The sequence below is a fragment of the Simochromis diagramma genome, unplaced genomic scaffold (assembly GCF_900408965.1).
Source record: "Simochromis diagramma unplaced genomic scaffold, fSimDia1.1 OVJJ01000497.1, whole genome shotgun sequence".
Classification (NCBI taxonomy): Eukaryota; Metazoa; Chordata; class Actinopteri; order Cichliformes; family Cichlidae; genus Simochromis; species Simochromis diagramma.
Window position 1 is genome coordinate 336,779 of NW_024386912.1, and position 71,598 is coordinate 408,376.

Sequence of the window (71,598 nt, forward strand, 5' to 3'; positions counted from 1 at the left end):
GCAACATTTCAACGTCTGATGCAGAAGGTATTGTTTGGAGTGAAGAACTGTGAGGCATACTTGGATGATATTGTCATTTATTCTCCAACCTGGTCAGAACATCTGGAAACGCTCTCTGAGGTGTTCAGATGTTTTTGTGAATCTTCCATCCATCCATCCATCTTCATCCGCTTATCCGAGGTCGGGTCGCGGGGGTAGCAGCCTAAGCAAAGAGGTCCAGACCTCCCTCTCCCCAGCCACCTCCTCCAGCTTGTCCGGGGGAATACCAAGGCGTTCCCAGGCCAGCCGAGAGATATAATCTCTCCAGCGTGTCCTGGGTCTGCCCCGGGGCCTCCTCCCGGTGGGACATGCCTGGAACACCTCGCCCAGGAGGCGCCCAGGGGGCATCCTTGCCAGATGCCCGAACCACCTCAGCTGGCTCCTTTCGATGTGGAGCAGCAGCTGCTCTACTCTGAGCCCCTCCCGGATGGCCGAACTTCTCACCCTATCTCTAAGGGAGAGGCCAGCCACCCTTCGGAGGAAGCTCATTTCCGCCGCTTGTATCCGCGATCTCGTTCTTTCGGTCACTACCCACAGCTCGTGGCCATAGGTGAGGGTAGGGACGTAGATCGACCGGTAAATTGAGAGCTTCGCTTTTACACTCAGCTCCCTCTTCACCACGACTGACCGGTGCAGCGTCCGCATTACTGCAGCCGCAGCCCCAATCCGTCTGTCGATCTCCGGCTCCCTTCTCCCATCACTCGCGAACAAGACCCCGAGATACTTGAACTCCTCCACTTGGGGCAGGAACTCATCCCCGACCCGGAGTGGGCACTCCACCCTTTTCCGGCTGAGAACCATGGCCTCAGATTTGGAGGTGCTGATCCTCATTCCCGCTGCGTCACACTCGGCTGCGAACCGCTCCAGTGCGAGCTGGAGGCCCTCACCCGATGAAGCCAACAGAACCACATCATCCGCAAAAATCAGAGATGAGATTCTGAGGCCACCAAAGCGAAAGCCCTCCGCCACTTGGCTGCGCCTAGAAATCCTGTCCATAAAAATTATGAACAGAACCGGAGACAAAGGGCAGCCCTGGCGGAGCCCATCACCCACCGGGAACGAGTCCGACTTATTGCCGGCAATGCGAACCAAGCTCTTGCAACGGTTGTATAGGGATTGAATGGCCCGTAGCAATGGGCCAGACACCCCATACTCCCGCAACACCTCCCACAGGACACCCCGAGGGACACGGTCGAATGCCTTCTCCAGGTCCACAAAACACATGTAGACTGGTTGGGCAAACTCCCATGCATCCTCAAGTATCCTGGAGAGGATAAAGAGCTGGTCCAGTGTTCCGCGACCAGGACGAAAACCGCATTGTTCCTCCTGTATCCGAGGTTCGACTAGCGGACGAACTCTCCTCTCCAGCACCCTGGCATAGACTTTCCCAGGGAGGCTGAGGAGTGTGATCCCCCTGTAGTTGGAACACACCCTCCGGTCCCCTTTCTTAAAGATGGGGACCACCACCCCGGTCTGCCAGTCCACAGGCACTGCCCCTGATCTCCACGCAACATTGCAGAGACGTGTCAACCAAGACAGCCCTACAACGTCCAGCGCCTTCAGGAACTCGGGGCGGACCTCATCAACACCAGGGGCTCTGCCACCAAGGAGTTGTTTAACTGCCTCAGTGACCTCGCCCCCGGAAATTGGCGGGTCATACCCCTCATCCCCAGACTCTGCTTCCTCCTCGGAAGACGTGTCAGTGGGATTAAGGAGGTCCTCGAAGTATTCCTTCCACCGCCCGACAATTTTCTCAGTCGACGTCAACAGCGCTCCTCCAGCACTATACACAGCGCAGGTAGAGCACCGCTTTCCCCTCCTGAGACGCCTGACGGTTTGCCAGAATCTCTTCGAGGCAGTCCGAAAGTCTTTTTCCATGGCCTCTCCGAACTCCTCCCACACCCGAGTTTTTGCTTCAGCCACTGCCCGAGCCGCATTCCGCTTGGCCTGTCGATACCTGTCGGCTGCCTCCGGAGTCCCACAGGCTAACCAAGCCCGATAGGCCTCCTTCTTCAGCCTGGTGGCTCCCTTCACCTCTGGTGTCCACCATTTGGTTCGGGGATTACCACCACGGCAGGCACCAACCACCTTGCGGCCGCAGCTCAATGCAGCAGCTTCGGCAATGGAGACGCTGAACATGGTCCATTCGGACTCAATGTCCCCAGTCTCCCTCGGAATGCTGTTGAAGCTCTGCCGGAGGTGTGCGTTGAAGATCTCACGGACTGGGGCCTCTGCTAGACGTTCCCAGCACACCCTCACTACGCGTTTAGGTGCACCAGGTCTGTCCAGCGTCCTCCCCCGCCACCTGATCCAACTCACCACCAGGTGGTGATCAGTTGACAGCTCAGCCCCTCTCTTTACCCGAGTGTCCAGAACATATGGTCGCAGGTCTGGTGATACGATTACAAAATCGATCATCGACCTACGGCCTAGAGCATCCTGGTGCCACGTGCACTTATGAACACTCTTATGTTCGAACAGGGTGTTCGTTATGGCCAAACTGTGATTAGCACAGAAGTCCAATAACAAAGCACCGCTCGGGTTCAGATCAGGGAGGCCGTTCCTCCCAATCACGCCCCTCCAGGTCTCGCTGTCGTTACCCCACGTGAGCATTGAAGTCTCCCAGCAGGACAACAGAGTCTCCAGGTGGAGCACCTTCCAGCACCCCCCCCAGGGACTCTAAGAAGGCTGGGTACTCCGAACTGCCACCCGGCGCATAAGCGCAGATGACAGTCAGGACCCGTTCCCCGACCCTAAGGCGCAGGGAGCAAACCCTCTCGTCCACCGGGAAAAACCCCAACGTACCGGCAGCAAGCCGAGGGGATATAAGAATACCCACCCCAGCCCGCCGCCTCTCACCAGGGGCAACTCCAGACTGAGACAGAGTCCAGCCCCTCTCCAGGAGACTGGTTCCAGAGCCCAGACAATGCGTAGAGGTGAGCCCAACTATATCTAGCCGGTACCTCTCAACCTCACGCACCAACTCAGGCTCCTTCCCCACCAGAGAGGTGACATTCCATGTCCCTATTGCCAGTCTTGGCAGCCGGGGGTCGGTCCGCCAGGGCCTCCGCTCCTGGCCGCCACCCGGCTCACAATGCACCCGACCCCTATGGCGCCTCCTGCGGGTGGTGGGCCTGCGGGAGGATGGGCCCATGTCTCCTCTTCGGGCTGTGCCCGGCCGGGCCCCATGGACTAAGGCCCGGCCACCAGACGCTCGCCCTCGGGCACCCTCCCCGGGTCTGGCTCCAGGGCGGGGCCCCGGTAACCCTATCCCGGGCAGGGTAAACTGTTCCCTCGATATTCTCTTCATGGGGGTCTTCTGAATCGCTCTTTGTCTGGTCCCTCACCCAGGACCAGTTTGTCATGGGAGACCCTACCAGGGGGCAAAAGCCCCCAGACAACATAGCCCCTGGGATCCCTGGGACACACAAACCCCTCCACCACGATAAGGTAGCGATTCAAGGAGGAGTTGAGGAGGAGGAGTGAATCTTCTCTCACATTAAACCTCTCTAAGTGTGAGTTTGTTAAAGCCACCATTACTTATTTAGGGAAACAGGTCGGACAGGGGCAAGTGCGCCCTGTTGCTGCGAAAGTACAGGCCATTGTTGATTTTCCTGTCCCGCAGACAAAAAGAGCTCTGCGTCGTTTTTTAGGAATGGCCGGTTTTTATCGAGGGTTTTGCAGAAATTTTTCTGATGTGGTTAGTCCCCTAACTGATCTTGTTAGCCCCTTAAAGCCTTTTATTTGGTCTCCAGCGTGTCAGGTGGCATTCGAATCTGCCAAAGCATTGTTGTGCAGTGCACCAGTGCTAGCTGGGCTGAATTTTGAGCGCCCTTTTAAACTAGAAGTTGATGCCAGCTCGTGTGGTGCAGGTGCTGTTCTGTTACAGGAAGATGGTCACGGCGTAGATCATCCCGTCTGCTACTTTTCAAAAAAATTTAACAGACACCAGGCCCATTATAGCACCATTGAAAAAGAGGCTCTTGCCTTACTCCTTGCGTTACAGCATTTTGAGGTCTATGTCGGGTCAAGTGTGCTGCCTGTGCAGGTGTTTACCGATCACAACCCACTAGTGTTTCTTTCCCAAATGCGCAACTCCAACCAAAGACTTAAGCGCTGGTCCTTGTTATTGCAAGATTTTAACTTGGAGATCAATTACAAGAAAGGGAAAGAGAATGTGTTGGCTGATACTCTGTCTAGAGCACTTTCTCCTTGAATTAAACATTTTGGGGGTAATGTTAATTCTTGGGAAAGGGCGTGTTACGACTGTGATCATAATCGTATGTAAATTTGAGTGTGCAGGTGCTCCTCCGTGGTTGGTACATGCAGGGTGGATGGCTCGCACCGATTGGCTGAGGCCCGGGAGGCAGCGGATAAGAAGAGACCGCCGGGGACTGCCAATTCATTCATCCTCGGCCCAACCCAACCGGCAGACCGTTCACTGTGTCACTATGTTACCATGTTGGTTAATGTAAGAGCATGTAGGGGTGGGCCGCCTTTTTGTTTGATCAGTTTTCTCCTGTTTTTGTTAGGCAGGGAGGAAAGTGATTGTTGTTTGGTTTAGTTCTTTTGAGTAGGTAAGTTGTGTTTAGTTCGTCAAAGCCTGCTTACTCCCTCTCCTTCCCCTCATATCTGCTATTATTCACTCTTCACTCACCGCTGGAACTGTTCCTGCTTCCTGCTTCCTTCAAAGTTGCTGCTATTACCCCAATTCTGAAAAAAACTGGTCTAGATCCCAATAACTTTAATAATTTTCATCCTATCTCCAATCTACCATTTCTCTCAAAAATCCTTGAAAAAATAGTTGCTTCACAAGTCCATCTTCACCTAACTGATAATAACCTTTACGAACAGTTCCAGTCCGGTTTTCGTCCTTTACATAGCACTGAAACTGCTCTTATAAAAATAACAAACGACCTTCTTATAGCAGCTGATTCTGGTCTCCTCTCCATCCTTATCCTTCTTGATCTGAGTGCAGCTTTTGACACCATCTCTCATCCCATTCTCCTTAGCAGATTAGCTTCTATTTGTCTCTCTCACACTCCACTAGCCTGGTTTAAATCATACCTATCTGACCGCACTCAGTTCATTCAATTAAAATCCTTCACTTCTCAGCTTTCTCCTTTATCCACTGGGGTGCCCCAGGGATCTGTCCTCGGGCCCCTTCTTTTCATCATCTACCTTCTTCCACTCGGACATATTTTTCGTAAATATAATATTCAGTTCCACTGCTACGCCGATGACACCCAGCTCTATCTCTCTACCAAACCTGACTCTACTCTTCCTCCACCCTCCCTCATCCTCTGTCTAGCTGAACTTAATTCTTGGTTCTCCTCCAACTTTCTTAAACTCAACAGCAATAAATCGGAACTTCTTCTGGTTGGCACTAAACGACTGCTATCCAGAATTAACAATTTCTCTCTCACCATCAATAACTCGCTGGTCCCTATCTCTCCCTCTGTGAAAAGCTTGGGTGTCATTCTCGATAGCACATTATCCTTTAACTCGCATATCAATAATATTACACGTGCAGCATATTTCCAACTCCGTAACATTAATTGCCTCTGCCCCTTCCTCACACCTCACGCCACTGCCATTCTCATCCATAATCTTGTTATCTCTAGGATTGACTACTGCAACTCATTATTATTTGGCCTCACACAAAAATCTATCAACAAGCTCCAACGTGTCCAGAACTCTGCTGCCCGTATTATTACTAGGACTTCTTCTACCCACCACATCTCCCCAATCCTGAAGCAACTTCACTGGCTCCCGGTCAAATTTCGCATCCATTTTAAAATAATTCTGTATACATTCAAGGCTATTCATTCTCTCTCTCCACCGTACCTCTCTGACTTATTACAGATGAAGCTCCCATCCCGCTGCCTCAGATCTTCATCTTCTCTTTCTCTCTCTGTTCCCTCTGCTCGTCTGATCACAATGGGAGGGAGGGCCTTTAGTTGCACTGCCCCTCGACTTTGGAATTCCCTACCCCCGGACCTCAGAAATATTAGCTCATTCTCTCTTTTTAAGTCCACCCTTAAAACTCATCTGTTTAAAATTGCCTATTCTTAAATTTCTGTATGTTTTAACTTTTATCTCTATTTTTATCATTGTGTATATTTCCAGTTTTTATCTGTTGTACAGTGTCCTTGGGTGCTTTGAAAGGCGCTATTTAAATAAAATGTATTATTATTATTATTATTATTATTATTATTCCTGAGATAGCCTACCTTTTGTTTGTTGTTTTGGCCTTGGGTTCACCCTGAAGTTATGATATGCTCCCTTCCTTTGTTTAACTGCACTTATTGTAAATAAATCACTGTCACAAAATATTAAGTGTGTGACGTGCTGCTTGGGGCTGGACGGGGATGGATCACCCTTTATGTTGTGGTCTGGCCACGCCTAGACGGGCCATAACAGTATGTATGCATGTATGTATGTATGTATGTATGTATGTATGTGTTAGTAATGTTTTAAATCCAGCCTGCAGACAGTCTGTGCTCTAAAGATTTCATCTTAAAATATGTTTGCAGATTGAGGACACATTTGGGATGGTGTCTGAAATTATGTCTTGACATACTTAATTCGACAGCACAAAGACTGAGAGGGGACAATAGAGAGTGAGAGAAATGGAGAGAGCTGTATGAAGACAGCAAACAGAGAGAGATTATAAAGAAACAGGTACCTTTATGGTCACAGTCAACAAACGAGGAAAGACAGTTATTCCAGACCATGAGTTTGCCACAGGGCCTGTTGTTAGTTTGGACGACTAGAAAAAGTTTTCTCCTGTGAGTTGTTGCCTCCTCTGAAAATAGCTGTGTGAGCATGTAATGACTGACACTTTCCCTAGAATCACCATTAGCTTGAAATGTTCTTTAGATGACAAGTCACGGACTTCAGACTTGCCTTAACTGTCATCTGAGGATGATGAATGATAGCAATAAAACTCACTTTGTCAGTTTTATTCTAGATAACAGCAGCAGTGTAATCCAAAGAGCATGCAATAATTATCCTTTTATGAAGAACACAATGAAAATATAGAATATACAGTATAAAGTAGACCACAAAAACTGACTGGGTCAAATCAAAAACACATTTAAAAACATACCTCCTAAAGCATCAGCAGATAAGCTTATCTGACAGCTGGCTTATCCCACTAAGGTAAACTCATTAGCTCAGTGGAGCTACTCTGTGGAGAATTAACCAATGCCTGTTTGCTTTTTGGGAGCACATTTTTAGTGAAGGTGGACAGGTCTCGTTTAGAAAACTACCATGTGTATTCACATGGTATTATGTGGATTAATTGGTGCCACAATGGGACTCAGGGTTTTGAAGAGAGCTGAACATGAAAGCAAACAGAAAAAACAGATAAGCAAGACTTTGTGCTACTGTGCATTTTTAAATCAAGGCCTTAGAGCAGGGGTGTCAAACTCAAATACACAGTGGGCCAAAATTCAAAACTGGAACAAAGTCGCGGGCTAACATTAATATTTATTGAAATATATTTATTCCTCCAGATATAAGAATGAATCTTTTCTTATGGACACGTTTTGCTGAAAAACTGAATATGGAACAAGCAAAGCTTAATACTAAACAATATATATATTAGATGTATAATACCAGTAGGCCAGCTCTAATAGTAATTTGGTATGGCTTCGTGGGCCAAATGTAATTAGGCTGCGGGCTAAATTTGGCCCACGGGCCAGAGTTTGACACCTATGCCTTAGAGTCTGGACAAAGAGTGGAATCCAAGATCTTTGAAGTCCAGTGAGACGTTTCTGATGATTTGGAGTCCTATGTCATTTGCTTGTGTTGGTAGTGATTGGTCAGCACTTCCATCTGCTGACAGGATTTATGGAGATGCCAGCAGGATTAGCACCTGCCCATGGTGCCAAAAGTATTTATGAATGTTCTGCCAACTCACCTGGCCTCAATGCCATCAAAGACCTATGAGGTATTGTGAAGAGGAAGATGGGAAGCACAAATGCCAATATACAGACAACTCAAAGGCTGTAATCAATATCAATAACACTCCCACAGTGCCACAAGTTCTTTGCCACACTGCATGGATAAATGAACTATGCAGTGATCCATGACAGTTTACCTTTTGGAGATCCGTGCATGTATAAAACAAAACCTAACACACATTTGTGCTTATTTATTTAGCATATAGCAGCATGTTTGTCACGGTGTACAAGGTGGACTCACGCGCTGGACTCCGGGGATTGATGCACACAAGAGAATTTATTAATGAACAATGTCCCATGAGTGTATATACAACGGTGAGAGGGGCAGGGCTCTGGGGGAAATCCAGCTGAACACTCTCGTCTCTCTCCAAACAATCCAAACACAAATCCACTCGAACACTCAGGGAAAACCAGGGAAAACAGTCCAGAGGGTCTGCATACAAAGAAACGCTCGTTAGATTCCAAACACACAACTACATGGAAAAACACTTGCTGGACGCTCGACTTTCACTGACGTGATTCTCACAACGATCCAGCGAAGAACAGCCGTTGCTTCCTGACTTAAATGCCATCCACACTGATGAGGCACAGGTGTTTCCTCCTCCGAGGGCGCGAACCCGTAATGAGTTCTGCCCTGGCGAGAGAGAGAGCGAGCGAACCAGAGAGAGAGAGAGAAACAGCTGATCAGCGACCAGCTGAACCTCCAGGCCGTGACAATGTTATAGTTTCTGGATTGATTACCCAGTGTTCTGAGTTTTGTGGGTTCATGATTTATTTTGGGTTTATGAAGTGATTTACATTCCAGTTCTATAGTGTTTCATCCTTTGAGTATAGTATTGTTTCTTAGCACTTGGTGGTTATCCATGTTCTAGTTTTGTCTGAATTTTAATATCTGGATTTTTTTATCATGTCCTGATAACATTAGAGGTGTACTGTCCTGTTCACATTTCTGTACGCAAAGGTCTGGACTGGGACAAAAAAATAAATCAGCCTCTGCATTTTTTGTACAGCACACTGTGATCAGTCAACACAGTGCAGACGGTCCAGTTCAAAAAACAGGAAGTAAAATAATCACATTATTTTCTCTTTAAAAAAGATGGTTTAGAAGGAATAATGCTCCTAATTTTACTACTTGGTGCTGGTGCAGCAGCCGACAGCTAACGTGTTGGTTAATTTGACACATTTTGCTGCATGTCTTTCTAGCTTCTAGTCAGCTTTTCGTTGTTTATCCATCTTTATCAACCACTTCTTCGACAGTAAACTGCATGAGCACACAGTGAAGGGAGGGGAAGGGCTGGTTGTGTTTGAGTGTCAGCAGCTTCCCGTCAACCTGGCCCACAGCCCGTGCAATTATATTGAAAAAAAAGAGTTGTATTGCCCCATCAGCAGTGGCGTGTCTAGAAAATTTTTGTTGGGGGGGCCAGGTAGGGGCACAGATTTGGAGAAGGGTGGCAGATGTAATTGGCAGATAATGTTTAAAAAAAAATTCTACCAACCGTTAACCATAATTCAATAACCCTGTAAACCTAATAACCGAATGCGCTTTTAACTCTTATTAGAATGAGATTTTAACCACTACGGTGCAAAGTTGTTAGATACTGCGTTGATAAAGTACAAGAGATACAATCAGTGCTTTGTCAGTGTTTACTCAGCATTCAAGGACAGCAATATTTGCATAGTATTTTTACTGACATATAGTGCACATATGTTTTGGGCAAAAACATTTTTTAATATTAAAATATGAACATCTGTAACAAACAATTGACAAATTAGCCAATGCAAAACTTTATCTGCCTGTTAAAAAAAGAAGATAATTTTCTCACAAACTGGTGTTTGATTTTGAAACAGGAAAAAAGTGGGGAAACAACTGAAAAGACTAACATTTGAATAAAACCTGAAAGCAAGTAAATACTTTCTATGCTGCCTTATGGTAAACTTTGGTAATATTGATCAAGAACAACACTGGCTGATGATGAAATACAGTCAGCTGGCATGGTGACACTGCCAGTATTAACCTGCAGGGCTGGACTGGGACAGAAAATCGGGCATTTTGACTACAGACCGGCCCACCAGATATTAAAGCCATAAAGACTTTGAATGAAAACAAATGCTGTTGTGACAGTGCCCATATGGAAAAGAAATAGTAAAAACTTATATGATTTACTCATGAAAGTGGCCACTTTCTCATTACTTTCATATATTGTTTTAGTAAGTATCCAAAACATACAAGTTTCATTATATAATTTTTCAAGGGATCTTATATCTGTTTTTACTCTTGTATGCTTTTCATACAAGTTTAACACAAGACAGATACAAACTTTATAAGATTTATATATATATCTTTTCCATATGTACACTGTCTTGTTGGTATATGTATGATTTCTATACATTTTACGTCAGATAAAACCTTTGGTTGTAAGATTTAGATAATTATTTAATAAAAGCTAGATATTTTAAATGAGAATAAGAAAGAAAAGTATTTCTTTGTGCCCCCCTTTCCCTGTTAATGCCCTACCTGGCCCCCTGGCAACACTTTGCTAGACCCGCCCCTGCACAGTTACCAGCTGTCAGCTACATAAAAAAGGATCCTGGTGTTATTTGTCTCTCAGAAACAGTTCATAACTTCCCTTCAACTCATTCATGTCACCTAAAAGGTAAACCTGTTTCTCCATCACAGCTCTGATGATCCAGTAAGGACATCTCCTGGTTTCATCTTCATGTTTCCCTCTCACCACATATCCAAACCATCATGACCAGCAGCTTTACAGCTGTGGCTCCAGCAAACATCAGCTGATACTAGAAATTAATATTAAATAAATTCTAACAACAGCTGATCAAGCTTAAACGTGCTGCTGTTGTTTAGCGTGACATCTGCTGGTTTCCTCTTTCTGGCGCAAAGTGGGCGATAAACAAACGAGAGAGAAAAGCCGATCAGCTGATCATTGATCAGTTTCATGATTGAAGTAGCAACAGGAGAGGGAGGGGAGAGAATGAGAGAAGAAGAGGCAGCTGTGCAGCAAAGACACAGAATAACTCCAGCTTTGTGTCTTTTTTTCATTATAGCGAAAGTCCGGGACAAACTGCGTCTCTTCTCAGCCCAACACGAAACGTGTAATATTTTCTCTGATTGAGGGACCATTCCATTTTTTTAAGGAGCCGTTGGCAACTCTACTAACTAACCTTATGAATAAAATAAAGTTCACTATCAGTAACATCATAGCACCCACCCAGCTGTATAAAAACTCCGTCATGATAGCTAGCACGCAGTATGAGTTATTGCAACTGACGGTAAAAAGTCAGCACAACGAAAATAAACTCCACCTAAACTTGGTTTATATCTGACCCAGATAGACTGCAGATCATAACTTACCTGAAGTTCAGTTCACCTGACACTCGGACTGGTGGCTGCCTCAGGGCTCTCCTCCTGCCTCCCCTTCCCTCATCCACCTGCTGGGCTCTGTGGAAGCCCCGCCATAGCCACCATCAAACAACTGAGTTATTTTTACACATCGACCTGCATCTGGCCAATCCACCACCTCTCATTGTTCATGCCATTACTAAAAAAAATTAAAAAAATAAGTCACCGGGTATATGCCCGGTATGCCCGATGGCCAGTCCAGCTATGTTAACCTGCAACCAAATCTGCAGCTCCATACAGCAATGTTACGACTTAGATGATATCTTATAACTCATAACTCTTATGTTAGCTCCCCTCAGTAGCCTACTGTCTGATATATTCGACAGCTGCAATAATTCTTTAAGTGTTATTTTTTCCTTGGTATTCTAATTTCACCGAAGTTTACTAAACTCAACAAACTTAATATTACTTACCGGGACATTTATTCTGTCCTCATTTTCTTTCACCGAAAAATTGTTTCCTGCAGTGCCTCTTTCATGCTTGGCTCTCCTACCTTTGCTAACGTGATGCACATAGCGCAGAAGCCGATGCTGCATTCACTTACACTCGGATATCTGAGCTTCACCGTGAAAACATAATCGGACATTTGATATTTAATTGAATTTTATTGTTTTGCCTTTGGGGTGGCACCTGGGGTGGCCAGTCTGGTTGGGGGGGTGGCCTGTGCCCCCCCCAGGCCACCCCGCTGGACACGCCACTGCCCACCAGCCCTCGCCAGCTGTGCCAGATGATTACCAGTCCATCCGTGTGGATTGTTCTACAGCAAGTCTACATATTTTCTCAGTACAGCCTTGAAGTTATTCAACCTTAAGCAACTCTAGCTTTAAGATAACCATTCGAACTACCCGTTACCAGTGGGCAAGTCCAAGTAATGTCCAGGCGACTGCACTTCTTCAAGCTTGTTGACATGAACTTAAAGTCCAGTTGCCTTCTTTCTAAGCTGTTTCATTTTGGTTTTAGCTGATATTTTAGACCCAGTGTGTAGAAACTGTACAACCCAATTTACATTTTCTCAGGATGAATCAAGTTGAGTTGAATCTTAAAAAAAGTCACACTTTGAAATATACTAATATAAAATGATCTCTAATCACTGACATCAGTGACGCATGAACAGTTATGCAACTTCTCTAATCAGAAACATAATCACGTTGGACTTCAGGCTTATGTTACGTGATTGCCCCGTTTGGAAGTGAAACGCACACCAGCACAATCCTTTCTGAATATAAAGTCACAAATACAGAGGGCACTAAGAGCTTTCAGTTGTTTTCAGTATAGATGATCCTCAGTTTTGAATTAAAGATTATTCCCTGTTTGGTCTTGACAGTTCATGTGGAAGAAAGAAAAAGACATAAATGTAGAAAAATACCAAAGGAGGCAGAGCTAGTCCTGTATACCTGGAAGGATATTTAACATTTGACTGGTTTATTAAGCTAATTAGACGTTTTAACAGAGCTACAGTGAACACCACACACAGGACTGCTGCATAGACATGAAAAGTAATTCCAACGTGACATTAGAATTACAGTCGTGACAAACTACACATTGCACACCACAGGTGATAGACCGTAAAATCAATGTTCAGTGTAAGGAGTGTGGGGAAAAATGCCATAAGAGCAGCTTCAGTATGTCCTGGCATCAGTTTCCCAGGTCTTGAGTTTGACCACCATTCTTCTAAAAGATATCCCCATGTTTGCTGTTTTAATGATAGTAGTTGTCTAACCTGTAAGTGACTGAAGTCCATATCATTTCATTCACATGGCTCCTGATCAAAATATCCATTGAGTGCTTGTGCTTCATGTATGGAACATTGTCATCTTGCAATGAACTGCTTCCATGAAGATCCTTTTATTGTGGCGGGGTATTTATGAGGGACAAATTTTACAGTGGAGGGACAAAGAAACTCAGGAGCCAGTAAGTGATGTGGAAATCAAGAGAGGAAATAAGGCAACGATGGGGTTTTGGAGAAAAACAGACTAAATACACTGTGCCTTTGAGCACTTTCTGTCACAATCACACTACAGTAGGTGCATTTTGGGTTTCAGTATATTGTCCTAGGACATTTCTGTATTATTGTCAGGGCTTTACCTTACAGTATAAAGCGCCTTTAAGCAACTGTGTTAGGAATAGAACTGAATTTACTGAAAATCAATGATCAATCAAGCCACCAACGTTCTGTTTGGTGCTTTGTTGATGGTGAGCGGTAGTTGCCCTCGATAAATGTTTAATAAGGACAACGCAACAATATGAGGTAAAAAAAAAGGCAGTTAACTCCTGCTCATGTAGACATCTAGATACTCAACCAAGGCCTCATCGGGTAGGCTGCTTTGACAAATTCAACCAAACTGACATAGACAAAAACATTTCCTAACGATATTTGTTCTATTTAGTTTTGTAAGCGCATGTTGTTGGTTTCTTTAGCTGTCATTTCCCCATTTTTAATTTTTTTTTTCCAGTTTTTTCCCCAGTAAAGATGATTATTTGTAACATTATCACTGTAACATACATTATCAGTGAAGACAAATATTATCTGCATCTTTCCAAATGTCCTCTTTGTGGTAACAGAGTTTTGGGTGACAACACGTTTCCTTCAAATCCTTCAGTGGGAATCTATTTTTCTTGGAGCAGGGTTGGCTTTGTCTGGGGTGTCCTATCAGATTTTAGGGCTGGACCTTGTCTTTCCACACCTCTGTATCACACATAAAAGTATTTCAGGTCAGGGCACCTCTTTCAAATAAGTCAAAGGATTTGTCACAGCTAAAAGAAAGGTGAGTTGTTCATTATTTATAACAAAAAACCGGCAAAAATAATGCTGATACTCATCAACCATCCTGAAATGTGAGTGGTTAAATCATAACTAAAAATGTATAGTGTATCTTGGAACTGCTTGGCAGTTTTTTCACAGCAGTTTTACTTTTTCATTATTCAAGTTTTACTTGAGTAGTGGAAAAAACCGAATGATTAAAAAATATCAGGATGTTCTCTTTGTCTTTTATGCTTCCACCAGTACCAACCACGCAGTTTGTGGGTCGGTCAGAGGCGTGCAACATTTAAATAAGGACTATTTATCAAATATCTGCTGAACTAGAAAGCTGCGTCCCTTCTACTGATTAAGAGTCGAACAGGTTTGTAGTTATTGTAGTAATCTATAAATGTTCTAAGCTCGTGGTGCTGAGTTAATGGTGAAGAAACAAACACGTGTGGGAAGAAGCCTTTCGGTCCTCTGATGCTCGTATTTCTTCTATTTGCCTCAGTTTGTTGGCCATATACATTATAACACGACTGTCTTATTCGGAAAACCAACACACACACACACACACACACACACACACACACACACACACACACACACACACACACACACAGACCTCCAGCCCGACTGGTACAAACCTCCTCCCAACTGGAATAAACCTGTTTGTGGCAGCCGCGCGCTTCGTGGGCTTGTAGCGCGCGCCAGGATTTGCAGCGATGTGCGATAAAAAGCGTGTGTGTCACACGAGGGAAGCTTTATGTGAGAGTACGCGCAGGTCTACCATGTAAAAGCCATTCATGTGCTTAATGTGTTAAACCGATAAACCCTGACCGTGGGCTCGTGTGTCGTGGTGATTTATTTATGGCTGTGAATCTCAAACGTACCCTCCAACGCACCTCATCCACTAGGAACAATTAGCTCAGTCTGCAGCGTTGTTTTTCACGGTACCGGGCGCGGCGCCGGTCTGCAGGCACTACGCGACGTTCTGTGTTGTCAGTTATGTTGCACGAGGAACCTTGCGCGTTCACGAAGTTCAGACCTGCGCGCCCGCGTTTGAATACCGGCTTGAGCCGGTAAAGAGCTGCCAAAGCAGGCAGGAAATCATCCGCTGAAGACAAAAGATGCAGCTCTCTGAGCCTGGACGCCTTTGTGTCTAAGCCGGACCACTTTCATTCTTCACATATTGTTTGCAATACGTAGATATTACAGTCTGAGACAGGTTCCGTCCAGTGTTCGTCCAGACAGCCCCGAACCGCACAGATCCACTATAATGATCATGAGATAGGAGAACTTTGCTCCATCACACGGCTGTCCTCCCTCACTGCTCTGGAGGTAAGTCCGACCTACGTTGGTCCGTCCGGCGGTAGGATGCTGTCGAGCCTCGGGTGCTGAGAGGTGCGGTACAGCGGTAGCGCCTAATGTTAACATTTTCTAAGGTTTATTGTCTGAACTATACTTTACTGACGTATTTATTATTCTATCAAAGGCGCACAGAAATCACTTCAAGACTCGAATGAAGCGACATTTTTAGAAACCTTTCACAGTTAATAGCAGCAGGAGTCAAGAAATAACTTCTGCGCTGTGTTTTAGTGGGTAAGAAAGCCCACGGACGCGATATATTGACATCATCCTTCCTCTGCACTGCGGATATGTCGAACACAGGCAGCCCTAACGGATACCGCGTCAGTATTTAGGCCGTATCTTTTTCATACTGTGTAACATTTTACTTTTAAAGTTGGCAGAGGCAGCTTTCATTATTCTACTGTCCATATTTAGTGTGTGTCTAATAATCTGTACACTAATACTTGTTTAAGGTCGGAACCATCCTGTCATTCTTGGTGTTCTGATTATTTTATTAATGATTCAAAGATGGTGAGAAATTCTGATCACATGCTCCCACAGTACTACCATATCATCACAATACTTTATTAATCCCTAAGGAAATGATGTGGGTTACAGTTGCTCCAACACAGTAACAGGTTAAACTATTTAAACAAACAATATGTTACATTGTTGTCAGTTTCCAACAGATCTGTGATGTGTATGCACCTCAGTGTTGTACTTAAGCATAGTAGTGTTGAACCAGAATGATTTTCTAAGCTGCCATTTCTGTTTTTAGGACATCAAGTGTGACTTTTTTCTTTTTAAATCTGACGTTACAGAAAAAATAATAATGCCTGAAAATCAATGTTGCTACCGATCATTGATCTGAGGGCCCAGTACAAATAATAATCAACCACTTGTTTGAATGTAGTTTATAGAAGTTTTAGAAAACCTTTTAGTTTTGTTCTCCATAAAAACCAGTGGCGTTACGTAGATATACTGGAAAGGGTTCAAATATAAAGAATCATAATTCATTTTAGCTATGTATACTTCAGGCTGTGGGAAAGAATATTAATAAATAATATCTTTACATCAGTTTTGGGAAAGGTGGATTTTCAGGCTCATCCAAGGGTTAATTTCATGACTGACACATTCGTTTGTTTGTTACATTGTTAATGGTATTACAAGTGTAGTTGTTCTCAAACCTGGAAAGCTTCGTGTTTTTAAGGAAAAGTTGACTTTACTTTAAATCAAAGTTTGTTGCTTGAAGATTTTCAGGTTAAAGAATAAATGCAGATAGTTTCTGCATCGAGTAGTGTAGACTTGAGTTGCAGTTTTCATGCTAGGACTTAAATATATTCACACTGTTAAACAGACCAAACATTGTTAAATTGGCAGTTAATTAGAGATAACTATATTTTTAATACCCGTGAACCAAAATATCTGTAGTTGTATAAGAAAATGGTGTATTCAATTTGTGACATTAAAATCAGTTTTATTAGTTAAAAATGTTTATTTTAACTTATTAACTTGTGATTTCAGTGTGAGTTTGTTAGATGTGCATCAGAGTTGCACAAAGCAGATGAAGGAGTTAACTTTCAGGGTAAAAGACCTTGTGCAGACAAAATGCTGCCTGAAAACACTCCTGGTTTGATTTTTAAGTGTGCAAAGAATGGAATAAGAGTGTGTCAACATGAAAGACATGCATCGCACAGGCTGTTCTAAACTCAACCCACTCGAGTCTTACCCTGGCTTTTACAGTAAAGAGCCAATTTAAAAATAAGTGATCACCTTAGTTTGTCTTCTAAACAATGCAAAAGCAGAGATTCCGCATTTTTACAAAATTGTAGTTTAATATTTAAATTTCTTTATTCCAGTGAAATCAAGCGGGTACAGTAAGATTGGTTGGATTTGTGTGTAGTGAGTAATTAAATTTGTTATCTCTTATTCTCTTTGTGTAGTACATCTGACAAAGGAAGTGGTTTCACTGAGGTATATGGAGTGGGCTTATGTTAAATGGACTAGTTACTTTACGGTCAAAGTATTGGTTCTTCTTTATTAACCAGTGCTATTTCTGTTAAATGTGCCCGACTTGGTGCTCAGCAGCAGCAAAGGGCTGTTTTTATTTAAAACATCTCTGCTTCTGCTGAAGTCCTGCTGCTGCCAAATGGCCCAAAATCAGCAAATTCACCTTTGACCTCCAATTATAACTGTTTTTTCCATCTCGTCCTGCAGGTGACTTGGTTTAGCAATGAAGATACCCAATGTCCAAAGTTGTCTGGGTCCAAACATTTACCCAGAGGTCCCCGATGGTGGTTGGGGCTGGGTTGTGGCTCTGGCTTTTTTCCTAGTGGAGGTCTGCACCTATGGGGTCATCAAGAGCCTGGGTGTCTTCCTCCAGGATCTGATGGAAGAGTTTGGGGAGAGCAACAGCCGTGTGTCGTGGGTCATTTCCATCTGTGTCTTCGTTTTCGCCTTCTCTGGTCAGTCTCTTCTCCTGCACTCTTTAAGTTTTTAAGAGACTTTGTGTATGCAGACAAATTGAATGTAAGACAAAGCCAGGAGGTAATGTCAGGGTCCATTTCCTAACCTTCCTGTTTCTTAAACCTTTACAAAGCGTGTCCCAGCAAACACAGGGCAAGAGGCAGGGCACACCCTGGCCAGCCAGTTGCAGAACTAACGAATGCTTTAATACTATTATACAAATAATATCTAGATAGATCGGAAAAATGGCCCTTGTGTTGTTCAGATTATAGATGATGGAGATATGGACTCAGGGCTGGACTGGCCATCGGGCATACCGGGCATTTGCCCGATGGGCCGCTCTTGATTTGTCGTTTTTATGGGCCGATGGGGTTTTATTTCTTTTTCTCTTTTTTTACGGTATAAATGAACGGTGGTGGATTGGCCAGTTGGTCATGATCAACTCTGGGCTGGACCAATTACAGCTGAGGAGGTCAAACTAAAGTTGAGGTGAAAAGGAACGCGATTTGTCCCGTACTACTTCAGCTAGAAAGTTGCTACTTCAATCATGAAACTGACCAATGATCAGCTGATCGTCTCTCATGTTTGTTTATCGCCCACTTTGCGCCAGAAAGAGGAAACCAGCCGATGTCGCGCTAAACAACAGCAGCACGTTTAAGCTTGATCAGCTGTTGTTAGAATTTATTTAATATTACTTTCTAGTATCAGCTGATGTTTGCTGGAGCCACAGCTGTAAAGCTGCTGGTCATGATGGTTTGGATATGTGGTGAGAGGGAAACATGAAGATGAAACCAGGAGATGTCCTTACTGGATCATCAGAGCTGTGATGGAGAAACAGGTTTACCTTTTAGGTGACATGAATGAGTTGAAGTTATGAACTGTTTCTGAGAGACTAATAACACCAGGATCCTTTTCTGTGCAGCTGACAGCTGGTAACTGTGCAGGGGCGGGTCTAGCAAAGTGTTGCCAGGGGGGCAGGTAGGGCATTAACAGGGAGAGGGGGGCACAGAGAAATACTTTTGTTTCTTATTCTCATACGAAATGTCTCGCTTTTATTAAATAATTATCTGAATCTTACAACCAAAGTTTTCATCTGATGTAAAATGTTTAGAAATCCATTATTGTATTCAGTAAATATTTAGTAATATATACCCTAGTAAGTTATAGTATTCTTTCCTTTGGCAAGGTACCATCTGTGCAGTCTACAATTCTGTTGAAGAAAGATGTTGAATCTATTTAATTACTGGAGAAAAATGATAGGTTTCTGTGCATTTTCTTTATAAGTGCATTAAATTAAAATCGGTTTTGTCAATTAAGCATCTTGAGGCAGAGGGTGGGGGAGTGGTTCCCTATTTTTTTTTCTTTTCTTTTTTTTGCTGGGAGTTGGCAACCCTATAAGTGAGGTATATGTAATTATAAATTAGGTTGTTTTATATTTTTGCTAAGTACTGTTTAGAATACCAGAATAAGGAGGATGGTGTAGGTTTAAGTTTATTATAAAGGCTTTATGGCTTTTCCTATTATACCATGGTGGGCCGGTCATTAGTCAAAATGCCCGGGCTGATTTTTGTCCCAGTCCAGCCCTGTATGGACTCCATATCAGGAAGGATCAATTCTTGGCCCCCTCCTGGTATTAGACTTTGCCTATGATGCGTATCACAATACATAGCAATACATTGCTGTTGTGATTTTCATCCTCAGCTCCGCTGTCGACAATGCTGAGCAACCGCTTTGGCTATCGACCTGTGGTCATGACGGGAGGCTTCCTTATTAGCCTGGGAACTATCACCTCTGCCTTTACCAGCTCCGTCACTGAGATGTACATTACCACTGGGATTGTAGCAGGTACTAAAAAGACACAAGCTTTTCCACACCTCTGTGTCTGTTTTTGTCACCACAGTGTGCCGTTTACTGAGCTTTACTTTTGCAGATGTGTTTGTCTTATTTAACACCCTGTGAATTCTTTGACTTGATCTAAAGGGACTCCTAGCAGTGTGAGCAACAAAATCTGCTACAATGTATTTCTTCCACAACTGTGCAATGAGTGAGAGGTGAACGGCCTCTCCCAAACACCATCCAGTCAGGTCTACTCTGATGTCTTAGCTGTCCAGGACTGACAGAACAGAGCAGAACAGGAAAGTAAAATAGTTCCCAAAACACAAATTGTACTTTGGGATCAGGTGTAATAAAACTGAAGCAGCTGAAGACAGAGCAGTAAATTGACTTAACCAAAGTGAAAGATTGAATGACGAACCAGTTGGTGGAGTGAAATGTCATCAAGGCACATTAACTTGCTTTTTTCTTGGACAGAAAGCACTGCTAGCTCTCCCACCCTAATGACCATGTCGGCCTGTGGACTACAGCTAACTTGGCAACTCCTTCTCTCTCCCCCGTCTCTCTTTTTTTTGTCTTTACATGCCTTTTGTCTTTCAGCAGCAGCTGTAGCAAACCCGAGTCATCACAAGCAGCCTACCATCTTTGACAAAGGAGTGGCCTGACACCCTGAATCTTTGACCCACCCCCCTAGCAGTGTTCTACCATGCGGACCAGTGGCTGTCATGTCCCCTTTTTCTCTTCTCCTTTCTTTACAGGCCTTGGCTACTGCCTCAGCTTCCTCCCCACTATCACCATCCTAGCCCAGTACTTTTCTGGACGGCGAGCGCTCGTCACCTCGATGGCTTCTTCAGGAGAATCTGTTGCTATGTTTGTATTTGCCCCAGGTAAGGGATAAAAGAGCCTTTATATCAGAAATGGCTTGTGACCTATATTCTGATTGTTCTTCTCCTCGTACCTCCCATTTTTCCACAGCTTTCACTACACTCAAGGAGCATATTGGCTGGCGCTTCTGTCTAGTTATTCTAGGTATAATTCAAGCATCTGTGATTGGCTGTGGGGTTCTCCTTCGTCCAATCGTCATCGAGGAAGAACCTTTAAAGAAAAATGATGACGAGACGCTCTCCGTGAAAGAGATGCAGGCTGTTTACGAGCTGGAAAATGAACAAACCAGAACCTCCATCAGTTCGGACATCTCCCAAGGTTCACAGGACTCTGGTGTCACCTCCCTGTCTGCCTCAAATGTAGACCTGAGAAATGCAGAAGGAGAAACCAAAGCTCTGATGGAGTGGAAGGACAAAGTGCCGGACAAAGACGGTGAGGACATATCACTGTCCATGCCTTCTGCTCAAGTCAGTGAGGACAAGGGGGAACTGGCAGAACTAGATAGGGGGCCTGCAAGTTCCACAGGTTCCAAACTTCTGGACTTCTCAGTCCTTAAAGACCCTGGCTTCATCTGTTACTCCCTTTTCGGTCTATTCGCCACTCTTGGCTTCTTTGCGCCACAGCTCTACATCATTGAACTGAGCAAAAGCAGGGGTGTGGAATCCACCATGGCCTCCTATATGCTGTCTGTGATGGCTGTGGCTGACATCTTCGGCCGCTTGCTCATCGGAGTGGTGCTAAACAAAGTCCGATTCAGAAAGACCTTGGTGTTGTTGGGGTGTGTGGTTCTGATGAGCTTGGTTCTGGTGGCCTTCACTATCGTGTGGGAGTTCTGGGGTTTGGCAATCTGCTCCGGCTTCTTTGGCTTCATCATGGGCACTGTGGGCTCCACGCACATTCCCATGCTGGCTGAAGAAGATGTCGTGGGCATCGAAAAGATGCCGTCATCTGTGGGAGTGTATGTTTTCATTCAGAGCTTTGCTGCACTTGCTGGACCACCGCTGGGAGGTATGAGCGCCTACTTCTTCGGTTTGATTTAACACATCTCTGGGTATAAAGTCTTAACAGCTGTCTCATTTTTCCCCCAGGTATGCTGGTGGACATCACTGACAACTATGGTGCTGCTTTCTACTCCTGTGCAGCAGGCACAGGTCTTAGTGCCATCTGTCTGGCTCTGGTTGGCCCTGCCAAGTCTAGAACGTGCCAAAGAGTGAGCAGAGTCCAAGAGAATGCAGAAGAGGTGAAAATATCTCAGAATAGTGACCAAGCCGACTTTTTGGAGGTGGACTTGGCCCCAGAAGACAGTCCAGTTGGACAGGGTGAGGATCAGGACAGCTGCGTTATTTGAGTCCAACCACAGCGTGGCATCACAATGGACAGAAGTGTCAACCAAACAAGTGCAGATGTACTGCAGGAGGCGTCATTGCCACAAACACCAGTGACGGCTGGAAAATCTCAGGTGTCGCATTTCCACTTTTCAGCAAACTTGAAATTCACTTCTTCCAGTGAAGAAAACAATCTTACATGAGACCAATGAAACATCCGTGAGCACATGTCCACACTTTTCTGTCTGTTTAGGGTAAAACCTTTCTTTTGCAATGTGTAAATTGTATAGAGAACTGCTATCATGATGTAACTCCGGGTTTAGCCTCTGTTCTGTGAGCTTTAGCAATGCAACCATCCAGCAACGTTTCATGAAAAGAGAGCGCATCGACTCTTAACACTTCAAGAAACCTTCATGTTGATCACTTTGTGAATAAACTACAGGTTCCATTTGGTAAAACCAGCCTGGGTACATCTTTGTAGCTGTGTCCCAAAACCTATGTCACATCCTTCGGAGGCCGCATTTGAAGGCTGAATATGTCCAAATGCAGCCGGAAATGGGTCCTTCATTTCCCCGGATTTGAAGGGTGTGTCCTTCATGCCCCAACCTATCCCAGAATTCATAGCCCAGCCAATTCCAGTTTTCAACAATGGCAGCCGCTACTAAGTTTTAATATTACTCTTATTACTCTTTCTGGGTAATAACAGTAATATTACTCTTATTACTCTTTCTGGGTCACAAAATAAACTTTTAGCATATTTTCAGGCGAGAAAGCAGCCTTGTAAACTTCAAATATCAGTTCAGTTTATCAAGACACCACATATTTGCAAAAGCGCTCCGACGTTTTCAGAGATGTCTGTTACCCACCAGCTCGATAGCTGACCGGGAGGTCAAGGCTCACTAGAGCCGGTGAGAACACCGGACTCCCGGCACATCGTTTTCAAAAACGACTACTCAGGTTAAACATGATATATATGTCGCTTAGATAACTTAAAATGTTATTGTTTGGCTTTGTGTTTTATTTGTTCCTGAGTAAATCGGTTTGGCTGAGATTAAATTTGTAGTTTTCACACAGCTGAATAAACGTCAAACGTCAAAGTGTGAGACAGTCGAGAGTTTACTCCAGTGTCCTGTTATATTTCAGATAGCAAGGAGCAGACGGCCGAGTTTATTAAACTCCACTGAGACAGCGGTGACGCAAAACTAAAGGCTAGACCGTCCCATTTCACAGCCTCGCACTTCCGGCCTTCTCGGTCTTTGGAGGACCCGGCCCACGTAGACTGCATAGAACGGGTCCTTTGAAGGATGCAGCCTAGGAATTGGGACACAGCTCATATCATTGGTTTTGTCTGTGTTTCGAAACCTCACTAGATTAGCTTACATTTAATAATTACTACTTAAAAATTTTTTCCAAGCCACATGACCAGTGGTTGTTCCAAAGCTTAGAAGTGTTTGGAACCAGACCAAACGTTCTCCTTCTTACTTGAGCTCTGTATTAAGGGCCAGTACATCCGCCGCAGTGGTCGCTTCACTCGCCGCCACAGCCTTGTCTCACAGTCAGTTGTATTTCAAAACCAGAAGCCAAGACTTCATCGAGTGTTTTATTGCAAAGTTTTTTTCCACACTTGTTTTTTTTCTACCTGATCCAACATCTCAGCTTCTGTACTGGAATATGATTCAAATGGCGGTACAAAGCGACCCGATCCCAGCTGCAGCAGGCGCAGTGCACAAAGTTACAAAAAGCAAGAGGTGCACGGCTGGCCAAAGTGCCGCAAAGATTCTGTCACGTGACATGTGATGTCATAATTGGTGCGTGACACAGCGAGGATAACGGGGGCATTCGTTTCTGCTAACGTTGGCTCGATGTGCCTGTCTCAGGAAAGGAGCTGCGTTGTTAACTTTCCCATGTTCACACAAACTGTTCTCATGATCATTCCTGCTGAGCACAGGTTTTTGGACCCATTCTTGATGCCCACATGATAGGGTCCAGAAATGCAGTTCTGCAGTCTCAACACAACGCCCGGCTCCTCTCTGATGGTTTTATGAACATTCATTTAACTTATTTTTAATCGACTGCTTTCTCACATGATGTTATCCATAGCAACACTGCAAGTACAGCAGCAGTGTTCCCTGATAGGTTGGCTGAACTGAAGCACCAGCTGGTCTGTGCATCTGGAGCCTTGAATGATGGAAAAGCTGCAGATTGTGGGATTAAGTTATGATGAGAATCAGCACCACTTCACATCCCTAATTGTGCTTTGTGTAAACGTGTTGTCCTTATATTATCATGATATGATCCTATTGATGTACTGTAGAATTACACATGAGGCCAGTGGCGATACAGCAGAAATGAAGGTTTACAGTGTTTTTTGTTTGTTTGTTTTTGGCCAGTGTCACGGTTGATGAAATGCAAAGTGCACAGTGTCTAATGGTCGTCTATGTATGCAAAGCTGTGACTGACAGATTTGATTGGAGACAGACGTTCGTTGAAGCACCTCTCCCTTCCTTCTGCAGGCTCACATTGTCTATACAGCCATCACAGCCTGACTTGAATACTTTAATCACTGTATCCTTTTTATTTAAAGTGTTTTGGATGTTGATTGAATCTATTTTTTACCTTTCTTCTGTTTAGGTCATTTTTTAATCTGAGTACAAAGCAGGGTCCTGCCTATTCAGTGCTGTATCGCTCTCATGATATATTTTCCAAATAAAGCCTGAAACATCTGTGTGTAGGGTTTGCATTTTTTAAATAATTATATGTTAATCATCTTTTCATTGATCAAAAAGAACAATTAACAGAAACTGATAGTTGTGATCATAACACACACAAAAAACAGCAAAATCAATTACACGTCATTTCCAGGTTAATATTTTCTTCCTCATTTCTCCAGCAGCATCTTCGTCAGCTGCCTCGTTTTTGGCCACGTCCTCATCAGAGAAGTTCATACTCCTGATAAAGTCCATAAATATCTCCATGTACATTTAAGAGTGTGTTTGCTCACCCTTCTAAACAGAAGTAATGTTTCTAATGGTGAGTTGGAGATACGCTCAGATTTGCGTCTTAGCTCTGCTCACCTGTGGACCCTGGTGGGTATTTAAGCCTGTTTTATTCCATCACTTGTTGCGATCCCTCAGTGTTGTGTGTTTGATCAGTTCTTTACGCTCTAGTTCCTCCTTAGTTTACACACAAGCTCAGCAATAAGCCGTGAGTTTAATTCTGTTCTACATTTAGATTTCCTGAGGCGTCAGATTTCAGCTATGGCTACAGTTGTGTCTCCCAAACACACTGAAGCTAAACTGCACACCAAAACCACTTACCAACAAACAACTTGTGTCATGGTTGGAAATGTGCTTCTACTGTTGCGCTGCACCATCCATCAGAAGGAGGAATGCTGGCTATAGGATCATCTACCCATGAAGATAAGTGTTGTTGTTCTTGCATGATTTGTGTTACTAACCCAGGAAACACAACCTGAAAACCCTTTGGCCATGTCATGATGGACTTCACTGAACTCAACGCTTCTGAGTTTCCCTGATGGTCAGAGATGCCGTCGTCTCCCACCACCTGTGTGATGTAAAACCCGGTGATTGGAGCTAAACCGCTCAGGAGGAAGCACTGGCAGCGACCCTCCTAAGGGCTACTCATCATGAATACCACGGTCAGAATTGGTGAGAGGGCCAACTGAATCCATGGCAGCTCCTGCAGGAGAATCCCATCAGCACCAGCTGTTCCCTACAGAACAGCACCTGATACCTTTGAGTGTGCACTTATGCTGCCCAGGTGCTGGTGTACCACAGGTCCCTGAGAATACACGTGCATGAGCCACATCCACACCAGAGATGACATGAGTGGCAGGCTTGTCTGACATCAGTCCTCTGATGTGTTTTGTTATTGTTGTCATTCTTATGTGTGCTTGGTTCGACCTGTCTCCTGTGTCCATCCCTACATTGCTTTAAAAAACAAACAAAAACAAAACAAAACATGGCAAACTGTTTGGTTGTGCACACATGTGTGACTGAATTCCTTCTTGCAAAAATAAAACTCTCAAAAGATAACTATCAGTTGACTTCTTTTATTTAATGCTCTAAATTTCCTCAACGATTCCTGTTACATGAATGAAGCTCAGCTTTACTTTTACAGCCTGCAGGTGTTTTTGGCTAAGATGAGTTTGTTCACGGCTTCAGGGTTTTGTTTTTTTTTAGCAGGTAACAGTTTTACCTTCTGGGCTGCGGGGTAGCTGTAGCTCAGGAGGTGGAGGCATGATACGGACCCCATGTTGCATCGATTGGAGTGTGAATACGTGTGAATGTCGACTAGTCACGATTACGTCGACTATCAAAATCGTCGACGACTAATTTAATAGTCGACGCATCGTTTGAAGCTTTGCAAGATCCCAAAAGACGCAGGAATAAGTAGTAGGATTTAAGAGTGTAATAACGGACAAACAGAAGATGGCAGCACTGCATGTACACGGATGCCAGCTGCCGTTAAACCCCGAAGAAGAAGCAGCTGTGTCCGGTATCGTAGCTGTGTCCAAATTCAGGAACTGCATCCTCCTGTGCCCGCATTAGTAGGCCGATTACGTTACAGCGACACGACGAAGACTGTCCAAATTTGAAGACTCCGACAAATGCGCCCTTCATGTCCCCAGATTTGAAAGATGGGTCTGGTGTATACTTCGTGGCCCAACCTATCCCAGAATTCATAGCGCGGGTCAGGCAATTCCAGTTTCCAACAATGGCGGCAGCTAGTTAGTTTTAATATTACTCTTATTATTCTTTCTGGGTCACAAAATAAACGTTTAACATATTTTCAGGCGAGAATGTAGCTGTGTAAACCTCAAATATCTGCTCAGTTTATCAAGACACCACATATTTTCAAAAGCGCTCCGACGTTTTCAGAGACGTCTGTTACCCACTAGCTCGATAGCTAGCCGGGGGCAAGGCTCAGTAGAGCCGTGAGAACACCGGACTCCCGGCAAATCGTTTTCAAACCCACCGCCGTCTTTCGCTACTCAGGTTAAACATGATATATGAGTCACTTAGATAACTTACAAATGTTATTGTTTGGCTTTTTTCAGTATTTTATTTGTTCCTGAGTAAATCGGTTTGGCTGAGATCAAAGTTATAGTTTTTACACAGCTGAATAAACGTCAAGCAGACAGCTGATCATCAGAAGTGTGAGATGCTGGAGAATTTACTCCGGTGTCCTGTTATATTTTAGATAGCAAGGAGTTTATTAAACTTCACCGAAACAATCTGCAGATTTCATTTAAATTCAATAAACTATCATCTTGTCTTTATTGTTAGTTAGCACAGACCTGAAACACTTAAAGCTGTAAGCTAATGATAAGAGCAGATGCTGCTGGTGCAATAAGCTGTACTTTTACGTCCAATGGGTGATGATCTGATTAGTCGACTATCAAAATAACCGTTTGTGGCAGCCCTAGTTATCACCCATCACTACTCACCAGTCACAAACTATGAGGCCCTGAGCACAAAGAGAAATTTTAGGTTGTGTTTGGACACTTCAGGCCTCAACATGCTTTAAACAGAATCATTCTAAGGCTGGAACCCTCTTTTAAACCATCACAAGCACCACATCCTGCTTCTTTAAAGCACAGACTTTAACATGTTAACAGCGACAACAACAGGAGACAGTCGGAAACAAAATAAATGAATTCATTAAAAATAAAACCAGAACTAAACAAAAACATTTCAAAAATGGTTTAAAAATGAGGATTTCTTTCAGGCCAGAGTTAACCTGGAGTGAACACTTTGTGAGATGTTCTTTGCTCAGGAGTCAGCAGGTGGTATCTGAATGAATCCAAAGCACTGATAAACACATGGGAGCCTACAGACTTCTACAGAGACCCCGTCTACCACACATCAACCTGGTCTAGAAACCTTCAGAAAATTCAGATCCTCACTGAATTTCCTTTTTACCCGAGGACTTCAATTGCAGTAAACTCAAAGTGAAATCGACTAAGCTTGGTCCATGTCCTGGAAACCAATCATTGTGGGGCCTTGAGGCAACCGTTGTGTGATTTGGCGCTATACAAATAAATCTGAATCTTCACTTCTAATCCTTGTGTTTGATCAGTTTTGAATGTGTAGGTCAGCATCCATGCTGATTGGTACGACCAACAGCAGCTCCTTGTGTTGCGGCTGCAGCAGGTGGAGCTCAGACCCAAACTCAGGTCAGTGCTTAGAAAGTGTTTCCAGTTCCAGGTTAGAGCTGCCACCTGTGACACACTGAGCCACAGTTTCACTGCACCGTGTCTCGTGTCTCTGTCGTTTAGGCCAAATTAAACAAATTTTTTACTGTAACTTACCTGTTTGGTTGTAAACATATTTTGTGTCTTTAGATCTTGCCATAAAGACAGTGATCAGGACGAGCACTGCAAATCTAACAATGGTACGTTTCAATTGTCTAAAGTACAGCAGCCAAAGCTCCTGGCCTGCCAGTGTGCATCCAGCCTTCACGCTGCCATCTTGTGGCCTCAGTTGGTCATTGTTGGTGCATCATTCTGTCACCTCCCAGCCCATTGTTCCTTCACTGGGCTGGTTTCAGTCATTATGTCCTGTTTATAAGGTTGAAACCTGCAGTCAGCTGAGACTGAAGACGTCACCTGGATGACGACGAAACGTTTCTCCAACTGAAAACGTCCAGAATGAACTTTTGGAGATTTCCTTACCTGGATGATTGAGCGTGCATCAAGACGTAAGGCAGAGTAAGTCGATTTGTTGATCAATTATTAAGTCATGTACTAACAGACTTGGAGGAGAGAGACCTGATATTTAATAATCCACATTTCACTGTGTTACTCTTTGGCTCAGATGTGGATACTTTATTGTTCTTTCTTTGTGATTGTTTATGTTCAAGTTGTTTGTTGCTGGTTTTTAGTTTGTTTTTTGTCTGTTTGGGAGCTGACACAGTCTCTATGGAGATGGGTTTTTGGGGGTAGCAGGAGGAGAGAAGCTGCAGAGAGCAAGATGGCAGTAAAGTAAAGAATGGATGCAAACAGGCACAAAGCGATAAATGATGGAGAGAGCTCAGTTTGCTTGGCTTAATGTGTCTTTGTACACATGGCACGTATCCTGATGGAGCTTCTAATGAAAAGTGTCATCAGACTGTGACCTCACAAACACACTCATGCTTCTGTGTGACGACAATCACAATCAGGGTGGTGTCAGGGTGCAGGCCTGTCCTGATAACACTTCAACAACAAGCTTCAGTGCCATGAGACGCTCAGACGACACGCGCGCACACACACACACACACACGTAGTTGGTCCTGTTTTGTCACAGCGCTGTGACTGCAGTCACTTCAATGGAGCACCATCAGTGAGCTGAACATGACACGCCCACAAATCAAACTCTGACCGCCTCATTTAGTGATGGGTCACTCAGTCATTGACAGTGATTATCTATCATCCTGATGGGAGTGGTCTCTTCCAAGCCCCGCCCCCTGCACAGTGTGAAATCGCTCTGGCAGCCCACACAGGTTTTTGTCACCTGTTGTATTTGAGGAAACTTTATTTGAGTTGAGTCAACACTGCAGGTGCAGATCTGATAAGACAAAGAAGTTAATGATAGTATTTGGAAATGCACAGTTCTGTGGTCACATCAGACAAACCTTTTCAGCCAGTTTCTCAGTTGCCTCGTGTCCCTTTGAAGCTTTGCAGCTCACAGTTACACAAGTCTGTGCACAACACTTATTAACAGTGATTAACATTAAGTATTCTTTACTTATTCAACATTAGCAATTATCACAATTAGAAAGTACAAAAAAAATACCCATGCTGACGCACACAGAATGTTCCCATTGTTCAAAAGTCTACAGTGTGGAACTGCTCACCCCCAAAAAGACAACAAGACTACTTTTACAACTGGTTAGCATGGACCAGCGGAGCCTGTTATTTGCAGGGACACGTACAGGATTGTGGCATTCGTGTTGTAAAGACACAGGAAGCCCCTTAAACAACACAAGACAGTCCAATAGATGCCTGCTTCTGCTTAAAAACCCCAAACCAAAAACACCACGTAGCAAAATAACACTTACCATTATACTGTGTGGAAAGTTAGAGCGGTTGCAACAAGCTTTAGGTCGATGTGAGGGACACATGCGTTAGAATGGACACGTGAACTTTATACAAAACGACAGCAGCCAGCAGAAACTAGCTGCACAGACTGCAGTGGGAATATGTCCCTGTGGTGAGGCGCGGCCTGCAACATGAAGAGCTGATTAAGACAAAAGGCAACATGGCCACCTCATCGCCTGCAGTGCAATACGCAACACTTAAGGCGATAATTCTATCGAGGAGAAAAATCCCTCTCTCTGTACCACTGAAGAAAACCCAGGGGCTCAACCCGCGCTGCAACATCTGCCACCCGTCTGAGAAAAGCCGCTTTACATTTGTCCCTTAGTGTTATCTTTAACCACTGTCAATGAGGCAGCATCCACAAATCACATGTTAGCATATGTGCAAGCACACGGGTCAAATCACTCGCAGTAAAATAAGGCTGAGGTCGACGGCCAGAGTACTTCTGAAGTACAACTCCGGCCGGTTTTGTGGCAAATAAAGGGGAAACCCGTTTGACTGGTGCAAGGGTAAGGTACACATGCTCTGCACTGTATCAAATCACAGTAGTGGTTTAGAAATGGTGCCCTGAGAAACAGCACCAGTACTGTGGGTCACCCCAAACCCCGACCGGCTTTCAACAAGCGGCGCGTTTGTGTCTGCAGCACCCCGACATCTTTGAATAACTGTAACAGTCCAAATGTCAAAGTGTAAACCCCTATGAGATAGAAAAATGCATAGGTTAAAACAGTATGTTCATACAATAGAAAACAAAATGATTAGAAAAGTATAAATCCACACCAAGGCACAGTGAAGAGCACGTTTACAACAACACCTTGGTAACAGTCACTGATAGCGGCCTGCATCACCCCCTCCTCTCCAGTGTGGGAGCAGGATACAGGGACACTATAAAGGATGCTCAGGAGTGTGGGCGTGGCCTGAGAGAGTGAGGACTACAGGTCAGTTACATGGGTCTAAGGGCAGGAAGAACTCAGCCACAGTGGGCTGTTATAAGTTACAGTGAACACGCTTGTTAAGCAAAGAAGCACAGGGGGGAGTGGCCATAGTAGTGGTTGCTTTAATACACAGTCAAGTTCAACAGTGAGGGGCAGAGCCAAATCCTGGGTGGGTGAAAGCAGTGGCGCTGTCTGCTCCTCCTATGGCTGCTGAAAGAGACACTGCAAGCCATGTTCCCTTTGCCTCCGCCCTTCCCTGCCGCGCTCCCTCACTGCAGCATCAGCTGCTTGAGGTTGTCGTGCAGGATGGTGTCCTTGACATCACGGAACACCAGCCGGATGTTTTCAGTGTTGATGGCTGTGGTGAAGTGGTGGTACAGAGGCTTCAGTTGCTGCGGAGGCTTCTGTTGCTGCTCGCGACGCTTTTTGCGAAAGCATTCCACCAGGAAGCACTGGACATCCGCCAAACTCATGGGGTCACCAGAGAACTCGGGGAAGTAGTCTTTGATGGACACTTGCTTCACCTTCTCCCCCAGCAGGTCCGTCTTGTTGAGGAACAGGATGATGGAGACATTGCTGAAGACCCGGTTGTTGACTATGGTCTCAAAGATGTTTAGTGACTCGCTCAGTCGGTTAGTCTGCCGGTCTTCCATGAGCACCTGGATGTGTTAGAACGCAGACATGTGGTATGAAAAGCAGCTCGACTCAACCAGCAGAAGTAAAATAGCAGGATTTCTAGTAGCTTTCACCATCGCAGCAGCGTGCACTGTGACGGAGCCATGCTGGATGGTGGTATCATGGGCATCGATCACTAAGCCTCTAAAACTTCTAGGAAAATCAACTTTGATGTGGTTTTGGAAAGTTGAAGTCTAAAATATGATGTCCTGTTCTCAAACATTTTAATGATGGTAAGCACACCCACCAAATCTGAGCACAGAGTGAGGTTAAGGCCGACTGTGGAGTCCAGCCAGAGCGCTGCAGGTTAGCTGAGATCTACAGATGGATCAGTCTCTACGTTTGTCCAGCTGTTGGCTCAATCGGTTCCTTCATGCATATCCTACTGGGGCACGCTATCTAACTGCATCACCCTGCATGGAGCTGCTGCTGCCCTGCAAGCTGCTTTGCAGCCCCCCCTCTCCCAAACGCCTCCATTTATTGTTATACATACTCGTTATGTAATCAGCATCACTGCACACCACTGTTAGACTCAAAGCTGCTTCACCACTGAACAAAAGCATCCCTAAATGACATTAACCAAAGTAAACAAAGCAGGATACTTAGTGAAGGTTTCCATGAAAAACACCAGTAGACAGAACATCAGAGGGTTCGAGACAGGCTTTCCAATCAATCTGAACTCAGTAAGAAGACAAAGATTCAACTAACTGCTGTTAGCTGAATCTTTAGCCAGGTTAGCATACTGAGCAACACTCTGCTTCCACATAACTCACCTGGTCGTACTCAGAGGAGGACACAAGGAAGAGGATGGATGTGACCGACTCAAAACATTCAAACCAGCGCCGTCTCTCAGAGCGCTGCCCACCCACGTCCACCATTTTGAAAGGCACATTCTTAATCTCAAAATCATACTCGTGGATGCCCTTGGTGGGTTTTCTGGCCAGAAGGATGTCCTGCTGGCTGGGAAGGTAGTCCTGCAAGCAGATAAGTGTTGCAGTGTGATATGCTTTTGTCAAGATTTACACCAAAACGTTTACATTCACTGGTAAAGTTGCACTGATCTACTTAAGAGTTACTTAAAAAACACAACAAACAAAACATCCATCCATCCATCCATCTTCATCCGCTTATCCGAGGTCGGGTCGCGGGGGTAGCAGCCTAAGCAAAGAGGTCCAGACCTCCCTCTCCCCAGCCACCTCCTCCAGCTTGTCCGGGGGAATACCAAGGCGTTCCCAGGCCAGCCGAGAGATATAATCTCTCCAGCGTGTCCTGGGTCTGCCCCGGGGCCTCCTCCCGGTGGGACATGCCTGGAACACCTCGCCCAGGAGGCGCCCAGGGGGCATCCTTGCCAGATGCCCGAACCACCTCAGCTGGCTCCTTTCGATAACAAACAAACAACTGTTTTTAAAAGAAACTCAGAGATGAGCTACCAAAAGAAAAGATGACCTCCCAATGTGCCAATCCTACAGTCCTAAGGCACTGGCTTTAAATTCCATGCACTGCTGTAGAGGCGCATCAACCAGGACAACCCACAGCATGCAGAGCCATGCAGAGCCACGCAGAGCCATGCAGAGCCAGCCCAGCAGTGCGGTTTGATTATAGTGAACTCAATCCCTACTGATGGACAAATCACCCCCATCCCCAGACTGTTGTTGCCCTGTGACATGCCAATAGGACTGAGGAGCTCCTCAAAGTACTCGCACCACTGTCCACACCCTCAGCACTCAGCGTCTCCCTTCAAAGTCGTCTGACGTTTCGCTGTCAGACACAAAAGGCTGCTCTGTGGTCCTTAAAGAACTTTTACTTTTATTTATGCTCTTTATCTAAAAGACTAAAAAAGTACTTTTGATCTATACACAGCTCTGAATTGCAGGAATATCCAAAGAAAGTGGCTAAATAAACACACTAACTAATGCCACACACCGAACCAGACCTGGAAAACACAACGTTCTGGGATTCACAGTTAATCTCTGAAAGCTAACGCACAGAAAATATCACCAATAACCTCCCAGATGAGACCAGACATGTGTTGTCATAGTGCGGGAAAATCCCACTGCCTTCGGATGTCCTTAGATGTTGTCAGTGTTTGTTTTTCCACATTTGAAAATCCAATTATGGCACATCAAAACTTTGGAAGTATAATCTGATGTTCTGCATTTCATTTACAGGTTTACTGATATCAGCATATTCGATGCAGAATTACATTGCATGAAAAACTCTTTGCCCCTCCTTATGATTTATGTGTGCATGTTCGGCTCTTGGACACAGATGACACAAAACGCAGTTTTTAAATAATGATTTCATTTTTTACAGGGAAAAACTATCAAACCGACCTCGCCACGTGTGGGAAACAAAATCCAAAAAACAATCCACTCCCTTATTAAATCACGAATAGACTGTAATGATGGATTGGTGGCTGGATCGATGGATTAGTGGATGCATGGGTGCGTGGAGGGATGGATGGATGGGTGGCTAGATGGCTAGATGGATGGGTGGATGGATGAGGGATGGAGGGATGGGTGGATCGATGGTTGGATGGATGAGGGATGGATGGCTAGATGGCTGGATGGATGATGGATGGATGTGTGGATGATGGATGGATGAGGGATGGATGGGTGGGTGGGTGGAGGGATGGATGGATGGATGAGGGGTGGATGGGTGGATGGATGGGTGAAGGGAGGGATGGGTGGAGGGATGGATGATCTAGTTTCTGGGAAGCCCAGTTCAGTTTCAGTGCCAGGCCTCGTGAACTGAGCTAAACATGTCAAAGAGTAACTCACGGTCCAGTGAAACAGCTGAAAAACAAACTCATTCGTCTCCTCGTCACAGCTGGATAGTTTGAAACTGCCGAGTTAAGCTCTTAGCAGTTTTCAGTTTTTGGCTAAAATCGTCCACATGTCTGAGACTTTGTCCCTAAATGTGTAAAATAACACACAAAGTTGTGTTACTACACTTTTATTCTGTTAGTGTGTGTTTGGGACTTACCGACTGTCCGAGCTTTTCCAAATTGTCCAGGAAATACTTGACCGACTCCCCCTGAAAGAGAAAGAGTGGAGATCCATGTCAGACGTGACACATGACACCCTCCTCTGCATGGGAGGTATTCGCATTAATGTCATTTACTTAATGGGATACCACCCATCCTTTTTCTTTTAGAAAAATACATTTAGCTGCTTTTAGACTGATGCATCCACAACACAATCCTACAAGGTTTTTAGAGCCAAGCTCATGGATTAGCTCGAGCAGCAGTAGAAACTGTCCATGTAATGGGACTGCCTGGGAGTCAGAGCCAAATAATAAAACAGTACCTGTATGACCCAGTTCAGCCAGTGATGCTAAACCCAAACCATCACAGCTTTGTTGGTGTCTACGAAGCCCTGTTGTATCCTGCAGGTACGCAGCACTCAGACTGCATCTTTGTAGGTTTCCTCTCTCATTACTGTCTCAAGCCATGGATCCATATTACTAAGCACTGGAGTAGGGCTGGGCCATATTATACCGTTCACGGTAATACCGGTATAATTTTGGGCAACAATAAGAAAATAAAATATCACGATACAATATGGGTAAAACACACATGCGCAGTGCCTTTGTTTTCATACGCACATGGTGGAAAAACCATGGCGGCGACGGAGAATGAGAAGGGAGGAAGTGGATCGTTGAGTGAAACAGATGAACCAGAATTGGTTTGTAAAAATGCTGCAACTTCAGTGATGTGGAACTGGTTTGGTGTTTGTCCGTCAGATACACAACAAAGCACAGTTTTTTGTAGAACATGCAAGCGGCCGTCGTTATTGCCGTATTTGTCGGACTAAGGTGCTTGTAAATCAGAGTAATCTGGGTCCTAAACTCCGTCTCTTCAGGTCCCAAAGTCAAACGAACATCACTGAGAGTTAAAAACGGTCTAAATTCTTTCATCTGTAATAAAAATCATCAGCGTTGCTGCTTTACCAGGTGTAACTATGAAGTTTAACATCCAGGCATCCATGAAAACAGAATTTATTACATTTAAGTTAGAAGTTAGCAGGAGGTTAGCAGGAGGTTAGCTCGCTAGTTTCCATGATATAGCATGTTCTGACTGAGAGATTTCTGAAAAGATTCAAACGTACAGCTCTGCTGTCACTTCCAACATAAATGAAGACAGGAAACTAAACAGCAGTGACGTTTGTAGTAGGGGTGCAACGATACACAAAATTCACGGTTCGGTTCGGTTCGATACTTTGGTGTCACGGTTCGATATTTTTTCGATACAAAATAAAATGTTCATGCCTTTTTAATTTGTCATTTATTAAAATTATAAATATATATTTTAACTCAAAAGTACAGTTTTTAAATTTAACCCTAACCCTTGTGCGTGTTTTTTTATTTTGACAGCGAATGCGCACCTGCGGACCACTTACAGTGGGGCAAAAAAGTATTTAGTCAGCCACCGATTGTGCAAGTTCCCCCACCTAAAATGATGACAGAGGTCAGTAAATTGCACCAGAGGTACACTTCAACTGTGAGAGACAGAATGTGAAAAAAAAATCCATGAATCCACATGGTAGGATTTGTAAAGAATTTATTCGTAAATCAGGGTGGAAAATAAGTATTTGGTCAATAACAAAAATACAACTCAATACTTTGTAACATAACCTTTGTTGGCAATAACAGAGGTCAAACGTTTACTATAGGTCTTTACCAGGTTTGCACACACAGTAGCTGGTATTTTGGCCCATTCCTCCATGCAGATCTTCTCGAGAGCAGTGATGTTTTGGGGCTGTCGCCGAGCAACACGGACTTTCAACTCCCGCCACAGATTTTCTATGGGGTTGAGGTCTGGAGACTGGCTAGGCCACTCCAGGACTTTCAAATGCTTCTTACGGAGCCACTCCTTTGTTGCCCGGGCGGTGTGTTTTGGATCATTGTCATGTTGGAAGACCCAGCCTCGTTTCATCTTCAAAGTTCTCACTGATGGAAGGAGGTTTTGGCTCAAAATCTCACGATACATGGCCCCATTCATTCTGTCCTTAACACGGATCAGTCGTCCTGTCCCCTTGGCAGAAAAACAGCCCCATAGCATGATGTTTCCACCCCCATGCTTCACAGTAGGTATGGTGTTCTTGGGATGCAACTCAGTATTCTTCTTCCTCCAAACACGACGAGTTGAGTTTATACCAAAAAGTTCTACTTTGGTTTCATCTGACCACATGACATTCTCCCAATCCTCTGCTGTATCATCCATGTGCTCTCTGGCAAACTTCAGACGGGCCTGGACATGCACTGGCTTCAGCAGCGGAACACGTCTGGCACTGCGGGATTTGATTCCCTGCCGTTGTAGTGTGTTACTGATGGTGACCTTTGTTACTTTGGTCCCAGCTCTCTGCAGGTCATTCACCAGGTCCCCACGTGTGGTTCTGGGATCTTTGCTCACCGTTCTCATGATCATTTTGACCCCACGGGATGAGATCTTGCGTGGAGCCCCAGATCGAGGGAGATTATCAGTGGTCTTGTATGTCTTCCATTTTCTGATGATTGCTCCCACAGTTGATTTTTTCACACCAAGCTGCTTGCCTATTGTAGATTCACTCTTCCCAGTCTGGTGCAGGTCTACAATACTTTTCCTGGTGTCCTTCGAAAGCTCTTTGGTCTTGGCCATGGCGGAGTTTGGAGTCTGACTGTTTGAGGCTGTGGACAGGTGTCTTTTATACAGATGATGAGTTCAAACAGGTGCCATTCATACAGGTAATAAGTGGGGTCAGAAAAGCTTCTTACAGAAGACGTTACAGGTCTGTGAGGGCCAGAGATTTTCCATGTTTGAGGTGACCAAATACTTATTTTCCACCCTGATTTACGAATAAATTCTTTACAAATCCTACCATGTGGATTCATGGATTTATTTTTCACATTCTGTCTCTCACAGTTGAAGTGTACCTCTGGTGCAAATTACTGACCTCTGTCATCATTTTAGGTGGGGGAACTTGCACAATCGGTGGCTGACTAAATACTTTTTTGCCCCACTGTATGTGCAGCCCTGGTTATTTAGCTCATCATATTGCACCCACAGAAATTCTTTTGTCCATGAAACCATAAAGCTGCACTTTCTTTTTGCCTATAGTCTGATTTGTCATAACTTCTCCGTTTTGTGGTAAGCTTTTCTTTGGCTGTCACTTCTTCACCCTGACCTGTCTTATTTGGCTCAGCAGAACTAAAATATATATCCTGCTGCTTTTACACACGCACTCACATAAGCTCAGCGATTCTCTGCGCGATCAACCTCTCACATGTTTAAGCTGCGGGAGATTTCGCTTGTCATGTTTGCATAGTAAGCTAACGATTGATAACACAATGTCAGAGGAATTGGTGCGCAAATTATCATCACTCACAGATCAGTGCTGTCGCTCTCTATACACAGTTCACGCGATTGCAAAGTGAAAGCAAAAAACAAGCGCAAATTCAAACGCGATTTCAATATGTCACATATTGACAGTGGCTCACCGATGCCAATGACATAATTACCCAGCTACATTTCCGAAAGAATGCAAAAGCATTGACATATATTTTTCCTTCCTACGATAGGCCGACGGGCAGGGCAGAGATAGATTTTGGTAGCCCGACTGGAAAAATCGCTAGCCCCAGGACGTCGGGCTAGCGATATTGCGAGCCCTGTATCTGATTGAGGAATCACTCATCTTTGGAAAAGAGAGTTTATTACAGAGAAATGTCTCTTTCCAAAATAAAAGCTATACTATCCGCTTCTTCTGGGCTATATTCTCAGCAGCATATTAAACATATCAGGTCCCCATAAGGAGAATCATGTGCTAACGGCTGTCTAAATGACTCGGGTAAAGTTTGTAGCATGCATGCTTGTTGTTTTTGTCTTTGCACTAGGATGATGTCGGCGTAAATGTGCAGTCATATTCGTTGTGTTCCCACTAGTGCTTTCAGGTTAACCTCGTTAAAATGACCTTAATGCCACAACACGGCAAATCTCCGTTAACGAGCTACCCCTGATCGCCCCGTGCATGGGGCTAGACAGCCAACACGTTAACGAGCTAACTGCGCTAACACGCTAGCTCCCACCCATGTAATTGAGCATTGCGTGGCACATCCAACATACTGTTTTACTTTAGTCCATGAGCGCTTACCTTCAGGGTCATACGTCACATGAAAACCAAAATAATTCCAAACGCCAGATCTGAATGAGGGTGGGGGGGGTTCAATTTGCCATGTTGCAAGGAGAGCTTAACTTCTGTCACGCTAGCTTGCCCTGTGCTCTTCCTTCTGACTATGCTGTCTGTGTGGAGCGCTCAGTGGATCTGCGCTCGACAGTGCAGCCTAGGCGGAGTAGTCAAACGCAGATTCACTGAGCGCTCAACACAGACAGCATCGTCAGAAGGAAAATTGATAAAATAAATTACAAATGTTGTATTGTTCGATACATATGCGTACCGAACCGAAAGCACTGTATCGAACGGTTCAATATCGATACGAATATCGTTGCACCCCTAGTTTGTAGGGTTACTGAAGTTGGGCTAGCTGGTATTTAATGATGTGCTACGTGATCGCTAGCGACACAGCTATGTTAGCATAACATAAACAGTGAAGCTGCAGGATGAACACTAACACTTTTCCACTTATAAAAGTTAACGTGAGGGTTCCTGATGGTTAGAGACAAATGTAATCGCATGGCAGGATGCTGTAAACGGACCAAACTTCAGTCAGGAGAACAACTGAGATAATCCATCCACAATACGAGGTTAGTCATTAATATACTGCAACAACATGGGAATAGAGCAGCTGTGATAGAATACAGCATTAATGAATCAATGGCACAGAAGTGGAGGAAGCAAGAAGAATGAGTTGAATAAAGTTTGATTTATCTGACTGCTTTGTTTCGCTTAATGTGCCTTATAATCCCGTGCACCTTATGGTCCGAGAAATACATATTTGACTTTTTTATTTGGCACACTGCAGTTTAATGTTGCAAAGCACCTCTTTTTAACTTCAGTGGATATTATACATGGTTATGCCCAGGATATGTCAGCACATTTGTACTGGAAATGCCTTTTGGTTAAACTTTCAGCAAGGAATTTGCATTTGCACTGTTACATGTTTATATAGCTTTAATGCACATAAAAACAGCTGCTTGTTTAAGTGAAAATAAATGGATGGGGTTTTTTTGCGCTAGTAAAGTTGTGGAGTTGTATTTTGTCTCGCATCAATTATATCGTCAGTTATATCGTTATCACAAATTTTCAAATATATATCGTGATAAATATTTTTGGCCACATCGCCCTGCTCTACACTGGAGCCCATCCCCTCTGACCCTGGGCGGGGGCACACTCAGGTCTCCTTCATCTATTCTCCCCATCTTTATCTAAAAGCAAAGATGAACCATAGAGCATGCTCAGACAGCAGGCAGTGGTTTCATCTGAGGTTGTGGGTGGCATCAGAAGAAGATGGTGGCTTTTGATTTCTAGTGAAACTCCCATGAATAAGGGTTCAGCTGTGTTTGTGTCATCCAGGGTAGATATGCAACAGTCAGCCTCACTGCAGAGACCGTGGCATGTGGAAACCTGAAAAACTGGAACTACCTGTTTCTTCCAACTGTATCGTGGGTTTGGTGGGTTGTAGGGCTGCCACAAACTGTTATTTTGATAGTCGACTAGTCACGGATTAATTTTGCGATTAGTCGACTAATCAGATCATCATCCATTGGACGTAAAAGTACAGCTTATTGCATCAGCAGCATCTGCTCTTATATAACTATCATTAGCTTACAGCTTTAAGTGTTTCAGGTCTGTGCTAACTAAAAATAAAGAGCAGATGATAGTTTATTGAATTTTAATGAAATCTGCAGATTGTTTCGGTGAAGTTTAATAAACTCCTTGCTATCTAAAATATAACAGGACACCGGAGTAAATTCTCCAGCATCTCACACTTCTGATGATCAGCTGTCTGCTTGACGTTTATTCAGCTGTGTAAAAACTATAACTTTAATCTCAGCCAAACCGATTTACTCAGGAACAAATAAAATACTGAAAAAAGACAAACAATAACATTTGTAAGTTATCTAAGTGACTTATATATCATGTTTAACATGAGTAGTGAAAGACGGTGGTGGGTTTGAAAAAGATTTGCCGGGAGTCCGGTGTTCTCACGGCTCTAGTGAGCCTAGCCCCCGGCTAGCTATCGAGCTAGTGGGTAACAGACGTCTCTGGAAACGTCGGAGCGCTTTTGAAAATATGCGGTGTCTTGATAAACTGAGCCGATATTTGAGGTTTACACAGCTACATTCTCCCTGAAAATATGTTAAACGTTTATTTTGTGACCCAGAAAGAATAATAAGAGTAATATTAAAACTAACTAGCTGCCGCCATTGTTGGAAACTGAGCTGGGCCGCGCTATGAATTCTGGGACACAGCTTCTTCTTCGGGGTTTAACGGCAGCTGGCATCCTTGTACATGCAGTGATGCCATCTTCTGTCTCAGTCCGTTATTACACTCTTAAATCCTGCTACTTATTCCTGCGTCTTTTGTGATCTTACAAAGCTTCAAACGACGCGTCGACTATTAAATCAGTCGTCGACGAGTTTGATAGTCGACGTAATCGTGACTAGTCGACCAATCGTGGCAGCCCTAGTGGGTTGTTTGACTCAGTGAATGCAAACATCCTCTAACCCACATGTGTCAAAGTCAAGGCCACTTCCGGCCCGCAAGATCATTTTATATAGATTCTTTATTACTGTTATGCATGGCCCAGCGATATGAGACGCTAATAACACACAGACAACAGATCCCATAATGCAGCGCTGCAGCCTCCTTGCTGAACGCTAGGCTACCTGGGAACATTCCCGCGTCAATCAAGTCAAACTTCTGTTATTGTGAAGCTCGCCGCTCACAATGGTGGAGAGAAACGATTCTGAAAGCAGAGCCTTTCAGCGCCGGTGGGAGACTGAATATGTGTTTACAGACATGCTGGTAAACCCGTGTGTCTTATTAGTGGAGCTAATGTGGCTGTAATGAAGGAATTTAATTTAAGACGGCACTACGAGACAAAACGTCAGGATAAGCTGAAAAACCGAAACGCAGAAACTACAGAAAGTAGACGAGCTAAAGAAGAATCTGACATTTCAGCAGACGTTTGTCACCAGAGCAAAACCACAAAGTGAAGCTGTTGTGAAAGCAAGTTTTATCGTAGCAGAGGAGCCAAATCAGCCCGGTACCACACAAGAGCTGCAGGATGAAGCTGTGCGACGTCTTCTGTCCAGACAAAACACAGAGTTTGGCAAATGTGAGCCTGAGCAGAAATACGATTGCTGATCGGTTTGTGAGATGGTCACTGATTTAAGAACACAGTTGTGTGAAAGAAGCAAAGACTTCACTGCATACTCGGCTGTGGATGAAAGTACAGACATGATGGACACTGCACAGCTGACCAGCTTCATCCGTGGAGAGGAAATATTGGACATTAAATCGATGCACGGGACAACGACAGGAAAAGACATTTTTTAAAACGTATGTCAAAGTGTAACGACATGAAACTGCCCTGGGACAAACTTGTTGGACTTACAACAGATGGAGCGCCGGTGCTGTGCGATGAAAAAAGCGGACTAGTCAGCAGGATGCGAGTAAAGATGCAGGAGAAATGTACCGGTGAGTTATCAGCACATCACTGCATCACACACCAGGAAACGCTGTGTGGTAAAGTCCTAAAAATGGAGCATGTAATGATCCCCGTGACGCAGACCGTACATTTTATCTGAGCTAAAAGTTTAAATCACCGTCAGTTTCAGTCTTTTATGTGGGAAATAGATTCAGAGTTTGCAGACATGCCATCATACAGAGCTCCGCTGGCTGAGTTGGGGAAAAGTTCTCAGAGTTTTTGAGCTCAGCAAGGAAACCTGTCAGTTCATGGACATGTGTGATGCGGTGAAGGCGTTTCAAGTGAAGCTGTCACTAATGCACCAGTGCAGCCTGCCTCACTTTCCCTGTTGCAGTAATGTTGAACCAAGTCAGCGCACTTTGCTGAGCTGCACCTGTGCAGATTCAGATGCAGCTGCAGTGTAACGATGCACTCAGGGAAAGACACTGAATGGCCGCACAGTTTATTAGCTCCACTCCTGCAGCAGCGCCCAGCTCGTCTACTTGCGGCTCCAACCTTGTGTTTGCTCTCATTTACTTTTTCTGGGGTTTTGGCAGCATGTTCATATTTCTAACTTGCATAATTTTGACAGGATATTTAAAGTTAAAGTTTTTTTTTTTTTAAGTTTATTTAATCTGGAATAATATTCCTGTCGGTTTTTCTTCACATTTATGTTTAAAAAACATTGTTTGAGTGTTCAATAAATGTTTATCTTGTTTGGCCCCCTGCTGTCACCCTTTCACCATACTGGTCACTACAGTGGACAGCTATTCAAAGGCTGTTGTGCTTGTGTCAGTGTTGATGGTGTACCTGCACATAAACCATTACACTCTGATGTGTCGCCCCACACTCTGCCACCCACTGGTCCTTTAATGTTACTACAGATGTATGACCTGTATCATTGTAGTTATTGTCATTTAACCCTGTCATGCATTATGACGACCTCAATCAGGATTTTTATTCATCTTTTCATGACTGAAGATGGATAAAAATACTAAAGAATAAAATCCAGACTGAGGTTGTCAGAATTCCTGCATGACAGGGTTAAATAACGATTTCAGCTGAGTGTTTGGTGAGAATACCAGTTAAGGTTTTTTAGGTGTCACCTGACAGCCGACTGGACTTGAGCAGGTTCACTCACCAGCTGGAACTCCCTGCGCCGATCGTAGGCATTCTGGATGCCCTGGTCCGCCCACAGGGCCTTGATTGACGGCAGGTAGTGCTGAAAAACTTTGGGCTCCACCATGCCGTGACCGTGAGCCATCGCCGACCGAGTGTCAAATGCCATCATAGTGTTTCCATGCCGCTGGTTGGACGTGTTACCCCATGGGATGTGCAGCTTCTCTCTAGCATCCACTAACACTCGAATGCCTGCAGACAGTGACAAAAACACATGAGCGATCTGTGTGCTGGGCCAGATGTGGGCTCAAAGTTACAGCTTCATAACTGACTCATCTGCATATCACTTTTACAATTTGACTTATAAGATCACTAAACAGTGCAAATAGTGAAAAATACCACAAAGACATACATGTATGAAAACATGTAAATGTATTTGTATACTTCATGACACAGGAACACAGGGAGTCATGGAGACAGGATGTGACTGTCTCTTTAGAGCAGGGGTCACCAACCTTTTTGAAAGTGAGAGTTACTTCTTGGGTACCGATTAATGTGAAGGGCTACCAGTTTGACACACACTTCTCAAATAACAAATTTCCTCAGTTTAACTTAATTATGTGTTATCATTAATAATTAATGATATTCATCTATGTACGGACACTAATTATGTTAATTATTTTTCACCATAATTATAAAGAATGCAAGTAGGAAACATAAATATCAATATGCAACGCTTTATTTCTATATATCTCTGCAAGTATTTACATTTTGAAGTGATCACTTCTACAACATTTTCACTTACCACTAACAAATTTTAACAAATCATGCACTGTTACATACATTATTTTTGTATGTATGTAACATACAAAAAATCAACTTTCAAATTTTACAGAACTTTTCACCAAATCTGCAGCATTTTAAAGCAAATTGTCACATGTTACACTTAACAAACACATTTGTTTTCCAATAATTAAATTCAACTTTGACATGACACTGTAATGTTGCCACTGAGAACATCTAATATGGCTTTCTTTGTCTGTTAGTGGGAAACCTGGCATCGCATGCTGTTCACCAGTGTGTTGTAATCTGGGGTATAACTTGACACTGCAACTCTGAGTGAGTCTTGCAGATGTGCATCGGAGAGGCGTGTTCTGTGTTTGTTCTTGATGAAGTTCATGTCAGAAAAGGCTGATTCACAAAGATAGGTTGAACCAAACAGGCTGGCAACCTTCACAGCTGCTGTGCACACACCACTGTACTTTTTTCTGTGTCAACAAGGCACCAAAAGTTTGGTGCACCCATGACAGGCTTTGAGGTGGACGTCATTTTGCAATGTTACAATTTCGATTTCCACCTGTCCAGCATCCAAGCTGAACATTGAACTTAGTTGCTCAGCAATGCATGTTGTGTCCACATTCATGAAAGGATTGGAAACAAATGAGACACATGGCTCAAGCTGATCAAGGTCACAAAACCTGTTCTCAAACTCTTGACCAAGTCGGTTTATGACTTGAGTGTACTTTTCTGCAACTTTGTCAAAAGTCTCAGATGCAGAAGCACTGTCTTTCAGCACCATCTGCACAGAGGGAAAGTGCAGCACCTTTTTTCTCTGTAAATGCACAGAGAAGATGTTCATCTGGACTTTAAATCCATTTAAAGCACTTATCATGTCAGCAACAGTCTTACCTTTGCCTTGCAGCTCACAGTTCAAATGGTTCAGTTTCCCAGTAATGTCTGTTAAAAACGCAAGGTCAAGTGTCCACTCAGTGTCCTCCAGCAGAGATGTGTCTTCCCCTTTGGATTGCATGAACTCCTTGATTTCACCCAAAAGTGACAAAAAACGAAGCAAAATCCGTCCCCTGCTGAGCCGTCGGATTTCCGTATGTAGTAGCAGGTCACCATATTCAGCTGACAGCTCCTCCAATAGCACCTTGAATGTTCTGTGCTGTTTAGCTCTGGAGCGGATGCTGTTTATGATCTTCACGACGGGAATCATGACGTGCTCGAAGCCGATCACCTTTGCGCATAACGCCTGCTGGTGAATGATGCAGTGGTAATGCATGAAGTTTGGGAACTCTGTGTCACCTTTACAGTGAGCGATGAATCCCGTATGTCGGCCGATCATAGCAGGAGCCCCGTCGGTAGTCACTGATACCAGCTTTTCCAACAGTACCTTTTTCTTCGCGAAAAACTCCTAGATGTCCACTCCCTTCGTAGTTGTCTTTAGCGGCAGTAGTGTCAGAAGTTCTTCTTTTGTGGAGAAACCATCAAATACCATCCGGATAAAGACCATCAGCTGTGCTGTACTGCTGCTGTCGACGGACTCGTCACACTGGATGCTAAACCAACTGCACTTTGCCAGATCCTGATCCAACTGATCGGCCAAGTTCCCGGACATAGCCGACACTCTTCTAACAATTGTAGTTGCCCCCAGCTGGACATCAGAGAGAGTGGAGATTACATCGTTTCCATATTTCTCGTCTTTAAGCACAGTTTTTGCAATTATCATCATTGCTTCTTTGAAATACTCCCCGTCTAAAAATGCCTTCTTTTTCTTAATCATGAAATGTGTAGCTCTAAATGAGGCTTCGGTTGCTTTTTGAGAGTTTTTCACCGGTCTCGTGAAAAAAGACTGCTGTTTGCTCAAACCTGCCTTTAATTCGCGGGCCTTTTCCGCTCGCAGTGTGCTGCCCTTTGGGTAGTTAGCATGGTAGCTTGTGTGACACGTTCGGAAATGTCTCTCCACGTTGTGCCGCTTTGCCGTTGCCACAGTCACCCCGCAAATGAGACACACGCATGAATCTTTCACAGTGGTAAAAAAGAACTCTTCCTCCCATTCACTGTGAAAATTATGTTTTCTTCCTTTTTTCCCGCCATGTTTTCCTCATCTCCTCACCTTTGCCTTTGCTGGTCTTCACGGCAACTGTTTCCGTGGAGACCAGCTAGCACTAAATATTAGATCATGATCTAATATTTAATAATAAACATTTTTTTTATATATTATCTCTAACAAATTAACACCAATGCAATTGTGATTAAAAAAAAAATAGCAAGAAAAAATAAAAATAGATGCAGCTTACTGGTGAGTTGTTATGGTGAGCTATTTTTAGAACAGGCCCGCGGGCGACTCATGTGGTCCTTGCGGGCGACCTGGTGCCCGCGGGCACCGTGTTGGTGACCCCTGCTTTAGAACATCTCATGGTCTGTGAGATTACAACGAGCAACATCTGCAAAGCTACACAAAAGTCATGGAGCTCACAGCTGCCAGTGAGTGTATGAGAAAAGCATCTGGAAGCAACCATGACACAGGTGCTGGGGAGGAAAGCAAACCAGCAGCTCTGTGTAATAACCCCAGATTACTGACATAAGATCGACTCTGACCTTTGTTTGAAAAACAAGACCAAAACAGCAGAGGGGGAATTGAGACGCTACTAACACGCGTTTCTGCATTTACAAAGTTACACAACAACAACAACAACACAGCAGCAGTCCTAACTATCCTCCTGTGTTTCCTCATTTGATGAGGATGAGTCAGGAACACCACTCCCTGTGCAGGCCCACACATGTCTGTGCTGCCCACACATGTCTGTGCTGCCAGTGTGCAACATGAAAGTACAGCGAGGCCGACGCCGTCTATTTGGAATCAGACAATGATGATAAACTTGATTGGTGCAGCTACCAGCGCTCTGACCATCGCTGAGCCAGGCTGATTATTACTAATGAACTGTGATACTTTGGTAACCGTGGTTTCAGAAGCTGCCCTGACAATGAAGCACATTTCTGTATTTGGGAAAACAACATAGGAGAGAGATGAATGAGATTAGAGGAAGTTACACTGTTTAAGCTTCTGCATTGCTGAGCTCCACGTCTTTATCATTGTTCTGTTTTATTCTTCCGTTCGTTTTGTGTGCTTAACTACTTCTGCAAATCAGGACTGTGCTCTTACTTTCATTTTTGTAACGTTTGATGGTTTTTCTTCAAACGAGGAGAGAAACTCCTCTTCAAAGCCTCCAAAGACTTGGAGCAAGAGGAGAACTTAAAACCGCTCCTCGAACTATTAAGATGTTCTCTTAATATAATTTCTTTAATGTTTTCAAACAGTTTAAGTTTAATGAAGAATTTTGTGTGATGACATCACCTGCTCTAAAATCTGAGGGTGGATGATAAGCTGACAAAAACACCTCTCTCTCTTTCACAGCCAAACATACATGTGTAATACATGCAGCTGTGGCTGTCCCCACTAAGAAACGACCTTTACACAAACACAGTGAACCACACGATTTCAACGAGGACACAGTCTGCATCCACAACAACGTCAGCTGCTCCGGGGCCATCGTTTCAGTGCTGCAGACTCACACACGTGTCGTCGTGCTCACGCTGTCACAGGTTTCTCAGTGGGACCCACAGTGTGTTTGTATCTCAGCAGGGATTTCCTGCCCAGGGATCACACACAGGCTGCTGCTGATTGGTCGATTCAAATTCAGCACCTTCAGCCCAATGAGCGTATGAAAGAGACCGATTCAGACTGCTCGCCTGGCATAGAAACACAGAGCTGTCACATATCTGACTGTGACTCTGCATTAGCACAAGGGCAGGAACATTTCTAGGCAGGATATGATGACTAGGGCCAACACTTCATGTGGTAACAATGGTAGAAAACTATACTGGATGAACAATCATGGCGGATATGTATTCTTCTATGCACTGGGTATGTGCTACAAATGACACGATCGGGGCATCACTCAGGTCCATCCTGGTGCCGTTAAACGGCCTGAAACATATTTCTATAAGATCTGGGTGAGCGAGGGGGTAGTCAGTGGTATCAACTGCACCATTCTCCAGGAACTGCCTGATACTCCTGCCACGTGAAACTGGCTACTGCTGCACACAAGGAGGACCCACTGTACCAGCGTAGCTAACCCACAAAGGCTCCCATGATGCCATCCCGAGACCTAATGCCAGTCAGGCTGTTGTTGCCGGGCTGCAGAGCTTCAATGGATGTGCCTCCCTACAACATCACTGACCCAACACCAGACCAGTCACGCTTAATGATGTTTCACACCTTTCCACATCTGTCACATGCGCTCAGGCTGAACCTGCTGTTGTTATTATGTGAAAAGCACCAGTGGTGCAGCTGCCACCTTTATTATTCTATGGCAAATACCAGTCGGGCTCCAGTCACACCAGTGGGCTGCTGGAGACCATTTCAGCACCTGGGTGGAGTTCTCTTTTCTCCTCGTCTCTCCTCTCCGACCTGTCTTAGCCATGTGATATTTGTGCCATGTATGTATGAGCACCACCTACAAAATTTCAAAAAGCAGCCGCTGCACTACGTTTCATCTATGAGTCTGACATTTGGCAGCCTGTAAGACAACAAGGCGTAAAAAGTCTCAACAAAAAGAACCAACAACATGAAGTCAGCCATTTTTAACTCAATGTATAATTTTGGTGATATTTTCAGATCTTGTATTTTTAGGAACTCCTCTGAGGGATTTGGTCAGATCAGTTATCTTCGTTCAGTGTAAAGACAGCGGTGACGTTAAATTGCAAAGCGAGTTTTCGTGAAATCGTGTAATCATGGTGGGATTGACAAATTTTGATATTTGGCCACCCAGGATGAAATTGCTCATCTCTGTTATAAGAAAGTTGCTCTAAGAAATCTAAAGGAATCACTCCCAAACTTCATGGTGAGAGTCCCACCCTGAAAAGATTTATATGCCATCTGTCAGCAATTGTTAGAGTGATGGTAGAAAGAGGAAATGTGCTGCAGGTCATAAGAATCCTTCAATGTTGACGAAACGTTAAGGAAGTAGGACGGTATCATTCTTTAAAGTAGGCTTAGTTAGTTAGTTAATGCTGTTTTTTTCTGGAAAAACCCTGAAATCAACGTAGGATCTGTATCAACGTGAAACACGTGTGAAACCACAGGTTCGGAGCACTCGGAGCTCCAGTGCCTGCAACTGTGTCTCAAGTTTGACAAGTTTAAAGACGTCACTGAATAAAACTAGAAAACCTCCTCGTGTACGGGGCAGAATTATGTCAGCTCAGCTAACAGTAACCTAGATGATTTAAAGTATGGTGCTGTGATGAGCATAGCGCCACAGACGTGCCTCACTCTACCAGATGCCTTTGACGATTGTTTGCTGTGTAACTGTCGGTCACGGTTTGCTGTGCTTCTCCACAAACAGCTGGTTTCCTGTTAGGTTGCAGGTTGTGAGATTTCAGTTATTCAACAATGTTTAAAGAGACATGAATGGTCCTTCATTCCATAGATTAGTTTTATCTAATATGTTTTAATTTATTCATCAATTATCTATAGGAAGTCCCAATGAATAACTTTGCATCTGTAAACTGCTGACTATTTTGGCCAACAATTAGAATCTGGACATAGGTTTACTTCAATATTTGATTACAAAAAAATGACTTAATATTTATATTCAAATTCAACAACAAAAACAAACGTCCATTTTCACTTATAAAATGTCATAAATATGATTATTCTGCGACTAGAAATATCTGTTAAGACCAGTTGAAATGTTGGCAAACATCCCCAGAAAGCATGAAAACCAGTTAAGCTGGAACAAAACGGCAGCTCTCGCATGGGTGGCCCTGCACTTCCTACAAAAACTTTCATGACAAACCACACAAGGCAACACTTCCCATAATACAGCATGCTCGCGTCTGCTCTTTTATCGCAAAGCAATGAAAAACTGGCCTGGTTCGCAAAAAGACATCGCTACAGAGCGATTATGTAACACTTAGAGGCTTAAAAGTAATAAACAACACACCCAGTGCACTCCAAATAAACTGGTTCCCTTTTCCTCAACTTTGTCCATAAAGACGAACCAGTCTGCATGTTTTTGACTGAACAAGAGCAGAAATCATACGTAAATATCGGCGAAGCTTTTACTAATCACAGACGATCAAGTGCTGCATTCAGATCCACCATGCACACACAAGCAGCAGAGGCGTTTCTTGGCTACTCAACAAGCTAACCAGACTAGCTTGGTCGAACACAGAAAATCGGCTGAACAGAAGCTAGCAACTTCCCACTGGCTGCTCCTACAGCCCCATCTCTACACACGTCGGAACAAACCTGTTTCAATATGTGAAAAGCAGTCGGTATAATGTCGGCTTACCTTTAATAACATTACTAAAAATCGTAGCCCTGAATTCTTCTTTGGCCTTCTGATCGAAGTCCTGCCCATGAATAATACGCATTTGCTTGAGGAAAGTGGACTTGCCGCTTTCTCCCGCCCCGAGCAATAAGATCTTTACAAGCCTTTTAACATAAGTCTTGTCTCGATGAATACACTTATCTATCTCTTTGGATTTCCGCAGCTGCTCTGCCTCGCCCCTTGTAAGGAGGCAGTTGGGGAAAAATGCAGATAAAACGGAGCGGGACGGCAGGAAATCCGCCATCTTTGAAACAACTACATCGATACAGAGGGTGGATGGGAGGGCTGAGTCCAGTGCTGCGTTCACGGTCCGTAGGAATCCTCCGAACGACGTTTCGCTTGTGCGTTTCAGCTGTCACAACACAGTCCGTATCGTGACACTCAGTTTTGATTTCAAATGGACGTTTTCTGCAAATGATGCCCTTATTGGCACATTTTTCATGGAGACTAATTTACAACACAGCGCAAAAGTCTTGAACAGTATTGTAATATAATTTCCAGAGGTTAGTGGTAAAGAAATACAAATACTTTGTTACTGTATTTAAGAGCTTTGCAGCTGTAAGCAAACTCAGAGACGTGGCAAGAATGAACTCAGAACTAACTCGTTAAACTTAAATCATCCTAATAATATCAAAACACTCGGAAAAGTACAAAATTAAATAAATAACTAAATAAAGTTGATTCATGTGTGGGCCATTGAGTCATAGGCTGTCTTGTAGTCGAGTCATTCCATGAAAATGGCACAATTTGAGTCCCTCTCACCTCTTATGGTGTATTTCATCTATTGGGTCACCAAACTTTCTGTTTAAACAGCTTTACATATATATTGAAATGTACCATTTAATACAGTGTAAAAAAACTGAACTAATTTTGATCTTTTTATGGGAAATAATACAGTTTTTTCATTTGACACCACCTATTTTGTCATGTCCCTCATGGCCTTGATGAAAGTTTACTTTGAAAATACCAAATAAAACTATTTAAAAAGTCAATAAATTTTGGTATCAACCTAAACATCTGTTTGTGCTCTTTTGCTGTTAATATTTCTTTTTTTCAAATTTAATTGTTAATTATTCAATAAAATCACAATTATTCTTGTACCTGACTAACCCTTCAACCCCGTCACATGAATGATCCCACCCCCATAAATACAATGGTGTGATCCAGAATTCGTATACATCAGGAAGTGACATCACTGAAGTCTTTTGGACAACAGGACCAGAGACAGGCAAGTTGCTCCATTCTTTTCCTTTATTTTAGTCATTTATCTTGTGATATTGTGGTCGTCAACCTCAATGACTCAGCACCGTAACATGAAAAAAAGAAAACTATTACTTATGAAAGGTTTTGTGTTAGTTCCTGAATATATGGTGATTTTGAATTTCATGCATGCCATGTGTTCTCTGTCTGGTATTCACTATATTGAGCAGCGGCCCGTTTGTGCAAAAATCTCAACCCTGTTATGTTTTTGATTGTAACGGGGTTGTGAGATTGTGATGGGGCTGAGATTTTAATACTTTGGTTGTTAAGTTATCCAGTTATTTAAATCAATTATTATTATATTCAATCACCATTCTTATACTGCATGCATGCTGAATGCGATTTATGTTCCATGTTAAGGATGCGAGTAAGATGGCACCAACAACAGCAGCAGAAAGGCAAAGGAAGTATCGGGAACGCCTTAAAGCTGATCCTGAAAGAAGGGAGAGAAACCTGCAGAGTGAGCGTGAGAGATGAAGGACACTGTCAGGGTGACAGTCAAGAAATCTGTGGAGGGGACACAAGAGGACCTCATTGAGCTCTTCCACAGCTTTGTAAAGAAATTTCAAATGCATCACTTCAAGCAGCAGTATGCCTTCTGCCGTGAGCTGAAGAACAACATGTCAGGGGAGGAGACTTTGATACACGTTGACTTCTCAGAAAACTACAGCTGTAAATACAGTTCTCAAGTACAGGCGGTCCACTTTGGGGCTTCACATCAGCAGGCCACCCTTCATACTGGTGTGTTGTATGTTGGTGGACTCTCAGGCTGTGTCCCAATTCAGAGACTGCACACTTGAAGTACGCATTTTAAGTGCGATTATGTCACCGCCACGCGACGACGGCTGTCCCAATTCGAAGTGTACTCCAAATGCACCGTCGATTTCCCCAAATATCAAGCGTGGTCCGGTGCACGCTTCGTGGTCCCATATATCACACAATTCATAGCGCGGCGGTGGGTGTGGATAATTTTGCCGCAATTTTGCGGCAGAAGGGAGCAGCCGAAGAGTGAACTGTCAAAAGTAAGTACTGAATATGATGTCACTTATTTATGTGCAAATGTTTAATAACAAAGAACATTAAAACATTACTGTTGGCCACATGTTGGCAAAGTCATGTGACATTAGTGATGTTTGTACATTCAGAATTAACTTGGTTTTAAAGCCTCTACATATATATATATATATATATATATATATATATATATATATATATATATATATATATATATATTAGTCGACCTTAATCTCACAGAGATTGTGATGATTTATGGATAATTAAAGTCAGTCATATATCCACAAACACAACAAGCTGAAGGTCAGTGATGCTGCTCGGTTTGCAGTCCTGAACATCACGGCACAAGCAGGATCCACTGCACTGTTAATGTGAGCTATGTTATATTGCTGCCTCTGCTCGGTGGTGTCGAGCCAAACGGACTTTAACGTGTGTTTGAACGAGCTGACGGTTCACTCGTTAAGCTGAAAGAAAGATGCTTTAATCACAGCAGTCACACATGTGTCCACTGCACCATCTGGAACTCTTCTTGTTTACACTCGTAATAACACAAACACTAAATCCTGCTTCTCTGGTGCTGTTGTGTAGCAGTGTGTACACCTGAGACTGTCACCTGTCTGTCTGTCCTGCACTCTCTCTCTGTTTCTTTCTCTCTGATTGTGGAATAAAAGTATGAACATGTGTTTATAAGTTACACTTGTGTTTGAATCCTGCAGCTTATCACACATTTGATTTCCATGTGTGACGACTGCAAGTGTCCAGAGTGAGGACAGACTGAGGGAGCCACTGCTGCACATCATCTGTGAGGCTTTGCACCCCTGATGATCCACCAGGACAAACTCAGCAGTGTGTGAGGAAGAGGAGGAGGAAGAGCCAGCAGCAGCTGACAGATGGAGAGAATAGACAGACTGTTCCCTGTTTGTGAAGGACTGCTAGGAAAGTTTAACATAACTGTCTGTGCTGAATCAGTCTTATTAGGTAATGTTCAAATAATGTTATCATCCCAGTGTTTCCAGTGTGGGAGAAAGTACTCAGAGTACTCAGGGCCTTCAAGCTACACACTATGAAAGGCAGCAACAAGTTTAATGTTCAGAAACCTAAAGTATGTATCAGCAGCAGAATGGAGCTAAAATAAATGTTGGTTTCAGTTCTATGAAGCTTTGAGTATTTTGGATCAGTAGCAGCTGTGTTTGTTGCATCATATTGCTGTAACTGTTTATATGCTTTATATATTCTGAGCTAAGTTGATCTATAGTGTTACATCATATTCTATAAGGATGTTACGTGTTTGTAGACTTTCTGCCCAGTTTGACCCATTTAGCAGACGTCAGCCTGTTTAAGGCTCTGATATCTATTCTGTGTGACTTACAGCAGTTATGACATGGTCTGATTTTCTCACCCAATAAAGGAATATTTCATATATCAGTCTGCTCTTCATTCTATCAGACACAGTTATCACAGCTCGTACATTTGCTTTTTACACATATTTGTAAGCATTGAGCCAAATGTCATAATGCCAACATATTAAAAGAACAATATTTGTCACTTATATATAACACATATTGAAAATAAGACATTGATGTATGACAGCAACATAGATCCTGATTGTAATTTCTTTAACAATAAGACAAATGAATGCAATTATTATACAAATGAGCAACTTAAAAAGGAATTCAAGGTAGAACAGGGTAGAACAATGGTTCACTTTAATAGTCGAAGCTTATATGCAAACTTTCAATCCATCAAAGACTACATAACACAGTTTGAACAGCCATTCAATGTGATAGCCATATCGGAGACCTGGATAACTCCTGGACAAGAAGAAGACTTTAAAATAAATGGATATGAATTCTTTCATGCAGACAGGATCAACAAGAAAGGAGGTGGGATGGCACTTTACATTGATAAAAACCTAAAGTACAAAAGAATGGGAAGAATGACGACTGTTATTGATGGAGTGATGGAATGTTTATCAGTGGAAATAAGTATGGAAAAAAGGAAAAACCTAATTGTCAGTTGTATATACAGAACACCAGGATCTAAGATTGAGATATTTAAGGATAATATGGAGGACTTATTTACAAATATAAATCAGAAAAGAATGTTTATTTGTGGGGACTTTAATATTGACTTATAGAATAGAATAGAATAGAATAGAATTCAACTTTATTGTCATTGCACATGCACAGGTACAGGGCAACGAAATGCAGTTTGCATCCATCCAGAAGTGCTTTAGTGATATAGATATATTACAATATATATTAGCAATAATATAGATATGTGAGTATAATACAGAAATGGGTCTATTATGGTGTGTTATAATGTACACGGTATGAAGTATGTTGTGAATATTCTATAACTATAAGTATGTACAGGCTGTAGTGAGTACAAGCTATGTACAGGATATGAACAGGATATAAATATGAAAAACTATACAGAATATGAAATAAATAACTTTACAGAATCTGAGATATACAGCTATACAGAAATGGGAACTATGCAAGTTGTAAACAGTTGTAGGATTAAAGATTATCGAATGTACAGAATGATTATTTACACAGAGCTATACAGTAGTGCAGTTAAGATAAGTGAGGGTGTAGATAGTTTCTACAGAGGCTATATAAAGTGCTAGTGGTTGTGAGTGGTGGTTCAGTCCATGTTATTATTGTGTGTTTGAGGGTACAGTTGTCCATTGTGGGTGTGTGTATGTTCAGTCCATGAGTTTAACGTGGGTCAGATGTCAGGAGGCAGAGTTCAGGAGTCTGACAGCTGTGGGGAAGAAGCTGTTCCGGTACCTGGTGGTCTTAGTCCAGAGGCTCCTGTGGCGCCTCCCAGAGGGCAGGAGGGTGAAGAGTCCATGCGATGGGTGACTGGGGTCTTTGATGATTTTCCCAGCCCTTTTCAGACACTGCTTCCTGTAGATGTCTTTTATGGCAGGAAGTGGTGCTCCGGCGATGCGCTGGGCAGTTTTCACGACCCTCTGCAACGCCTTCCGGTCCGAGGCAGAGCAGTTCCCGTACCAGACTGTTATACAGTTGGTCAGGATGCTCTCGATGGTGCAGCGATAGAAGTTCACCAGGATGTCTGAGGACAGGTGGTTCTTCCTCAGAGTCCTCAAGAAGAAGAGGCGCTGGTGAGCCTTCTTGACCAGCTTGGAGCAGTTGGTCGTCCAGGTGAGATCCTCGGAGATGTGGACTCCCAGGAACTTGAAGCTGCTCACACGCTCTACAGCCGTCCCCTTAATGTGGATGGGTGGATGTGGGTCAGCATTCCTCCTGTAGTCCACGATGAGCTCCTTGGTCTTCTCGGTGTTAAGCAGCAGGTTGTTTGTGTCGCACCACTCAGCCAGACGATCCACCTCTTCCCTGTAGGCGGCCTCATCGTTGTCACTGATGAGGCCAATCACCGTGGTGTCATCTGCAAACTTAATGATGGTGTTGGAACCATCAGCAGGTCTGCAGTCGTGGGTGAAGAGGGAGTAGAGGAAAGGGCTCATCACACAGCCTTGTGGTACACCGGTGTTCATTGTGATGGTAGATGAGCAGTGGTTATCCAGCCGGACATGTTGGGGGCGGTTGGTCAGGAAGTCCAGTAACCATTTGCAGATGCGGGAACTGATGCCCAGGTCTGTCAGTTTCCTGATGAGTTGTGAGGGGTGGATTGTATTGAATGCTGAACTGAAGTCTATAAACAGCATTCTGGCGTAGGTGTTGTTGTTGTCCAGGTGTGAGAGGACAGAGTGCATTGCGATGGAGACTGCATCCTCTGTGCTCCTGTTCTGGCGGTATGCGAATTGGTGGGGGTCCAGGGTGGGGGGGGAGACAGGATTTGAAGTGTGCTAGGACCAGTCGCTCTAAGCACTTAGTGATGATGGGGGTGAGGGCTACTGGGCGGTAATCATTGAGGCAAATCATTGAGGCAAATTATTGAATCCAAATCATAATAAGAGTACGGAAGAATTTATTGATTCCATGTACAGCATGGGTTTATTTCCACTGATAACAAGACCGACCAGAATAACATCTCATTGTGCAACTCTATTAGATAATATATTTACAAATATAATAGAAGGAAAGATAAAAAGTGGGCTGTTAATCAATGATATAAGTGACCACTTACCAGTCTTTGCATCTTATAATTGCTATTATAAACTGAACAACGATGGACACGAGATTATTTACAAAAGAATAAAAACAGAGAAGACATTAAATTGTCTTAGAAATGAACTTTTAAAGCATGATTGGAATATTGTATATGAACAAACAGAAGTTAATAAAGCTTACGAAGGATTTTTAAGAACATTTAACACATTACTTGATAAAAACTGTCCAGTAATTGAAATCAACAGGAAACACAACTATGCAGGAAGACCATGGATGACTAAAGGACCACAAAATGCCAGCAAAAAAAAGAATACCCTATATCGAGAATTCATAAAAAAGAGAACAATAGAAACTGAAAGGAAGTATAAAACTTACAAAAATAAATTAACTAATATAATGAGATCCTGTAAAAGAGAGTATTACATTAAAAGGTTAGAACACAATAAAGACAACACAAGAGATATATGGAACGTATTAAACAGTATAATCAAAGATGAATCAAGGAATAATGATTACCCTGGGTACTTTATAGAGGGACAAGAAGTATTAATAACATGGAAGAGATAGTAAATGGCTTTAATGAATTCTTTGTAAACATGGGGCCAAAACTGGCAGAAGAAATAAAGGTTGATGGAACAGAAAGGGACACTGGTGAAAATATTGAAAGGAATAGTAGCTCAATGTTTTTAAGAGCAGTGGAAGAGAAAGAGATTTATGACATAGTTAGAGGACTTAAGAACAAAACCAGTACAGACTGGAATAATATTGATATGGTAACAGTAAAGACAGTTATTGATGGTATAGTAAAACCATTAAAATATATATTCAACTTGTCGTTTCAAAAAGGAGTTTTTCCACAAAAAATGAAAGTTGCTAAAGTTATTCCAATTTACAAAACCGGTGAAAGGCATCACTTTACAAACTATAGACCAGTGTCAACACTCTCCCAGTTCTCTAAGATACTGGAAAAACTCTTCATAAAAAGATTTGACAGTTTTGTGGAAAAACATGAAGTACTGACAGATAGTGAGTATGGGTTCAGAAACAACAGATCAACAACTTTGGCATCGATAGACTTAATGGAAGAGATAACAGAATGTATGGATAATAAGAGGTACGCGCTCGGAGTTTTTTTAGATCTAAAGAAGGCGTTTGATACTGTTAATCATGAAATTCTATTAAAAAAATGGAAAGGTACGGGTTTAGGGGAGTGGTTTTGGACTGGTTAAAAAGCTATGTAGGGAATAGGCAACAATATGTACAAATAAATGAATATAAATCTAATTTGATGGATATAGCTTGTGGAGTACCTCAAGGTTCAGTACTGGGTCCAAAAATGTTTATTATGTACTTAAATGATATCTGCAGAGTATTGGAGATTTTAAAGTTTGTAATATTTGCAGATGACACAAATATACTGTGTTCAGGTGTGGAATTGCCACAGGTTTTGGGGATGATCACACAGGAATTAACGATATTAAAGAAGTGGTTTGATATAAATAAATTATCATTGAATCTAATAAAACCAAATTTATGTTGTTCGGAAACCAAAAGAAAAATATCAAAGTAGAAATATGTGTTGACAATGTATATTTAGAAAGAGTAAATGAAATAAAATTTCTTGGGGTGATCATTGACCACAAGCTCTGTTGGAGGCCACACATTACTTATGTTCGGGGGAAATTGGCACGGGGCATTGCCGTCCTGGCGAAAGCAAAGCATATGTTGGATCAGAAAGCACTGCACATTTTATACTGTGCTTTACTACTGCCATATATGAGCTACTGTGTAGAGGTCTGGGGAAACACATACAAAAGTAACACACAAACAATAACTATAATACAGAAAAGGGCCATCAGATTAATAATAATGTAGGGTACAGGGACCATACAAATGCACTCTTTGTCAAAATTTAAGCTATTAAATTCCAAGACTTGGTGAAGCTTAAAACAGCGCAAATAATGTATAAAGTAAGAAATAAATTGCTTCCAAAAGAAATCTGTAAATTGTTCTTAGAAAGAGAAGGTGGGTATGACTTAAGAGGGAAATGGAATTTAAAAATACAAAGTGCTAGAACAACTTTAAGAACTGTGTCTATCTCAATTGCAGGAGTTAAATTATGGAGCAGTCTAACAGAAGAAATAAAAGACAGTAAAAACATAAAACAGTTTAAAGTAAAACATAAAAACCTAATTTTAAATAAGTATAAGAATGAAGAAAACAGGGTTAACCCAGGACGGTGATGTTGCTGGTAATGGTGTTGTGGTTCTTTTTGGGTTTTTTTGTTTTGGTTTGTTTGTTTTTCCATAACTTGTGTATCTGCAAATATACACATTCTGTATTTTTCATATGAAAGAAACTATACTGTGGTGGGGCTTGCTAATTTCTTGTTTTTGATTTATGTATGTTTTGTTTTGTTTTGCTTTACTTCATATGTTTCATATGTTGTTTGTTTAATTTAAGACAAAAAAAATAAATGAATGAGAGGTAAAACTTGAGGGGGTAGGGACAAATAAGTAGATACTTCTGCCTACTCCTTTTCAAACAAATAATGGAATGATATTTTGTAATGATTGTGAAGCCACATGTTTGAAATGTTTGAAATAAAAATGAACTGAACTGAACATCTGTATATACACTGTCACAGATACTTGTCTTTGAGTGAAGATTTAAGGTGATAGGAAATATAAATAACGGCAACTTGAATCTTTGACCCAGAGTTCAAGCTCACTGCTGTAATACACACACACACACACACACACACACACACATACATATATATATATATATATATATATATATATATATATATATATATACCAGAGTCCTCTACCAGAGGCCTGGGGCCTCTGGTAGAGGACCCGAGCTTGAAGGATAAACCGCCCGCAGGGGCGTGCTGGGTGTTTTTTTTATATATATATATATATATATATATATATATATATTTCCAGTCCTGTGGTCTCAGCCTCAAATACTCAACTACTCAAAGTGATGTCATGACAAAAATGAATGATCAACAAAACATTTTTGTTTTGTCATTCGCGGTTAGTATCATGGTTGCTAGGCAACCTGAACAGCGCGAGGCAGGCTAGACCGTCCCATTTCACAGGCCTCTCACTTCCGCACTTCTCGTACTTGTAGTACGCACCATACGTAGTACGTGTACTTCAAGCGTGCAGACCCTGAATTGGGACACAGCCAGAGCCTGTGTGCTTTAGCACCATCTCCCCCAGTAGACATAAAGGCCCTCCAGCAATATGGCAGCACCTAAATCCTGGGCTAGATTACCTTCAAGGCCAACATCCACAAGTGTCTGTGCTGCACTTTTTAAGCCTGTACGCGATATAAACAACCAAGAAACTTCTACCTTTTCACTACAGAACTGGACAGAAGAGGATTCAAGGCTGGTTCTTGGAATTTTTCGAGGCCAGTCATGGAAAAGGAGCACCAGATGGTGTCGGGGGAGCCTTAAAAAGAGCAGCTGACATGATGGTAGCAAAGGGGCATGACATCCCAGATGCAGAAGAGTTATTCGGGGCCTTTTCTGAAACAAACACAAGTGTGAAACTGTTCTTTGTGAAAAGTGAAGATGTTGAGGAAGCTATGGAGAAAATGCCGAAGCAGATACCAGCTGTTCCTGGAACCATGACAATTCACCAGGTCGTTACTGCAGCTCCAGGAGAACTGATGGTTCGTGATGTAAGCTGCATGTGCACAACACGGAATAGAATAGAATAGAATTCAACTTTATTGTCATTGCACATGCACAGGTACAGGGCAACGAAATGCAGTAGAAGCAGTAGAAGCAGTTTAACTGCAAGAGCTGCAACACCCAGTGTTTCACTGTTGGCCAGAAGATAGAAACAGCTGTATCACAGACAGGCAGTGGGGGGGATCCAGAAAAAGAAATCCAGTGGGAAAGTCCGGAGCTGGTTGGTAAATGGTGTATTCTCAGATATGACGATGATTTGTATCCAGGCATCATTCTAAACATACAAACAACACAAGTCCAGGTCAAATGCATGCATCGTGTTGGGTCAAACCGATTGTTCTGGCCGCATCAGGATGATATCCTCTGGTACCTGTTTGATGATGTCCTTGAACTCATTCCACCCCCACCGGCTGTGACAAGGCGCCATGTGGAAGTCTTGAAACAGGTGTGGAACCGACTCACAAGATGAATTCATGAAACAACCGGCACATTCATGCATATATACAGACACACACACCGAAGCAAGCACACACATGCAAAAACACTCTGACACAGACACAGATACAGACACACTGAAATCGTTAACTGATTATTATTGTTATTACTTCAACCAGTTCAACAAGTTTAATTGTATGTTATCGGAGCAAGGGTGAGGTGACTTTTAGCACCTCATCAGCACTTATGCCTAGACACACACACACACACACACACACACGCACACACACACGCACACACACACACACACACACCACACACACACACACACACACACACACACACACACACACGCACACGCACACACACACACACACATTATGTTACATTTGAGCAATTCACTTTACAATGTTTGTTAGTTGTTACAGTTTTTCTCAAATGTTAAAACACAAAAGCCAATCCTGTAACCCAAATGACCAGTAGTCTAAACACATTTACTAAATGTAGCCACCATATTCCAGTACCATAAACACATGTCACATGAAGACACAATTCACAAAACACAACCCTCTGTACTCATAAATCTAAACACATTTCTCCTTGCTAAAACACATGTTGCAAAACAACTCTGCTCATATTCTCAAATGAAAGCCCATGTGATGCAAAATGCTTGCCACAGTCACCAATCTTTGAACACAGGGAACACACCTGGCGTCAGTCACTACACACAATGACTCAAAATTGAAGACACTTGTTGCTAATGCTGTACCCACATGTAAAAGCAAGTTCAGAGTGCACAGTATGCTGAAGATCCCAAACAAACACAATGGATGAAGGCAGAGTCAGGGGAAGAGGAATTTGATGCAGAGGAGGGAGAAGAGCTGGCCCTGGAAGAAGAGGAGCAGGCCAATGAGGAAGAGGAGTTCAAATGACAGGAGGAAGAGGAGCGACCAACGAGGAAGAGGAGAAGGCCAACATGGGAGAGGAGAAGGTCCAGGAGGGAGAGCAAGACAACCTCGCACCATCATTACGGACGAGATGCGAGCAACAGCTCAGCGACATGATGCCGCACAGTGATTGTGGTGTGTGTGTGGTGTGAATAACGTAAATAAAAAAACTTCACACCCTGTTCATGTTTTCAAGATTACTGTTGTGTGCAATAGATTCTGTTTTTGCATTGAGTTGTGTTACAGTAGTGTACGTACATGCAGGATTTTCTATAGATTTATACTACTCATATGAAACTCACAAATCTAAATGCCTAATCCTCTGCAGAGATCTACGACAATCCGTTACTGTATAGTTTCTAAAATATGCATTGGCAGTTATGGAACAAAGAACCTTCTCACAAATTGAGCATTGTGTTTTCAATTGTTTTGCTGTAGTGTGTAATGCTGTGTATAGTGTTTACAGTTTTGACAGCTTCGAGCTGCTCTCTTGGTGTGGGAGTTTGAGTTTTGAAGTGGGAAGGTGTGGTTGTGTTTATGTAGCTTTAGAGAAGGGTGTTGTGTTTGGACATTGGGGGACCTGGTGGTAACGTTTGTGACATGTGTTTTAGCATTTGAGAAAAACTGTAATGTGCTGTTGTGGTTGTTTTTACCTTAGAGTAATAAAACTTAATTCTACTGCAGTTTGTATCTGGTGTCCTTGCTATGGTTACAAAGTGAGATATAATGTTAATGGAAGTCCTGTACATTGAATTTAGGAGTAAACAACTGTTTATATGTAACGCTGTATTTGTCTCTTCAACCCTGTTATGCTAGTCTCAGCCCCGTCACACCTACATTTTCATATATTATTTTCTTAAAATGTTGAAAAAATAATTTAATGTTTGGGGATTTCTGTCTAAAATATTGAGCGCTATCATATGATCATTGATTTTTATTACAATTCTTAGTTAAACTAAATTTTTGATTAAAAATGACAAGATTGCTTTCACTCATTAGTTACATTTCAGGATTTAAGAAAGTAAAAATTTGTGATTTTATGTAACTTTTCTATGTAAAATTATTGAATTAGTATGGGGACATCTAATTAATGTAAACATATTGATGTCTTTAGAAATACATTTTATGATAATGTTCAGAGAGCCTCCAAAGTGTCCATAACGGGGTTGAAGAATTACAGTCACTACATCTTGAAAATATGATCAATAATAAAAGAAAACTAATGCCTGAGATGGGAAAATGCATTTTTCTGATAGTTAAATATATCCTTAATGATGTGGGATATACATATAAATAATACATTTTGGTAAAAAATGTGAAAACATCCAAGTCCAATTTTAACCATTCTCGTGGAATGACTCAGTTAGTGATGGTGAGATGAAGCCTCGTGATGAACTGAAGCTTCCATCCACCTGGTCGACTCATGGTTCGAAGCATTGTGATGATTCATTTGCTCTACTGCGCCATCAAGTGGACGATTCAAGTGAAACAGGCTCTGTGATTATAATGATGTGTAAACCTCTAAACTGAATAAAAAAATTGTTATTATTGATAAATTGTGGTTATTTATCCCGAATATTGTCTCAGTATGTTTGATACAAAAGAGAAAGTGGAAACTATCAGGACAGAGTTTTGGTATGATGATTCCTAACGTACGGCATAACAACATGGTATGCAGGGTGCTCAGCTGCAGACAGGAAAGTACTGCAGAGGGTCATCAACACAGCCCAGAAGATCACTGGCTGCTCTCTGCCCAGCCTGGAGGTCACTGCAAACTCTCGGTACCTCAGCAGAGCTGGCAATATCATCAAGGACCACTCTCACCCCAGCAACCAACTGTTTGAACTATTACCGTCAGGCCGACGGTACAGGTCACATAAAACCAGGACAAACAGATTCAGGGATAGCTTCTTTCCCAGAGCTATCACCGTAGTAAATAAGCACAAAAACAATTGAACCTATTCCATACCGTCACTGTCATTATATTATGCTGCTATTCATACTGTCATTATATTAATGCTGCTATCCTGTATATATTGTACATACTATTGTTTGAGTACTTACGATTGTTTTTTTTGTACTTTTTATATTTTACATTTATATTTATTATTGAAACTTGCACCAAGGGAGTGGCACTCCAATTTCGTTGTACTCTGTACAATGACAATAAAGGCTATTCTATTCTATTCTATTCTATTGTGTAACTGTTAGGGCTGTGTGTCGTCACTGATTTCTAGAATCGATTTGATCCACGATTCGATTCAATTCGGGGAAATTTTGCCTCAGACAGTCAGAAATATTATAATCAGATCATGCATCAGTACATTTCTATATTTTTATATCTATAAAAAGAAAGCTGACACTTGTGAGACTTTATCAAAGGTGTGAGCATCACAGCAGAGGCCTTTGTGTCAAAGTAGCTGAAGATAAAACACAGAAGGTGATTTTCCTGGCCTGGGATTTTATAAAAATATTCTGCAGTAGATCAAAAACAAAAGAAAACCATTAATCAACACATGAACATTACCTGATGCTGCTGACGTGAAGCAGAGCAAAGTTACAGAGGTTTGATTAGAGACACAGCTGAGCGTTTTGCAATTTTGCATAATTTTAAAAAGTTTAAATTTGTTCAGTATTGAACGGCAGAAATGAGTTTTTCTTTTCGGAATTAAGTAAAAGGAAACAAACAGCGGCCGACAGCCTGTAAATAACCGTAGACTTGTGCGTAACAAGCAAGCGAATAATGCAGAAAACAGATTTTTAGACGGGAAACTGTTGTTGAAGTACAGAGAGAGAGAGAGAGAGAGAGAGAGAGAGAGCTGTGCATGAAGTGTGATTTTATCCTGGTGGAAGCAAAACAGCAAAAGTCAGAGGAAATTCATGACGATGTTTACGTGAAGCGTAGTTTGGATCTTCTTTTGCTGCTGGTTTACTCAATATTGTTTGAAGAGAGATCAAACTAACAGCTTCAGAATCAGCGCAAAAAGGGCGTAAACACTGTAATGTTCGAACTCTTATTTTGAAAATCGCCGGAAGTAGCCGGGTGTGTGTTCATGTGCTAGCTTAGCAGTTTACAGTGTGTGGATACGTTTTTCTATATCTACGGAATAAAAAGAACCTGTATGACGGCTCCGAGGCGATTTCTTCATAAGCAGTGAAGACACAACATGGTGTCAGAGTGAGTAACTCCTCAGCGGACCCACTCGAAAAAACAAATATATAAATAAAAAAGAGGAAGAAAATGGAAGCCTACAGTGTACCAGCCCCGAGAATGGACTGGGACTCGTCCAACCTACCCGACGCCTGGCGCCGCTTCAAACAGCATGTGGAGCTAATGTTTTCTGGACCACTCAAAGGCAAGTCAGAGGAACAAAAGTGCAGCTTTCTACTTTTGTGGATCGGAGACAAGGGACGAGATATAAGTAATACGTGGAACCTAACAGAAGACGAAGCTAAGGTGCTACAAACGTATTACAACGGCTTCACAACGTACCTCACGCCGAAAGCTAACCCTATATTCGCCAGATACAAATTCCACGAAAAAACACAAGACAGCGGTGAGTCTTTTGAGCACTTCGTCACAGAGCTAAAACTCCTTGTTAAAGACTGTGATTATGAAAAAAGTGAAGAAATGGTCAGAGACAGAATAGTTTTTGGAACCAACTCTCCTCACGTCAGAGAGAAGCTACTTAGCCAAGGACGGACTCTTACGCTAGAGAAAGCTATAGACATAGCCCGTTCCTATGAGCTAGCACAGTCACAGCTAAAAGCTATGACTAACGACAACCATGAAGTGCATGCCATACGTCGCAAAGGCGCAAAACCACAAAACTTACCACGAACCAGCAAAGCAAGTGAAAGTTTCAGACACCAAAACAAAGCCTGCATGGCATGTGGGAGGAATCACGACAAACGAACTGACTGCCCAGCCAAAGGAAAGCAGTGTCTGAAATGCAATAAATTCAATCACTTTGCAAAAGTATGCAGATCTAAGAGCAACGTGGAAAGAAAAACAGGACACAGAGAGGTGCACACTGTACTAGAGGCTAACGATTCAGAGCCAGAGCTGTTCATAGACACCATAGCTGCAGAGGATAATGGAGACAGTCCGTTTGCAGACATACTACTGGGACCAAATAAGATAAAACTCACCTTCAAGTTGGACACTGGAGCACAAGCGAACATCATACCAGCCAACACTTTCCAAATGCTACAAACTCCACTCAGGGAGGACAAGGACAAACTGTTTGGCTATGGGGGCCACCCACTCAAAGTCAACGGACACTGTGAGTTGATTAGCAGATACAAAGACCGAAAATCAGAACAGACGTTTCATGTTGTTGACTGCACCGGCCCACCAATATTAGGCTTCAGAGCATGCAAAGCCCTCGGACTCATTAAGGTTGTGTACGCAGTAACGGAGAGCAGGGAAGCAGGGCAGCCCACCGAAGCACCAGACATCATGAGCGAATATTCTGATGTTTTCAAAGGCATTGGGGAATTCCAAGGTGAGTGCAGTTTCACCGTGGACCAGACTGTCGCACCAGTCGTGTGCCCACCAAGAAGAGTGCCTTTTGCCCTCAGAGATCGGGTCAAATCAGAGCTGGACAATATGGAAAGAGACAAGATTATCCAAAAAGTCACAGAGCCCACCAAATGGGTCAATGCTCTGGTAATCTGTGAGAACCCGAAAAGACCCAAACTCCGGCTGTGCCTGGACCCAAGACCTCTAAATAAAGCCATAATGAGACCACATTATCCACTCCCCACTCTTGAGGATGTGACACACAAGCTTACAGGTGCAAACTTTTTCAGCATCCTCGACGCACGTTCCGGCTATTGGGCCATCAAGCTAAGTGAAGAGTCATCCTTTTTGACTACTTTCAACACAATCTTCGGCAGATACCATTTCCTCAGACTCCCCTTTGGCATTGTGTCTGCTCAAGATGAGTTCCAGAGGAGGATTGACGAGACATACGAAGGCCTGGAAGGTGTGGCAGGCATCGTTGACGACATCATTGTGTTCGGAAAAACAAAAGAGGAACACGACAAGAACCTCAAAGCCATGCTCAACCGCACAAGAGAGAAAGGTTTAAAACTCAATCCAGAAAAGTGCTGTATCTGTGTTACAGAGTTGAGTTTTTTCGGACATAAGCTCACAACCAACGGGCTGAAACCAGACCCACTCAAGGTAAAAGCCATCAAAAACATGAAACCTCCAGAAAATGCTGCAGAGCTGGAAACAATCCTTGGCATGGTGAATTATCTCGCCAGATTCGCCCCAAACCTGGCAGAAATGAGCGCACCACTCAGACTGCTGCTGCGCCAAGACATGCCGTTCAAATGGGAAGAAGAACATGCACGTGCTTTCCAGCAAATCAAAGACACCCTTACTGCCGAACCAGGGCCAGTGCTTGCATATTTTAACCCTCAAAAGGAAGTAACTCTACAAGTAGACGCATCTAAAAATGGACTAGGTGCAACAGTCATGCAAGAAGGAAGGCCGGTCACATACGCTTCAAAACTGCTTAACAAAACAGAGCAAAACTACGCTCAAATAGAGAAAGAACGCTACGCCGTCCTCTATGGCTGTAAAAGATTTCATGACTACATCTACGGACGTCATATTACAGTTGAGTCGGATCACAAGCCACTGGAAAGTATACTACGCAAACCGCTAGCCTTGGCACCGCCTCGACTACAACGTATGCTGCTTGCTCTTCAGAAGTACAGCATAACACTTGTCCACAGGCCTGGAAAAGAGATCCCAGTAGCAGACACGCTATCAAGAAAGTCAATAGACGACAGTGATAGCTCACTAAGTGAGGAAATGGAAACACAAGTGCACACAATCATCCGGACAGCACCAGTGAGCACAGAGAAACTGGAATGCATCAAAACTGCCACAGCCCAAGATGAACAACTCTCCACCCTCAAATGCATCATCCGGTCAGGCTGGCCAGAGACACGCAAAAAGTGCCCAGAACTTGTCAGTGAGTACTGGAACCATCGTGATGAAATCACTGAGGCAGATGGACTTCTCCTAAAAGGTGAAAGAATAATAATTCCGCACTCACTGAGAAAAGACATGCTGCAACGAATACACACTGGACATTTTGGAGTCGAAAAGAGCAAACACAGGGCACGAGACATAATGTTCTGGCCAGGCATGAGCAAACAGATCGAACAGACAGTTATGAAATGTGACATCTGCCAAACGCATCGCAGCTCGAACCAAAAAGAGCCCATGCTGTCTCAAGAAATCCCAGAGAACCCATGGCAAACTGTGGGGACCGATTTGTTCTCATGGAACTCTGAAAACTACATTGTCATTTGTGACTACTTAAGCAGATACTTTGAACTCGAGCGCCTGCCAAACATCACCACAGCAGCTGTGATTCACAAGATGAAAGCCACATTCTCCAGACATGGCATTCCGAAGAAAGTCATAAGCGACAACGGACCATGTTACAGCTCACAAGAGTTCAGACGTTTTGCGGAGTACTGGGGATTCCAGCATATTACATCAAGCCCACGTTACCCCCAGAGCAACGGTTTAGCTGAAAAGACTGTCCAAATTGCAAAACGTATACTGACAAAAGCAAAACAGGACAAGATGGATCCCTACTTGAGCTTGCTGGAGTACAGGAACACGCCTGTTGATGGCCTTAAATCCCCAGCCCAAATCCTCATGAGCCGTAGATTGCGCTCCATTTTGCCCTCAACAACTACACAGCTCCGCCCTGAGGTCACCCCACAAAGCCTTGTGCAAGAAAGACGGAAGGAATGTCAACTCCGTCAGAAAAGACATTATGACACCTCCGCCCGACCCCTGCCGACACCGCAGGCTGGCGCACTAATACGCTACCAACAAGAAGATGGGACATGGCAGCCAGCCACTATTGTCAAACCAGCAGAGACCCCACGCAGCTATCACATCAAAACAGGTGATGGTCAACTCCTGAGACGCAATCGCCGACACTTCATCAGCGCCCAGGACACCTCGCCATGCACTCCCACACAAACTGGCGTTTGTGATGACACCCAAACCACTCAAGACATTGTTCCGGAGACCAGGTCTCCCCACCACACTCCAACTACAAGGACTGAAACCTGCCATCGCACCAGATTCGGCCGTGCCATCAAGCCAAGGCAGGTCCTTGATTTGTAAGCCCCCCCCCCCCCCCCCCCCAAAAAAAAAAAGAGGCACTTATGCAGCAGAAACTAAAAAGAGTGTTGAAATGTTTGGAAACTTAAGAAGTTTTGAAATGTTTGAAGAAAAAAAAATGTTTAGAATACACATACAGCAGCATAGCATATTGAAACTCAGAAGTATATTGTTTACATCTTAGTATAGTCTCACTACCAAGGAAGCGTTTTTTGTTTGTTAAAGGGAGATGTAATGTTCGAACTCTTATTCTGAAAATCGCCGGAAGTAGCCGGGTGTGTGTTCATGCGCTAGCTTAGCAGTTTACAGTGTGTGGATACGTTTTTCTATATCTACGGAATAAAAAGAACCTGTATGACGGCTCCGAGGCGATTTCTTCATAAGCAGTGAAGACACAACAAACACAAAGCGCGGACCCGCCGAAACATCAGCGAGCTGTCGGCTTTCAGCCCGGACCGTGTCCGTGCCGTCGGGTGAGAAAGGCGACATCTCACTCAGTGGCGGTCCTAGCCTGTTTGGTGCCCCGGGCAAACACTCCCTCTGCCCCCCCCCCCCCCCCCCCCACACACAAAACATATTAATTAAGGATTATACATCTAACAGACCTACATCCTAGTTCACTTTGTCTAAGGTGTATTTCTGGGATTTCAAACCAGGATTCAAATCCTGGGTTGTTTGGCTCTCGGCGAAGGCGGTCGCACTTTTCTCCTCCTTCCCCTTATCTTCCCTGCTTAGCCTCTTGTGTCCTTGTCTTGTCTTGTGTGTATTACTTTCCCTGGAACAGTCTCTCACAGTCTGTTCTCTAAAACCTAAAAGAGAATTATGGATTTGATCAACTGGTCTCTGAATGCTATTTACACCCTTTTCTCAACAAGAAGTCTGGGCTCGGGAGAGCCCGAGTGCCCCGGAGGGACTTTTCCTGCTGGGTACACGATGGATGGGTGGCAGAAATGGAGGATCGTGTGCCTGGCGGGACTGTGGATCGAGGATGCTGAAGATATCTACCTATTCAGAACCATGATAACAGGGTTCTTGCTGATCGGAGCTGGCTTGGCCCTGGCTTATCGGAGAATTAAGGAAGCGGAACCGGCTGTTCAAACCCCCACAAGGCTGCCCGCTGGGATTGAAACGATGGGACGAGGTGCGGCTTCTCAGAAAGGGCTCACTGAAGGCAGCATGGTTAAGAGCTTGGAGACGCTTACGGCTGCAGTGAAGGCTCAGAATAACACCTCTGAGCGTATGTATGTTGGATTACATCAGAGAAGAAACCACTCGGAACAACTCTGGGCGGAAGCTGGATTGAAATTCTCATGAGTCTTTGCAAAAGAAAAATCACCATCATAATGCGGATACCCCTTCGGCGCCAGCTGTGGGCCCAAGGCTGGAGCCGATCAACAACTCCCTGATAACGACTGTGTTGAGTCTGTTCCTTCCCACTCTATGCAAGGCCACCTGGGTAGGCTGGTAGACTGTTTACTTAGCCTGGCAGGGCGAAGGACACTGTCTCAGCTGAACTCTGGACACGCACACACACATTTACACTGATAAGCACTCACACATCCCCCTCCCCTTCCAATGCCTTCGATGCTTGTTGCCTCCTGGGAACACGAGGCGGGTCTGGGCCCCCGCTGGAGAGACGGCGCAGTGGCAGGATGGCTGCTGTGTTGCCTGGGATTGCTCCTCACCCCCTACCCAACCCTGTTGCTGGTCACGTGCTCCATAATGTTGTACTGTGGACATTTATGTGCTTTCTGTGCAGAGGAGTTTTTTGTTTCCCTGTTCTCATGCTGTCCTCCTGTAGCCCAGCATGAGTAGAGGTCTCTTTTTTTCCTCTTGTACTTTCCCATTGTAGTGTACATTTCAGTAATGCAATCGTTCTCTGACTTGTATCCCCATGATGTCTGTGTCGTGTGTGTATGGTCGGGGGGCGGGTTCATTCCACTGCAGGGCAACCTGCATGTGGCGAATAAAATTTGAACTTGAACTTGAAATCATGAGTACATAATGGGCTTGGATTTACAACATTATGAATGAAATGTGCTCTATTTGGAAGCAGCCGGCCCCGCCCCTTTTGACAGGTTGTGTGTGAGACTTTAAATCATCAAACTGTAAATTATAACATTTAAATTGTTATTGATCCCTTTACCCCGAGTCCTAAAGTGTAGATTTATTTTCTTACTCTTCTTATATTTATTGTTTGTTTACTTGCACTGCTGTAACTGGAGCCTCGTCGTCTCGTCTCTCTATATGCTGGACTGTCTGTAGCGGAGATGACAATAAAGTTTACTTTGAC

At 43.4% G+C, this 71,598-nt stretch overlaps 3 protein-coding genes, 1 long non-coding RNA gene and 1 pseudogene across 7 annotated transcripts; 2 read left to right on the plus strand and 3 right to left on the minus strand.

The window, feature by feature from the left end:
* Positions 1-9,137: 9,137 nt before the first annotated feature.
* On the minus strand, positions 9,138-12,911 carry LOC120736278. The gene is made up of 3 exons (XR_005696450.1): positions 12,900-12,911; positions 9,878-9,885; positions 9,138-9,327 (listed from the first exon to the last, which is right to left on the minus strand). It is a non-coding gene; the product is annotated as an uncharacterized LOC120736278 (long non-coding RNA).
* Positions 12,912-14,821: 1,910 nt separating this feature from the next.
* slc16a6b (solute carrier family 16 member 6b) lies at positions 14,822-22,396 on the plus strand. 3 transcript variants are annotated; one of them, XM_040036265.1, is made up of 6 exons: positions 14,822-15,508; positions 17,735-17,982; positions 19,685-19,828; positions 20,575-20,703; positions 20,792-21,709; positions 21,790-22,396. In XM_040036265.1, the coding sequence occupies exons 2-6, from the start codon at positions 17,751-17,753 to the stop codon at positions 22,047-22,049; spliced, it is 1,683 nt and encodes a 560-aa protein (XP_039892199.1). In that variant the 5' UTR covers positions 14,822-15,508; positions 17,735-17,750; the 3' UTR covers positions 22,050-22,396. The 3 variants fall into 3 exon arrangements, with proteins under 3 accessions (XP_039892199.1, XP_039892200.1, XP_039892201.1); XM_040036266.1 differs by lacking the exons at positions 14,822-15,508; positions 17,735-17,982 and having other exon boundaries at positions 19,715-19,828; positions 20,417-20,703; XM_040036267.1 differs by lacking the exons at positions 14,822-15,508; positions 17,735-17,982 and having other exon boundaries at positions 19,715-19,828; positions 20,420-20,703.
* A 7,150-nt stretch (positions 22,397-29,546) lies between these two features.
* On the minus strand, positions 29,547-50,945 carry gna13b (guanine nucleotide binding protein (G protein), alpha 13b). Its single transcript, XM_040036269.1, has 5 exons — positions 50,628-50,945; positions 43,508-43,737; positions 34,726-34,776; positions 32,514-32,714; positions 29,547-31,724 (listed from the first exon to the last, which is right to left on the minus strand). Exons 1-5 carry the CDS (start codon positions 50,908-50,910, stop codon positions 31,335-31,337), a joined length of 1,155 nt encoding a protein of 384 aa, XP_039892203.1. The 5' UTR covers positions 50,911-50,945; the 3' UTR covers positions 29,547-31,334.
* Positions 41,625-42,977, plus strand: LOC120736275 (annotated as a pseudogene).
* LOC120736277 (general transcription factor II-I repeat domain-containing protein 2B-like) lies at positions 44,453-50,580 on the minus strand. Of its 2 annotated transcripts, none has more exons than XM_040036270.1 (2): positions 50,569-50,580; positions 44,453-46,226 (listed from the first exon to the last, which is right to left on the minus strand). In XM_040036270.1, exon 2 carries the CDS (start codon positions 45,611-45,613, stop codon positions 44,759-44,761), a length of 855 nt encoding a protein of 284 aa, XP_039892204.1. In that variant the 5' UTR covers positions 45,614-46,226; positions 50,569-50,580; the 3' UTR covers positions 44,453-44,758. The 2 variants fall into 2 exon arrangements, 1 of the variants encoding a protein (XP_039892204.1); XR_005696449.1 differs by lacking the exon at positions 44,453-46,226 and adding an exon at positions 46,359-49,598.
* Positions 50,946-71,598: the final 20,653 nt, after the last annotated feature.

What these genes read in the sequence shown, in the direction of transcription:
- slc16a6b (XM_040036265.1), top strand. Translation starts at nt 17,751, where the DNA reads ATGAAGATACCCAATGTCCAAAGTTGTCTGGGTCCAAACATTTACCCA. An exon ending in CTTCGTTTTCGCCTTCTCTG is followed by an intron (nt 17,983 to 19,684) that starts GTCAGTCTCTTC and finishes TTTCATCCTCAG; the next exon opens with CTCCGCTGTCGACAATGCTG. An exon ending in TACCACTGGGATTGTAGCAG is followed by an intron (nt 19,829 to 20,574) that starts GTACTAAAAAGA and finishes CTTTCTTTACAG; the next exon opens with GCCTTGGCTACTGCCTCAGC.
- LOC120736277 (XM_040036270.1), bottom strand. Translation starts at nt 45,613, where the DNA reads ATGATCGGCCGACATACGGGATTCATCGCTCACTGTAAAGGTGACACA.
- gna13b (XM_040036269.1), bottom strand. Translation starts at nt 50,910, where the DNA reads ATGGCGGATTTCCTGCCGTCCCGCTCCGTTTTATCTGCATTTTTCCCC. An exon ending in TGGAAAAGCTCGGACAGTCG is followed by an intron (nt 32,715 to 34,725) that starts GTAAGTCCCAAA and finishes ATCTGCTTGCAG; the next exon opens with GACTACCTTCCCAGCCAGCA. An exon ending in CCTCCTCTGAGTACGACCAG is followed by an intron (nt 31,725 to 32,513) that starts GTGAGTTATGTG and finishes TAACACATCCAG; the next exon opens with GTGCTCATGGAAGACCGGCA.